The following is a 63,098-nucleotide window of genomic DNA, read 5'->3' as shown; positions in this document are numbered from 1 at the left end:
AGTGTCTGACTTTGCATGACAACCTGTAGTAAGTCTTGGCTGCTTTCTGACAAATGACAGCTTCTGTTTCCCATGAGAATAGAGATGGTTTGTAACACTGGTAAAGTGCCTGTCAGTGCTGGGGTCAAGTGCTGCTCAAAATACACCAAAAACTGTGTGGAACTGGCATAAGAAATGATGAATGGGAGAAAGGGAACTCGAGGCTAGATCCAAGGACCATGAAGAGCTTGGTCACTTTTATGGGGAGAATCTCACAAATTCAATTATGTGGACAAGCTTTTGATGTTAGACAAAAGGTGAATGCACCCAGATTTTTTAGGTCTCAGCCATGTGCTGCTTTTGCTGCTTTCTAAAGTTTTAGATATTTTTTTCCAAGCACTTAGAACAATTTGGATAAAGAAGTCTGTGCCAAGAATCTTTGAGAAAAGAGTTCAAGAGCTACATTATGTAAAGATTGACTAAAGACCTTTTTAAATATTTGGGTTATTGTTTCTAAGCACTGCAAAAAGCTGTTAAAAGGCTTTATCAATTTGCAGGCTGTTCTCTTCCCTAAAACCCTGTCCTTCCAATTGCTATCCAAAATAATGTTCATTAAGGCAGTTTCTCTTCCTTTGTGAAGGCTGGAGTAAATGCTCTTAGATATAATTTGAAGAAAATTTCCTGGATTCACATTATTTGTTGTATGTATTGTGACAAAGATTTCTTACTTGTTTGCTTCATCCTTTCATTTTGGGTAGTTTATCAAATGAGTGTAAAGATATTTCCTTTTTTACTGAAAACTACTCCAGATCCCCTTTGTACAGGAATGTACAGAGACAAAAAATTCTACTTTGTAAGACCATTAACAGATATGAGAAGTTTGCAGATGGTGTTGATAAAAAGCACAAGTACCAGGATAAACAGGAGGGGTAGAAATAAATATGGTGGGAAGGACATACTAACAATACCAAAATAGGCTTCAGAGATCATGAGGTTGTGGCTGAGACAAACAAATAATGGCAGAAACACAAGCTGCTGACACAAAAGCAGAAGATAAATATTGCTACAGAAATGTTGATGGCCTTCCTCAAAATTCACCAGCTTAGGGCCTCTGTTAGAGTAGATTCAGTTGTTGATTGCAGTCTGTTGATTTTATTCTCATGCCAACATTAGCTCTAGAGCAGAGGTGGGCACTGACTTTTCAAATGGGGGCATAGAGATGGTGGTCACAGAGCAAAGTGAGCAGCATTTCTTCTGCCCTCATTATCTTCCAAGCCACCAGGGTTCTTGCTCTTATTCTGCTCAGCCAGTTTCAGAAGCAGTACCCAAGGACTAAATTTCCACTTAATTTAATTAAGAAAATGGCTGTAGGGCTTTTCTGCTATCACTATTTAGCAGATATTTTCCCTGAAGCTGCAATTATCATTGCCAATGGCATTTGGTAATGGAGGAAGTCAGGACAGGAAATGCTTCAAAACCTCTCTGGTGCTACCCACAACACTTATTTGAGAAGCTCCCACTCTGAGATGTTGGAGTTCAGCTCCAGCTTGTTTACATCTTCCATTAAGATTCTGCATATAAAGAGCTAATAAATATTTTAATACAATCTTCACCAAGTCATAAAATCCAACGGACCAGCAAGTTGTTTCTACCTGTGGTCTGTAATCCGCAGCATTTGCTGATGTATTGATAACCACCCAGTGGTATGTGGCAAATGAGATAATTTAGATGACCTTTACGGGCACTTCCAGCCCAAACTATTCGATGATAATACTTCACACTCTTATACAGCCCACTGGAGAATGTTCCTTTGATACGTATTTAGGTCATAATTTTATTACTTGGAGGACAGAAATTAATTTCCATTTACAGTTTAGTAACACATGCAATTGACGAATCTGCTACAAACCTGCTGGTAGAGAAAACAGAGGGCAAGAAAAATTTATCATCTGTGGAAGCAAGTCTCAGTAAGGCAATGGCAAGTTTCTTACCAAACTTACTGAAAAAAAATCAAAAGTAATGAATTATGCAGGTACTATGTCACGTAAAAATTGCAAAACACAGGACTTTCTTGGTATAATTATTTTGTATGTCCTGCTTATTCTCACTCAATACCACAGGGTTAGATCCTTAGATCAATTAAACGGGTATGTTTGCCATGCAGGAGAAACTAAAAACTCTGGACAGGATGTGCTGGTTGATTGGTTGTTGCCTTCAGCCTGCACTGTGCTAGTGCAAGTGTGCCATCAGGTGGTGCAGAAAGAAAACTTGACAAAGAATTGATCCTCCAGCTTAAGCCTGTTAAATAGAGGAGATCAAGTGTCCCCTAAAATGCCACTTTTTTATCCACCAAAAACAAGTGACAACTATTGATATGCCACCACAACACTAAATGGGAAATAGCTCTCTGTCTGGGCTTCCTGGGGCTGTAGCTGCAGGGACAAATGTCTGTGAATTCAGCAGGCTTTGAGGCTCCTAGGCTTCTACAGAAGCTTAGCCTTTTTAGACTCTGTCTTTTAGACTCTAACAACCACAGAGTGAGGTGTGTGTCCCACCTGAGAGAACCAAGCAGCTCCCGAATGACCTTTCTGAGGAGCAGCAGGACCTGTTCAGGCAGGTGATACTGATTTCAGTACAGCTCAATTCGGCCCAGAAGGGAAGCTGCAGCTGTCCCTGGGACCTGCTGGTGGTGCCTGGTTGGTGGAAACCTGTACACCTCTATGGGGATACCAGGAGATCCTCCATCCTCCCCCTTGCATTGCTTCCAGCCATGCTGGAGCAGGTGAATTTGGGTCAGAAATGCCGGATTGGGATAAAAAAGTTGGTCTGAAGTTTGATCCTACTGGAGTTGTGTCAAATAAGAGTCACTGAAGCTGAAGGCAGTGTTGGAAGCAGAAAACAGAAATCCCAGTGACAGAGCAGCAGCAGGATGCACACTGCCTGTGTGTCTTCACTGCCTTAAAAATGATGAAGTTGGCTTAGACAAAGTTTTAATTGAATTTAACTTTTCCTTTCATTTGCCCTTCAGGCAACTGGTAAGGCTTTTCCAAACTGGCTAAGTTAAGGGCTCAGAAACAGCAAATCCTGCTTTTTGAGGGTGCTTGAAAAACAAAATGCTGTCCTGTGTTTTGCAAATTTGAAACCAGGCTCATCTGGGGCAGTTTAAGGTTTTGAAAACTGATATCAAGTCTTATGTTTTACTTCTTGAAAAACAGTCCTGAAGTCCTGCATCACTGAGGCTTGGAAAAATGCTCATTTGGGCATTTTTAGGGTTTGCAGATTGGAGACCAAGTCCTGCATTGTTGAGCTTGGAAACAGACACCAAGTCATGTGTTTTTTTGGGGACTTGGAACCAGGCTCATGTGGTCAACTTGGAGGCCAAGAAACTGAGGCTAAATTCTGTGGTTTGAGGATGTAGAAATGAGGATTAAGTGGTGCAGTTTTGGGGCTTGAAATGAGGCTCATTTGGCCAAATCTGGGATTTGGAACACAGGACACCAAGAAATGCAGACAGAGCCCAGTGCTAGGATATTGCTGGTTAGAGCCTGGTGCTGGTAATGCCAAGGTTGTGGGATTGATCCCAGTATGGGCCATTCACTTAAGAGTTGATGAAGGGACCCATGATCTTTGGGTCCCTTCCAGCTCAGAATATTCTGTGCTTCTGCTTTGGGGTCTGGACAGGGACCTTGTGCTGTCCCCAGGCTGGCAGCAGAGTCCCAGCCCTGCGTGTTTGGGCTCAGCCCTGAGGCTCCCTGCCTGATCCTGGGGAGGGTCCAGGGGCAAAAGGCAGTTCCCAAGCTCCCACACAGCCCCAAGCCCACTCTGTTTTGATGGCCAGAGCAGTGGGGGGCTCAAGGAGGCCCTGAGCAGATCTGTGTCCTGGTGGCTGCCATCTTCCCCATGTTTTTTGTCATCATTGTGCCCCCATCCTGCACCATGGGGTGCTGTGCTGGGGAGAAGAAACCATGTGGGAGGAGGGAACGTGGTGCTAGCGGGGGGTAACTGGCCAAAAATATCCTGATGGCCCTAAATATCCCAGAAGTTTATTAAACTGCTAAAAAGGGGAGTTGAGTGAGGAGATCAGCTGGACAATTTCCTGAAATGTGGTGCTTCAGGGACTTCCATATACTGCTCTGATTCCCTGTTGGTGTTTAGGAGGTGGTGGTTGTAGTGCTGAATCCTCTTGTTTGTGTCATCCTTCCCCACAGCATGGGGGTCCCACACAGACAAGTCACTGGGCAACAGGGCCCCACCAGAAAAGTGTATTTCCTGAAAAATCACCTGCCCTCATGAAAATTGGGCTGAGACAAATATCTTGTTCTTTATGCCTAGGACTTTTATGAATTTATGCAGAATATTTATGCCCAGGACTTTTATGAATACCAATTTTAAATGAGGTAAATGTTTTTCAATGGAACAGAAATGACTCATCACCTATTTACTATTACAGTTAGTAAATAGCAAACACTAAAAAATAAGTATTCTCTCAGAAATGGTTTGGCAACACATCTCATTTCAAAAGAGCTACAGAAATGCAAATTTGAGGATGTATTTGATTTTTGCCTTGCCCGATTCACTTTGAAGACAAAAAGAAATCCTCCCAGCCACGCTCAGTTGTCTTTTGTAGCATTCGCTGGGGGGCAGCAGTGAAGGCAGATGTGATTCACAAAGATGGTGTCAATTAGTTTCACCTTTATGTAAACAAATGGTCCAATTAGGTTAAGCCCTGAAGCTCCTGGAAAGCTCTGTGCTATTTCCATCGCAGCATCTGGACTCCCCTGGGAAGGCAGCACAGCACAGTGCTGCAGCCACAGCTGAGATGACTTTATAACAACGTGCTAAAGTGTGGCAAATGAAGCCCTGCTGTATTTCAACAGGTAGTAAACATCACCTGTTTCTTCAGTCGGTTGTGGCAGACTTTGTTTTACTTCATGTCACACCTGCCAGCATAATGTTTTCATTTATCTCAGTCACATGCCACTGGCTGATATTTGAGGCTGTAGAGCTTTACCTAATAGTGCATCTTGGAATTCAAGCCTGTTTTTTTGAGCAAGAGCTCTGTCTTTGAATGAAACTCCCACATGAAAGGTAATGACTTATCCATTAGTGCACTAAAACACTTCAATGTAATTTCTAGGTGTTCCCACTGGACAACCTGAAACTGCCAACATCATGGGTTGTAAGTGCTGTTGGGTGCTTGGGATAACCTTCCTGCAGAACTCCTGGCATCCTGCTGTCAGCTTCCCAGGTGTGCAGAGCTCAGGCTGTGTGTGCCCAGTGGGTTCAGCAGCCAAGTGCGCATTTTCTAGTGGCATTGTTGGGGAAAATACACACCAGTTGAAAAATGTGTTTTCCTTACTGGAACTGTGACCAGTAATTTGTTACTGAGCTGAATTCAGACTGCTCACTGGTATTTGCCCAGAGTTTGAAATGACTGCCTGGAGTGTGATCCTCTGGTAAAAGTGGGAGTGGGAAGCCAACATGGGGAAGTGTGAGACTGGACCTCTGCAGGGCCATGCTCTGTTCTGAACTCTCCTGCAGCTTCCCCTGATCTCAGACATGTCTCAGCTCCCAAATACAACCACTTTGTATCTCCCCAAGAAAATTACTGTTTTCAACCCTCTGCATTTTAAATTTCCTACAATAGGATTTTGTGGCATCAGATGCATAGAAGTTTGCAGGTGCTAATGGAAAACAAATAATATCATATGCTGCCTTTGTGGTAATAAATTCTGCCCCATGGGAGATCACTGATCCTATGTTGACATTTGGTAACATATCAGGTAAGTTACTTAGAAGTAAATTTCTTAAATTACATCTTTTCAGTGTGTTTTCTTCAGCCACAAAGAAGGCATGTACATGCTTTTAAGAGAGCATGTTGAGTTTTAACCACACCTACCAACCGGCTTGGAGGATAGTCTGCATTGCTCTGGTATGTTTTCCAGGGAACTCTGCACTCCGAAGAGCACATCATAGTAAGGGAAAACTATTATATGCAGGTTGAAGCAGCATAAACTTGCTAGTCTTGCAATGGCATTCCACTTAGCTTTGATGTTGCCTTAAATGACCTGCTTTGTTTATACCCTTCTTCCTTTTACCTTTACAAAGAAGGAGATAGTCACCTTCAACAGAGGAAAGAAACAATTAATCCAAGTTGTATGAAAAGTTTACCCAAAGTTGGAGTCTTTGGGCTTTCTTTAAAGCTGAATTCAGGCTCCATGTTTCCATAAGCCTGTATTTTTTGGCTCACTGGATGAAAAAGTACATTGAGCAGTGCCACCTGTGACAGTTGCTTTGCGGATTTGGGCTTTACTGGCTGTGTTTGAGTCATCTGGTCTAGCTGCAGAAGCCCCACAGTAATCCCTGAGGTGATGGTGGTTGTGGTTTTCCTGCTGGCTTGGTTAGCTCAGAGTCCTTAGCCAGTGCTGAAAAGTCTTTCCTTGTGCCATGGCTCCTGTGTGAGGCTGTGCCTGCCCAGGCATCTGTGCATTGCTGACTGCATGTGGAAGGGCAGGAAGTGCTGTCACTGTTGAGCAATTTCTGTTAAGGTGGAAAGGGAAGTGTTGCTCACATCACTGGCCACAAGATTATCAGTTTTTGTGGTCACAAGTAATTGAATGACATGTCCCACCCAGGGGCTGTGGGCACATTGCTACAATATACAGTTTATTGTGCAAACCAAATGCAAGTGAGCAGAATTTGGCAATAACTGAAGAGCTTTATCAGTTAACTTCTTTCTTTCTTCCACTGCAATGGTCCAACACAGACCATATCAGCTGGGTTGTTCAATAGAAAATAATATCATTTCTTCCTCCAGCCTGCAGAAATCAGATACGTGGAAACAGAGAACAGTATGAAGCAAATACAAACTGTGTTATCTTGGAAATGAATCTTTCAGTTAAACCAGACACACTCGGAGCGAAGACAAGGTTAGATCATCGCTGTGAGTCCTACGCAGTACTGCCAGGTGCTCACAGCCAAAACAGGAAATGAGCAAAAAGGCAATCTCTGCAGAGGACTTAAAACTGGTCCCTTGCACTGATGCCTCCGGAAGAGGGCAGGTGAAATACCTCAGCTTTCACTGGTAGCTGCACCAGAGAACTGGAAGAAATTTGCTTGAGAGCCAGAGTCAGTCTTCCACTCTTGCAGGCAACCATCCCATAGCATCTCTTCTGGAAACAACCAAGCTTTATCCTAAAAGCTGGTTTTAGTTCTTGCTGTCACTGATGTAAATCCTTCAGAATCTTACTCAAATGAGGGTTTGAAATTTTGCCTCATATCTGGACTAAAATGGCTAACAGTTGTTACCTAATTTCCCTGCAGCCAGCATCTTCACTTATGCTTTGCCCCATGACTTAATTTTATGTTTACAAACAAGCCAGCTTCTGTAAGACTTTAATGAAAATGTTTGAAAATTTCTCTAACACATTACATTAAAAAAAAATTAAAAAATCAGTGCAATGCTATGAGTCATTACATGTCTAGTGAAAAATATATTGTCCAAAACACCATAGGATTATTTTTTTTCGGACAGACACATCTTATTCTTGGCTTCCGTTCCTCCAGTGTGTGGCTAAAGCTCCAGCTATCCTCTGTCACTTCAAAGAGATGAGCTCTTAGAGTACCTTTTCATTAATTCAGAACTATATGATCTTGGACATCATACTATGAAATTTATTTCTCCCTTATTTTATAACTCTAGGCCTTAATGTTGAGTCATATTACATAACCCTTCCTATTGCTTCTCTAAGTTTATTACATGCCTAATTGTTGTTCTGCCATCATTACTACAAATATAAACAAGGTAGGTGTACAGACCCCACTGTGAAGAGTTCTGTAAAATTCCTTCCAGTCTGACAACTTTTCTTCATTTCCCTTGTCTCAGCTGAGTTTTATTACACTTTTCTTTGTGTATTGTAAAAATACCTTACTGGTTTACAGGTTGTCTATGTCTGCTACATTTGTCCTGACTCTGAAATCAGTTATCAAAAGTATATGGCGCTAAGAAATAAATTCACATTTTATTTTACTTAGTGTTGGGCATAAGGGTAAGTTTTCTGTTATGGAAATAGGCAACCTAAAGTAAGCAATTTTTGAAAAGCACAGCAGTTTCCTGCTAACTCTAAGGAGCTTGGGCTTCAGGTGTTCCATTCAACAATTTCACTGTTCAAAAGGCAAAATAGGAAACAGAAGCAAAACTACAAATGTGCTAAACTTCCTGGAAAAGCCAAATACAGGAAAAAGCTTAAAGCTATTTTTATTTAATTTCTTAAAGGAGAAGGCTCACCTATTAAAGTATCAAAGACTTTAAAAAAGCTGAGCTTGCGGAAGATCAGCTCAAAAGTAAGCCATGAGCCACATAAATAATTGATAATATTTTTTTCCCTCGCTGCACAAGTTAATGCTACTGCAGAGCTTGGTTCCTGCTTTGCCCTTAACCACAAACAAGCAGGAGGCCCCTCTGAAAAACAGAAATAACATGCTAAAGCAGAAACATGCTTTAGCATGTTCAGAGTCCAAAAGTATTCATAAAAAGCTTTGCAGTAGTTAATTTCTGGAGAAAATAATGACTGAACTGATGCAGAGAGGGCACTATAAAAACTGCTACAAAAGAGTCTCTCAGCACCAGGACAGATTTGCAGTTTGGCTCACCCTTTTCCAAGCTGAATGTTGCTGAGAAGAGCTGGAGATCTGTTGAGTGACCAAACACAAACCAAACAAAAGCTCAATTTATTTAAACAAGCAATAACTCTTCAGGCTGTCCAAAACTCAGCAGTCGGTCCAGACCTAGCCTGTTGCCTACAGCTGATTCTGTTCTGAACTGGCACCTAAGTTCCTATTAGATTTCTGGCATTGATGCCTTTCAGTGCTCAACACCTCTTTGTGACCCTTAAAGGAATTTGATAGCTCCTTCCCATCTTCATATGGGCTTTAGTTTTGCGTCTGAGATATACTTTACAAGACCAGCATATTATGGGACTGAGGAAGAGAGAGGTGCAGAACCCCATACTTACTGTGGGGCTGGGGACTGGAATGGGAGCCAGGGAACTGCCAGGCACAGCTCAAGGAAGGAGGAAGTTTCTTCACAGATGCTTAAGATGAAAGACCTATGTTTCAAGAAAATAAGATTCTGCATAAATTGATACTGTGTGCAGTATGTGAAGATGTTTCAAACTGGGTATTGTAGCATCAACCTTCTAAATAATACAGTAGTTTCCATTCATGGGTAGAGTATTAGTGGCAGAATATGAAGAGGATGCTCCTGAAAGAAACAAATACAACGTTTAATAATAATTTTACTATGACAGCTCATTGTCTAGATGGGAAGGTAACAGATATCACATATCTATGAACTGCAACACTAGAACTGCTTTGCAAATTTCTGCTGTTATTAAAGTCATTGAAGCATGGAGAAATGAACAAAGATAATCATCCCAATGTAAAGCACTATTAACTGTGAAATTTTTCCGTGGAATGCTTCAGTGCTTTTTTACAGCAATAATGGTATGGACCCTTGTGCCTGTATAAATTTTTCATGCAGTAAACTCCATTTCTTCCCCTCACGATAAAGTGCTTTTGAGTTCAGCAAGAAAACAATGTTGATTCAGCAGCACACAGAAGACGCCCACACACATTTAGCTGGCATCACATGGTATCTGCTGAAACACAGCCATCACAAGGAAACAGGCTCTGGCACAGCTCTTCAGGCAACTGCTAGGACATATGGAAACCCCAGGATGTCCTGGGAGGTGAAAGGAAAAATGTTATTGAAAGACTCCCTGTGTTTTCGTTTTACAAAAGAATAGTTCAAATATTACATCTTTATTTGAGAAATAAACTATTCTACATATTCCTTATTAAAAGCCCCAAAGGAGAAAATTGGAAACCTACCCTTAGTTTGTTTTTAAAGTTCAGAGCTTGTTCTATTTTAGTCCATGCAACTATGCACTTGGCAAAGGATTCCACCTAAACCATCAGTCAGAAATCTAGGCAAATGCTTTACAATCTCAGAGAGAGCCAGAATTATCCTTGCCCATGCTTTGGCACAGAGATGGAAACACACCTTGGACCCCAGGCTGACATAGGGCAACACAAGAACATTTTTCTGGGCAGGCCTAGAAATCCCCTGTCAACAGCAGCATCTAACAAGCTTTCAACTCCTTATGAATGACAGTGGATTGAATAAAACCACAGAGCAAAAATGTCAAGATGGAGAATGTTAGAGCTCAGAGATAAAAATTAACTCTAATATTCATCGACTACAAACATGGAAAAAACCCAAACACCAGGCATGTAGGAAATAAATCATTAACAGTAGATTTGAGTAATTCAGTGTTTTATGGGAAACTCCAAAAAACCCTTTGCATTTTATCAGATCCCATGACAGTTAAACATCTTACTTCTGGCACACTTCTTCATGACTTTGTATTACAGGGAAGGTTACTGAAGGTTGAAAACTCCCTTTGAATCCTCACAGTGATTTTGCAGCTTTCAGCATTCTGATAAAGTTGAATTCTGCCAGGGCTGAATTCAAGTTGGAATGGAAGGCACATCTCCCACCCCCGGCACAACTCTTCGTCCTGCTCTAACTGCTCTTGTCCTCTTATTCTTCTTTAAGAATTCAACCAGAATTCTTCTCTGCAAAAGTTTCTTCTCTGCATCAGTTCAGAATTCTTCTCTGCAAAATCACTGTGAAGATTCAAAGGGCTCAGTCACAAACCTGCTTTTAAATGCTACTCATCAAAACAAGTGAAAAGAAACAACACATATGACACAGCAGCAGAGCTGATTTTGAATTAAATAGATTCTGAGTTTTCCCAGGAGAACTCTGAAGCACTTAGGGAGGAAAAAATTAGCCTGCACTACTGCTACACAGGAAGCAAGTGCCTTCTATGTGGGAATAGCTACACTTTTTTGTTTTTCCTCTAGTGTCTGTATTACACAGGAATTTGGAGGGGAAAAAGAAAGGTGGCAATCAGGAAGCTTTCAGAAAAGGTGGGAGAAGGGTAACATCAAAAATGATCTGCGCTACCTGTCTCAGAATTTAAGTGGAGGACAAAAGAATGCACTGATTCTTTTTTTTTTATAGTAACAAAGGAAGAACAGAACATTAGTGGCAGAACAGTTACTCATGAAGACCTGAATTCTTTATATAGTATCTTTAGCTCAGTTTCTAGAGTTCTTTGCAAAACATTGTCATTACAACGCATGGCTTAGTCTCCTGGGAAACTGCAGCAAAGCCACCACTGCACAAGTAAATTCAATTAATCTCAAGACTTAACTATACTTTAAACACCCTACTTGCTGCTTAGCACAGAACCCCCCAGCCATTGCAGCTGGTAAAGCCCAGCTGACAAGACAGGCAGGTCTTAACAACAAAGGTCAAAACACTAAATTATCCAACAGGCCCACAATCACTGAGGTATATCCAGAGCAAGCAACAGAGTCTCCCCAAAGTGTGTTTTGTTTTCTTTAAAAAAAGAAAAAAAGGAAAAAAACCTAAGCTAATTCTTTAGAACAAGAAAAAACAGATACTCTGAAGGAAAAGTAAAAAATACAGTAATTTGCATGTGTTGAATACCCTGGGATAAGAATTTGTTAGCCAAGAGCCAAGTTAAACTCTATTGCTAACAGAGCTCAGCCAAATACTGTCTTATCTCTCTAATCACAGATGGAATGAAGGAACTAGGAAGCAGAATGAAAAAAAAAAATTCAAACACTTGCATGCCTTTAGTTCTCTTATCTACAAAGCATCAAAGGTAAACTCAACACTGTTAATTTTTTTCCCTTTTTGCAACAGGAAGACTCAGAGAGGCATAGAAATGTTTGTTCCCTCAGTAAAACTGCGTCATCACACTTTTCCTAATCTTATTAGGATGAGGACATGACCGTGGGAAGCCAGACAGTATTTCCACTCTTAGCAGGAAGCCAAGGACAGTTATGTGGGTGCCCAGCTGTGTGGAGAGGGGCAGAGTCTGTTCAGCAGCACAGAACAAGCTCAGAGAAATGCCTGAGGAAATCAGGTACTTGGCTAATGTGAGTTCTCATTCAGCACCTAACAAGATGCATAAATACAGAAAGTGACAGCAAAGGAAATGCCAAAAACCTGCTTGAAGGCTTTTTAACACCAGCCAGGTAGCATTAAAGACACATCAGTCTCTCCCTGTGACCTGCCATTCCATATTCACACGCTACCTTCAGCCCTACCAGTAACAGCTACTGACAGAGCAGTGGCTTTCAAGAATTTTGGACTGATATTGCCAGCTTTCAGAAAGGACATGAATGAAAGAATGATTTAAAACAATAAACAGGAAAAACATTCAACATAAAGATTTGAAAAGCCAAAGCACTGACTCAAATTTTATTCAAGTCGAGAAGAGACTTCCTGTTAAAGACCAGGATTTTGGTTGACAAAGAATTTTCCATAATTAATAATTCATTTCCTTGCTACAGACTTCTTGCAACTAGGAAGTGTGTTCCAGCTAGCTTGAGGAAGATCACTTCATTTAAAAACAGACAATTAATTTATGAACTAGGACAGAAAAATGGTCATTTTCCACCACCCATTCTGGACACTATGCAAATCCACGATCTTCTACATTTATCGCCCACACATCAGTTAGCCTCTTTTTCCTCTGAAAGGAAGCTCTCAGCAGTGTGCCAGAGACTAATTTGGCTCCCTTCTCACATATATTAATTAAACCCTCATCCAAATGAGAATTGGAAGATGAGCCCTTTTCCCTTGTAATGTTTTAAAATGCAATTAAGAGGAAATGGTACAAGTGAAAGATGCCTAGGCACACACAGTGGTTTCCAGCAGCAGAATAATTTGCCCTAAGCAACGTTCATTCTGAACACAAGGTGATGCACCAGGACAAGCCAAGAAAGAACAGGGCTTAATTAAATTTCATTAAATGGAAATAAAATCTAGACATTGCACTCTGTAACAGCTCTGTCTCAAACGTTGCCTGATCAAATCCCTTGGACTGTGGTGTAACTAACAGTTCCCCTCCTTCCATGCCACCTGGACTCCAGGTACTTCAACAGTCCTTGGGGCTGGACAAGATGTTTCCCTTGAGGCTTCAGCAAGAGCAGCTCCTGTCATCAGAGGAATTTTATCCAGTCACACCCTTCCTGCCACTAAAGGGGGAAAAGAGGGTGTGTGGTTCTCAATAAATTGGGAAAAAGCATATATTATCACAGCAGCTTCACTTCTGTACTAATTAGAAAATACATATATAGGCTGGAGGGGACATAAAAACAGGTAACAACTGCACACCAGACACAAACATTACTTGGATAGTACAAGACTTAAAATTTTATAAGACCAGAAACTTGCATGCAAGTTAAAGAACACTATTGTTAATCCAATTCCCTTTTCCCATTCTCATCCCCTTTGGTTCCCCTGTGTAAAACAGAGCTGATGGAAGCTCAGTTTTCTTCAGAGAGAGTGAAGAAGGAATACTGATGATTTTATATGCATTTGGAGACATTCTTGGAGTAACTGAGGTGCTGTGAGGAGTTAAGGGAAGTTACAAGTCTACCTGCCTGCTTAAGCTTGAAACAACCCTAAGCCACATGCTGCTTGACCCACCTTTTCTTAAAGTCCTGGTGCCAACCTCCCAACGGCTCCTTACCTTACACATTTGTAATGCTCTCTTGGACCTTTGGTGATTGCAAATCACAGTTCAGTAACCATCATCTAAACCAGAAGACAGGCACTGCAAAAAAGAAGTGACTGATCAGCATACACATATTTTTAAAAAAATCTTCTCTCTAATTTCCTCTCTCTGGTGTTAAGCAGGCACACAGTAAAACAAACAAAACACCAATCTGAAAATAGATTTTCTATGTAGGTAGCTTTTAAGAAGACTGAATGATGAAAAACCCTGGACCCTTGGCACAGAGGAAGACTGTTCAAAGTGAACATCCCTAGAGAAGGCAATGCCAGAGTGAAAAGAGGAATGGACCAAGGAGAGAAAGCTGTCAGTTCTGGCAGAGGGGAGAGACTAAAAACTAAAGTTCCCAAAACCTAGAGTAAAGTTCAGGATGAAAAGAATCAAAGCCAGATTGTTTGCTTGTGAATTTGCATGCACCCTATAAAAGGCCTGACAAAGATACTTTAACTGAAATAAAACCTGAAGGCTTGAATTTATTCAGGAATGAGCCTTATTTCTTTTATGCACATTCACCAGTAAGAGTTTAAATGACGAAAATTCAACTTTGCTACTTTAAAAAATCATAAACTGCTTAACTCACTGGGCATCCTGAGCAACACAGATACATTTAAGTGTCTTTTGGATTTGGCAGAATGAACACCTGTCTGACATGCAGAAGCAAACCAAAACAACGGTTTGAAGTAGATTTGTTTTGAATCACATAATGTTCTACATGTATCTAAAAAAACAACAAAAAACCAACCAACCAAACAAAAAAAACCCTGAAAACACCCAAACCTTTCTGTGGCACAGCAATTGTCACTTCAAAGGATTTTTCACAACCCTGAGTGCATCTGGTTCCTTCAGAGGCTGCTCTGGATGCAAAATAGATATGCTGTGAAATGAAATTTACACCATAATGTAGCCATTATTTGTTAACATCCAGCTCTACTATTTATTTTTATTTAGTTCAGCATAACTTGGTGCATACAACCATGGAGACCTGATGCAGTTTATTCCCCTCTTGTGCTGCAGTTTTTTCTCCACCAGCTACAAGTTGACTGATTTCAGTGGATATCTGAACACTGCCCCATTTCATCTGTGCCTACCATGAAATTCTGAAAGGATCCAAGTAACTTTGAACAAAGCACCACAATGAATTCACAGATCTCATTGATGGCAATACTTTTTATTAGAAAGAGTAACAAAGTGCTTTCCATAGGATTCATTCAATACAGAGTTTTTAAGAAATATGATTTTTCCTTTTTATATGGACAGTTTTGATGTGATGATTTTTCGGTGCAAACAGGGTTTTCTCCAAGATTCTCCTTGCAGAGCTTCTCTGTATGCAGTATTTCAAACATTTATGCATTTGGCAGGTGTGAAGCAGTACTGAAGAGTCCGTCCCTTAAAAAATGGAGGTTATGTAAAACGCTTGCCATGTCACACTGACCAACAGGAATTACATCGTTTGTCGTTTAACACAGATTTAAGGGACATAATTCTTTCATACAGTCCTACATACAGATGCATAAAGGTGCTTTCAGTTCTGTCAATAATAATAATATGTAACAGTATAAATAACATTATCAATTTTTACTATATAGACAACAGTGAAATTGTCTTTTTTAAAATCAACCTCCTGCGTTTTCAGCTAGGGACATCCTTTGAATGGACTTGGTGCTTCCTCTGCCTTGCTACTACATCTGGATGGAACAAAGAACATGAGCAAGGACTGTTCACCCATTTCCCCCTCAGTTTTGGCACACATTTATGATCAGATTTCTTTGGACACATACACACATCGTTTCACCACATTCCACTTCCCACTCTATATTCTATCCCAGTTCCCCTTTTTCCTTAGCTCCTCCTGCCTTCCTTGCAAATGAGAAGGAGATAGTACAGTAACAGCACAAAATTAGGACAGACAGTTCAGTACAAATTCTTATATACAAGGGAATGTACGAAACCAAACAGCAGAGGGGGATCGTCCATGCAATACATTATTTCTCTTTTTCCATTTTCAGTCAGCCCAACACCACTAGAACTATTTTTTTTAGTTTTTAAAAATGAAAAGCTTCTATAAAGGACAAGACATATCAAGTAACCCTCAAGAGAAATCACCTAAGACATTCACTAAACACAGTCTTAGTCCCACAGCTACCTTTCCCTCATGTACACAAACATGAACACTGAACAAACAACTGAACTGAATTCATGAGTGCAACAGCCACAGTTCTGCTCCTACTGAAAGGTCACATGCATATAAACAATGTCCTCACTGAAGTTGTTGGTCACACCCGTGATTCACTGTTCCCCATTCCTTATGTACAGAGCAAAATCACCACTTCAAGGAAGCACCACATGTCATCTCACAGCACAGCATCTTTACACAAGAGAACTACTGCAACAAGGGTATCACAGACTCATGTCTTCCTATAGGATGAAAGGAATTAGATAAAATTCTTTGTATGGTAACTGGACTGTGGGAATAAAGAAAGGATTTTTTTTTAAAACTTTTTTTACAGGATGCTTTTGTAAAACAACTCTTGCACAGGAGAAGAACACACATAACTCCATCATTCTATCTATACAAATATGCAAAAATGTAAACAGATGTTCTGCTTCTAGGGGACTTGAAACAAACCCAAAGCTTACCCCTAGGCACTTTTGAGTACAGAGCTCCTGCCTCTGAGTTCAGCCTGTACTTGCTGTTTGCTTTGGGACTTCAAGCTGTGAACAACAAAACCCCCTGTTTCCGGAAACACCTTTGGCTCTCCAATGTTTCCCTGCCACCAGCATAACTATTTAACCAGGTGCCAATCAACCCCATAAGGACTGGGGCCAGGAGTCCTGGAAATAGAGCCTAGCAGACCACATGATCCAGCTATAAAGTCAGCCTCGAGAATCCAGTTGCAGTACTGGGACTACAGAGAAACCTCCCTTAGCTTCAAAAGTCTTTGAATAAGACAGCATTTTCAACTCATTTAAAGTTGTAAAAACATTTAGGAAAAAAGTCACTGCAAAAGGTTAAGTAATTTTCTGTAAATTTCAGATCTCCTATTACATTTCTTTAAGCAAATACATAATTTCACTGTACCACAGATGAAGTCAATTTTGCAATTAAGTTTCTTACTAAAAGTAATGTACAGCAAATATTAAATTGGCAGCCTATTTAGTAGCACTAGTAAAGTAAAAGAAGTAAAGATTCTGTCTCATTTTTCTGTTTCTCTTCATGAGAAACAAGCGTGTTTAACTTGGAAAAATCCAGTACACCCCTGGGGTGGCTACTGGAGTGAATTTTGCACCCACTCTTGAATGTATATAACCTATTCTCTAGGTTGTGCGGCCCATGACATTTACCTATAGGTAGGCATTTTAGTTGCCTAGGATGGAAAGGAACCAGTTAAAACAACTAAATAAAATGACCATCTGGTTTCAAGTCCATTCCTGCCTTGCAAGAGGAAACAGGTCCAGTTTGCTTACATGCACAAATCTTTAGCTCATGTGGGCCTGTGCTGCTGCAAACTCGGGAAGCATTACGAGATCTGCTCTGATATCTGGCTGTTCAGACACTTCTCATACCACCCAGAGGAAGCAAACAACGTTCTAGCACTGCTGTCTGGAATGGCAACTCTCCAATGCTGCAGCTGGAACTACCTACAAACTCCATGAATTATCCAAATATTTATCTTAAGAAGGAGAGCTGGGGGAAAGAGCAAGTACAAAAAATAAAGAAAGAAAAATAGCAGCAGGAGCTGTGTACATTTCCAAAAAACAAGGCAGAGCTACATTAGACCACTTGGCCAATGCAGGACTGCAATTTCTCCTAAACAAGAGCTGAAGTCTTGTGTGAAAGCACAAATACTAGAGTAAGAGCATTTTGCTGGTATAGCTTGTTTCCTGGGGGAGAGCTTACTATACACTAACCAAAGTTGCTTTTGTGTCGGGAAATCATATTCATCCTATGAATGTTTGTCATTGCAGGTTTGTTAGCAAACCTCTCTTGTGCAGAATTAGCTTTTCAGCAAAACATTAACAAATTATGCACATTCAGGGAACAAACAGCACATGATTTCCCCCCAACAGTGAAACAGAACACTCACATCAAGTGTCCTCTTAAAACCAGGCATGAAATTTTCACTATACAAAGCAAGAACATGGGGAGAGGGGAGGGGAGTGAAAAATGAAAAGCCAATCCTTGGGCTAAGGCCCCAAGAGTGCAGAAAACAGTACATTTCACACCATTATATTATAAATATACAAATTCCAAATGTCTCCTTTTTTTTGCCCCTCAAAGATGTAGTAGGGCACTGCTGATTTGGCTTAAAATGCATAATTTTAGTTCCCATTGGAAGTTAAGCAATCTGAAGCATGGCAGCTTTTGATATAACACCCATTTACTTAAACACATAAATCCACTGACATAGTGACAGTGTTGAAATACATAATCCAAACAGTATCTATAAAAGTTTACTGTTGTACATAAATAATGACAAGGCACAGAACAGCCACCAGTCCAAGAGCTTGTAGGCCAAGAAACCAGAGCATAACCCAGAAGAATATAATTATGACAGGTTCTACTATCCGTTCTCCAAAGTACATCCTTGTGAAGCCTATTCTGATAAGGCTTTTGTTTAGTTCGCCAAAGAGGGTCCCCATCTTTTTATAGTCATCTATCACAGGTTCTGTGGTGTGGTTCCTTTGCTCTTGTTGGACCTGCAGAAAGAAGACAAAAAAAATAAATGTATTGTACAATTTTATTACTGTGATTCTGAACAAGTCTCTCCTCTGTTTCTATCTGAATGCATAAAGCTAAGATACACATGCAATAAATCTACTTCTTAAATCAAGAGACTGAAAATGCTACATAGCTTGTGACCTTGGTACAATGCTAAGGATGACATTTGTCCAAACCTGGGACATCTGAAGTGGTGCTACAAATATATGACAGCCTGTCTCCCCTCCAGATGCCACTCTAGAGGAGGTGTAAAGCTCTCCTGAAGGTCATATATCTTACCTGTCTGTGCAACCTGCCTGTGGTTGTCAGGGCAACCAAAATGGAATGAGATGCCTCTATTTCCAAGGAGGGGATTTGGCTGAATTGTTTCCAGAATATCTTCAGGACCACCAGAATGATACCAAACTATTAAACATGAACTATGAAGTATTTTGCACTGAAGCCCAGGGACCTGAAGGGCTACTAACCTGTGCTGAAAGAAGGGCACTGGATCCAAACAGGAAAGCAACAAACATCTATCCTGATGCTGGTGTAGGAAGCCATGCAAATCAGGCAAAGGAAGACTGACTCAAGGACTGCAAAGTGGTGGTATAAAAAAGCAAAGGGAACACTGACAAAGACGCAAAGTGGTGGTATAAAAAAGCAAAGGGAAAGGGAAACAACATCTGGACTTTTTGTGAAATAAAAAATGACACAGCAAATGCATGGGAAGGCAGAGATCCATCTTTAAATGAAGATGCCACAGGTAAACATCACTGCAGAAAACATGAATGTTTCAACATGTACGTTGCAACCAGATTATTGCTTGAGATCCCATCTCTCTTCCCCAGTGTCCAGTGCTTCTTTGCACAAAACCTTATTGCCTTGTGTTTGGGTACAACAGAGTGAACATGCTTTCAAGATGATGAACATGAGTCTTCTAATGCTGCCATTAGGCAACAGGGAAGACATGTGCAGCAGGTACTCATCAATATTTCAGTCGACTGATCAATAGGTCCTACAAATTGCCTGCAAGCTCTATGTGCAATTAGTCTACTCCCAGATTCAAAGCAAACATGTTCCATCTTCAAGGATGAAAGCTATTCTGCATCCCTTGTTACATGGCATGGTCTTGGTAGAGAAACAGAAATTTCCTTTCACACCAGTGCCAGGCTCTCCATTAGAGAGCAAATAATAAAGTGAATTCCCACTCTTACAAAAAAACATCCAGCAAAGACCAAAGAAAGCCAATATTATTTTTCTAGGCCCGACTTTAGGCCACCATGCAGAATCTGCTGGCTGAATGCTCTGGGTAAAGCTCTACAGCTGCTGAAAAAAAAAACCAAAACAACAAAACCCCAACAGTCCCTCAGCTGAAAGTACCTGGATTTATTTATTTATTTAGGTATTCACAAAGAATCTGTAATCTTCAGTACTGAATCCCAGAAAGTGACAGGTGCAGAAGCCTAAATAGTAATGTGTTCATAACTAATTAATAATTAATATTCTGGTCACTCTTTCTGTGGTTCTACAGAAGAGCCTGAGAGTGGAGAACTGCAGTACTGGAGGTTTTGTACAGACAGACACCCCCTTGTCTCTTTTCAGCCCACTTCACAGGCCCAGCTTGTTTTCTTCCCCTTACTATATTTCTTTCAACATTTTGGCTTTAACTGTGCTTTATTTAATTCAAAGCAATATTGACTAATCAGTAATTCCAATATTTCAAGATCAGTCTCTTCTGGAAAGGCAGAGCCTCTTGTGAGTCCCTGCAAACTCGGCAAAGCTGGAACCACAATGGAACTCTCATCCCTCCATTCCCAAAGAGCACAGGGAGACAAACAGGCTCTTAGCCTAAGTGGTATACTGACCACAGCAACTAGGGGAAAAGAGAAAGGATGTGCTGGGAAGGGAAAATACATTTATTTGCTTCCTGCATGCAGAGACCAGAGGGAGCATGTGATGGATCACGGTGAAGGGGATCAGAGCACAGCTCACATCAAGCGGTGCAGAAACCATTTCTGAGAGGAACAGTTCAGAAATGTTCTAGCCATGGCCAGGGCAACCACGAGGGGGAAAACAAACACATCACTTCTTTGCCCCTGGCTTGTTAGTGGTACTCAGCAAGGTCCTGGAAGCCTTGGCACAGAGCAAGTGCAGCACTGGCCAGGAGGCCACCAGCAGGCACAGGACTGCAAGCTCCTCTGCAGCTCCCACTGGGATAAGCAGGATTAACCACACGTGTCCATGCCAACATCTTTCCTGGTGTGAGGTGGCTGTAGGACACGGCATTGCGCTTGCAGCCCCACCTGCTTTGACAACCTAACAGCAAGAAGTTGCACACTCTCTTAAGCAGGGTACTGAGTAAATTCCACCTCACTTAGGGTGTCCAGGTCTTTTTGATTTTTTAATTACCCCGCCCTCACCTTCTCAGACAAGGGTAGATTCATGGATTCTAAAGCAATTACACACGGGGAGCTTCCAGGCACAGAGACTGACAAGTGTATGTTTAATTACAGAACAAGTGTCAAGTTATTTTTCCAAATATTTTGCAATAGCTTACAAAACCTTTCAAAATGATCATGGAAATTCTCAAGACTTCAAAGTCTGCTTCAGTTAATTCAGGCTAAGTATATGTTGCTTCAGGCAACTCAACAAAAAGCAAGTGAAGCTGAGAACAGATGATCAGTCATGAAACACTGATGGCACATCTTGCTTTACTTTTGCATAATATTTCTCATGCTGGACAAATTAATTTCTTCAGAGGTGTAGCTAAAACAGAACCTTTAGGGCAAATACCAATAATGTTGCAGTACTCCACATTGCTAAGGAATATTAAATAAGCTTTAACATTGCAGCTAGAATTTCTCTCACTAACTTTCAGAGCAACAGTAAAATGGCACACAGTCCCATATACGTGCCAGTAGCTCTCAGAACCAAATCCTTCTTTTTACTTACCCCCAAAAAATACTTTTCTAAACAATTTTAGAAACTGGCTGTCTTCAGCAAACATGCAGTTCTCAGCTGACTCTTTAATTTTTACAGAACTATTTTCATAAGGCTATTTTCATACTAAATTCTGCTGAATCAGCCTGAAGCTGGACAGACACTACCATAACAGACAAAATGCAGAGAGAGAAATGTACCCATTCCCAGCAGCCACACGCCCTTGCCTCTACAAAACAGACCTTCCTCATGCAAAAGCAGAAGTTTCTGTTTCAAAGTGGCTAGTTTTAAAAATCAACAACCCCGCCTTGTCTTCATGACTTTTAAGAATCAATTGTGTGTCACGAGGGAGCAGAGGGAATTTCTTGATTTGCACTAACCCCAGAGAAAACATGATTTCCAGGCCTTTCCAGCAGCACTTCTCATAATTAACACCTGCTATGCAGGGGGCACTCCCAGAATTCATCTGCTACAATTCAGCAGGGCATGTAAGAGAGGGACACTGCATTTGCACTCATTTGTTTGGCTTTCCTCAGTCTTTGAAACACAAGAGTCATGAAGAAATTCAGAGGGCCTGGGGAACAGGAGTGCAGTCAGAAATCTACATGGATGTAGATTAATACATGCCCAAAATATCTCCTGAAAAGAGAGAAACAGCAGTGCCCTCTCTCAGATGAGCATTCTCTTTCCCCCTTCCTCCAACTGGCTCAAAGACAATCACCAGATAGATATATATGGTATTATTCCTGAAGGAGAATGGAGAATAAGGCTTTCCTAAGTTAATAAGTCTCAACCAGAATGTATTAGAAATGCTGATTGCATTTGTTTCCTAACTTAATGTTTCTTATCAAATTACTGAAATTAATTACCTCTAACTGCAATTTAAATTAATTTTACATCAATATAATTTTATTTTAGACTTACTGGAATTACCTAGTCTGAATCTTTTCTCCAGTCTGAACAGCCCCTACTCTCATCAGCCTGCTTTAACAGGAGAGGTGCATCTTCATGTATCTCTGAGCATCTTGATGGCCCTCCTCTCGATTCATTCCAGCAGGTCCATGTCTTTCCTGTGCTGGAGGTTCCAGAGCTGGATGCAGCACTCCATACTCAATTTTGTATTTGTTTTCTACTTTTTAAAATTTTATATTATTTAAAGCTAAAAACAGAGTTATCATACAGAACAGAAAGGGAAGCATCTGATCTGCTCCACTGCTCAGCATGCACAAACCATGTCTTTCATAAACCCACTGGTACCCAAAGGTTCCCATCAACCACTCCATTTCCTCTGGTCTTTTCAGATGTTTGGTATTACAGAATTCCCCTCCCTATTCAAAATGGCACATTTTCATCAGCAAAGCCATTGTCTGCTGTATTCCACTGTTTACTGGCAGATAGCCAGAACTTGAAGATCCAAACTCTGAAAAACTTTTACAGTGAAACTTTGTAACTCAATTTCTCCAGCTGTTAAGTTCAATGAGCTTAGAGGCTTTGATGCTTGCCTCAAGGAGAAGCATGTTCCTTCTCAGATGTGATGCAGGATGCCATAAAAATCACCTTTTCTTCATAATGAAACTCTATGAGGAAGCACCAAGTTCTGTCTGCTTCCAGAACAGCTGATGCTCCTAAATGCCTGAAGTGCTGTTGAAAGAAAATCCCCCACATAATTGAATCTTTTCCTTGACTAGCTTTAAAACAACAAAGAAGGTAAAGTCCTACTCATCCTACTGAACCCAACTAACATCCGGCTGTGGCTTTACCAGTTATGTTTGTCATCAACACACAGAATTCCCTGTGCTCTGACCACTAACTAACCCTGCTTATGGCAAACTTCCACACATTCACTGAAACTTGCTGCTTCCTAAATTCAGAAAGACACATGGCGTGTCACGAGTAGAGGCTGCTCCACACCAGTCTGACAGGACAATCTTTTTCTTGCCTAGATGTCACTGTTGAGCCGCTAACAGAGTAAAGAACCCAGTTCTCAGTGGCAAGAAGGAAAAGGACCTTTATTGTTTTGATTTCATCATACATATAGTTTTCAAAGGTCACCCAGATTGGTCAGTCAGAAACCTCCCCCTAGGCCTGATTGGCCAGGCCTGCACCGTCCAAATCTTGGGACACTGTTTTTAGTAACATCCAAACCTTATCTTTATTTATAAAACACAAAAGGAATTCTCATGGGAAAGACCTGTGCTAGCCACACCTAGCCCCTTCCTATCAAAGAGTGTTTTGCCCAGGCAGTGAAACATGAGATCCCATCAGAACATCCTCTCCCCGGAAAGAAGCCATCTTTGCAATGAGTCATATGCTATTCCCTGGGATAAAGTTAGCACTGAACCTTTCACAATGGCCTAAGACTGATCCATATCTGCATGTCCTATGTGTCATGTAGCCACTTTAAGGTCTTTTCCCTTCAAATCTCTGGGAGCACACTGTTTCTGCACCTGACCATTTACAGATCACACCAAGTATGCCAAGCCCTGGAAGGATGCAGAACACAAATGGGTCCAAGAGGGACACAAAACTACCCTACACACTTGGGAAGTTATTTTCCCATGGCTAATCAAAAATAGCATTGGAGCACAGATTTAATTATTTTTTTTTTCTGCTGAGAGGACTGAACAGCTCTAAAGTAACCACAAGTTTCAGCTCTGCAACCTCATCCCTGATGTGGCAGTGGGGAGAACAGGTATAGCTATGGTTTTCCAGGCATTTCATTTGCTGAAGCAGCAGCTTGGTCCACAGCTTTCCACACTTCAAGGCTAAGAATCTTGAGATGGTGTGTTCAGTTTGGGATTTTCTTTTGTATGTGTGGAAACAATCCCAAGTAACCGACCTGAGTGAAATGACTGGATAAAGTTCAACAGCCTTTCTTCTGTGGGAAGAGGGAATAGATGAACATAAGGAACCTGCTCCACCTGAAGATTCAGGATGTTTTGTTAAAAAAAAAAAAGAAAATAAAAATCCATTCCACTACTCTGAAGGTACAAGATCCATTAAAGCAAACCAAATAGCATTCTTCTATCTATTTTAGATAATTAGATAATTAGAAGAAACCTCACCAGTCTTCTCTTGCTCAAACAACTTGAAAAGTTCCCACCCCACACTCAACAACAGCACCAGATTGAGTACAAGTCTATAATTGCCTCTTTTCTTGCATCAACTGCCTGAAAGGGCATTAGACAAATATTGAAGTCCAACAATGGAGGAGAAAAGGCCAATGAATTGGGAAAATAACTACTCTCCATGTAAAAGCCTGTGATTTTACACTCAAAAGAAGTGCTGCTGGGCAAAGAAGGCAATGAAAGAGGACAGAAAGGTATACGCAATGTTCTCCTCCAACACAGAAAAGCAGCAGCGTCTCCAAATCGTTTGACATGCCTCAGAGCACAATTCATCATGTGTACAGTTATAAAAGAAAGAAAAAGAATGGCATATTTAAGAGAATCATTTCCACATTAGATAGAAAAGAAATCCCTTTTGAGTTCAATAGCAAGCACGTGTTTAATGACATCTAAATGAGATGTTAAAAAACCCCTGTAATAAAGAAACACATGGCTGACTTCAGAACGAGATGTTAAAAAAAAAAAACAAACCTCTGATAAAGAAATGCAGGGATATCACATTTACATACCCATCTACACATTTAATTTTTTTTCCAAGTAAGAAGTTTTCTCTGCAATATTTAACTGCTCACTATCTATTTTACTTCAGTCGTGGTTATTTTTACTCCAGGGAACAGGTGGTGTGTCTGCTAGCTGAAGCCTACAGACACCCAAATGTCAGAAAAGCCAGTGAGATATGACTTTAGGAACACGCTTACTTTCAAAAACATAGGAGTATTTTTCAGTAAGTTGGGACATTAATGTTCAGAAGATAGTGCCCCAGAGTTATCTTTTTCAGAGGATGCAAGCTAAAACAGAAAATAATTCAGTACCACTCTTAAGAAAAAAAAAAAAAAAAGATAAGAAAGTGAGCAGATGACAGAGACCAGGATGGAAGAAACCACAAGTTCTCTCTCCTCCAGAACAAGAGACCAACTTCTGCTGGGTGCAGATAGGGACACACGCCAGCCAGCACAGAGCTACAAGCATCTGATCGTTGGGTAGCCAGCCATGGAACTCCTGGAGGAATGAATGACCTTGCTGGTGCTCAGCCACACAACCATCCAGTGTGTTGCCACGGACAGGCTTTGAAGATTTGCAGCCAACAGCAGGTTCCCAGGTGTTGTCCTCCTCTTGCTGTGAACCACAGCCTCACCCCACTGCAGGGCAGCAGCACAAACCCTGCTGATGCAGTGGCTGGGTGGTGCCACCTCTCTGCCTCCTACTCCTCCACATATGCAAAACAGTTTCATCACCAGTAACACCTGGCATCTGATCAGCATCTCAACCTGCTTTCTTGTACTTAAAAGATATCTTATGTTTAATTAAAGTGAAATTTGCCCAAGAAAGGCAAATAATTTTATTGGAAATGTTTCTGATTTTCTCCCTCTTTACTACAGGAGAAGAACGGTATCCCTTTGCATCCTTTGCTAGCATAAAACTAACAATTAATATTTAGCCTTGTAAGTGTAAACAGTAAAAAGATCTTGATATTCAGCCAACAGATTATTAGGATAACAAAATTAGTTTCAACTGTCTGGAGAGAAAAAAACAGCCAACCAGGTTAATTTCTCTGGGCTAATTTTAATCCGATATTTAAGTATGAAAAGATTAATAGGTTTGAAAATGAGAAAAAAAACCCATACCTCAATTCCAGATGAAAAAGAAGACAGAAAAAACTAAGTTAAACTTGTTCCTCTGGGAAGAAGAAGCAAATGCAAGAAAACTAGAAAAATTCTTAATACCAAAGTACTTTACAGCAGCTACCAATAAAAGTGAAATACTCAAGAGGAAGTTTAAACAAAAGAATGCAAACCAAAGATTGGGTTAACATTCATTTTACAGCAAGAATCTAGAAATCATTTATAAAATTGAGACAAGATGTTTCTATAGAAACAAGCAACAACATAAGAAAAGCAACAGCCCCAGATTCCCTTTAGTCAGCTTTTACAGCAATTCAAGTTTAGAATCAACAGTTACTGGAACAAACTTTGAAATACCGGGAGAGGCTTTGCGTTAAGGAGACGAAAAGGCTTTTCCAGATACTTAACTTTTATATAGGTGGAACAGAAAGAGCTTCAAGAAGAATAGAGACTTCCCCCAATAAAAACAAAGAATGTTGGAGTCCCATAATTTTGGGAGTCAATGTGCCACTAATACAGCAGCAAATGAGAAAGTGTGAAGGACAGGCGGGGAGGTGGGAGAGGAAACCTGCCAGCCCCATGTCAAGATCTACTGCCTCTCTCCCCCACTTCAGGGTGCTGTTTACACTCTTTCTTATGCTCCTAATACTGTCCCTGTAACTTGATCCCATCCATGCTGCAATTTTATATAGAGACTAGATCAAATGCAGTAGCTAATCCATCTTTCCATTACACCTGCAACACTTAATTTCCATTTGATTTCATTTATCAGAGTGCCCCACCAAAACTGGTCAGCCTGACCCAGCAAAAAGGTTTGCAATCCCTGTACACTCAGAGTGGTATCAAATGAACTGGCTTGCTGAAAGCAACAGCTGTTAATTTTGCCTTTTAAAGAGAAGATATTTCTATTTGCTTCTATCTCCAGAATACTTTTTTCTTTAAGAAAATGGGATCTTCTCATCATTCAAACAGAGCATATTATCCTATGTATTGTAGGTAATACAGGCATGTTTGAAGGGTTGAGGTTTTTTTCTTCAAATGTTGTTAAGCCGCAGAAAACTTAATAATGCTTTTTAGAAAGTTATTATCACCTATTATTTTATAGTTATGAACCTCTGCAACAGAGTTAATTATCTGTAGAGCCAGAACAAATCTGGGATTAAGTCCTCCTTGTCAAGTATGACTATTTTCCGAAACAAATTCCAACAACTGTGAGCAGGAGAAACCTACAATTTTCAGATTATCACAGTGTGGAATAAGTTAGAAATAGGTTTCCAGCCTTAGGCACCACAAGTTCCACATACACAAGGGAACTTTAAAACATTCTCAGTTTCTACTGACTTATGACTGAAATTGCACCATTCTGAGCAATACAACACACATACACCCAGCAGTCTAATTAATATTTTACACAAGGGATACCACAGGTCTGTTGATATTATTCTCTAGTTCTGTTTCTGCTCATCGTCCCCATTCTGGAGAAATGCCAGAAATACTGGAAAGTTATTAAAAAAGTCTAGGACTTGAACTTAGTTAAGACACCCATACCTCCGCAACATAATTCTCAAAGCCTTTTTGTAACAGCACCTCTAAATCTGAAACCATATATTAGAAGATAAAATACTCCACTTACAGCCATAAAACACTGTTCAAAATAATAATAAAACATCCCAAAAGGGTTTCAAACTCAGGTTAATGAAAAGTTTATCATCTATGCTAATGTATCTACTTGCAAATACATATATTATGTATTAACTCTGCATTTAAACGTTTTCTAGAAGCCTTGGTTTTATACTTGAACAGCACTGTGGATTCTGTGTATCCTAAAACAGCGTGGAGATCCTGGCCTCACTGAAGCAACTGGGAATTTTGTCATTGCCTTCATCTTTGATTACAAGGAATTACACCCCATTGCTGCCCAGCCAGGGAAGTACCCACAGTTCTCAGTGGGCACAGAAGGGAACCACAGTGCCACAGCTTTCAGGAGCTCCACTGTGACACACAGCTTGGCTTCAAAGTCCCTATGGACAGACAGGGTGCTGTGTATCCCACTAATACCACCTCATGTCCTACTGTATGGCATGTGCAGGATGCAGGCAATGCAAATGCGGGACTTCTGCATCACCTTTTATTAACACACACTCACACTATTCTATTCTTATGTAGCAGTTTAATTTATAGGTGTTGATGAGATTTAGAGTGCAGTAATGTGACAGCGGCTAACCTATTTTAGAAAGTGGGTTAGGGAAGGAGGTTTGAGGTCCTTATCTCTAGTGATGTTGAAAATACAGGACAATTTATGTGTCTGGCGAATAACAGGGAAAAGAAATGTGAACTTGCAGGGCAAAGCAGCAACCTACTCCCCTGGCTTCAGGAGTAGCTGAATCTTTGGGTGACTTCACTCACTACTTCTGAACCTCAGCACTGCAAAGGAGAGGTGGAAGAGACTACCCAGGTCCTGCAGTGCTTTAAAGACTAAAGTAGGTGTAATTACCTTTGCATGCAAACCAACAAAGGATATGAATCAAATTATCCTCCTGTTCAGCTTTCAAATCTAATCACAGAAGTAGGTAATTCTACAGTCTATTGCAATAATGAATTCCAAAGGCTATGTATAACATTTATATAATTCTATTCTTTCAAAAACATACCTGCCAGTAATTTCATTAAGCATGCCTGTGCTGACACAATAACAAACTTCAATAAAAAATTAAAGCCAGAGTGTTTGGCATTAAATAGATTTATTTCCTACAGAATACTCTCTCTTTAAAAAAAAATAACGGGTGAACACATTATTAGTTAGGTCCTGCTTATCAGGAAGGTAATGTTTTAGTCTTATATTACAAGGTATGATCTTACACAAACAGCGTTTATTTTGCAGGAAATGGTGAAAAAACAAATCACACCCAGGTGTGCAGCCCCAGATCCTCACCTAAAAGTCCATCTCAAAAAAGGCCAAAGGATTTGCTCTCATGCAGGCTTTACTTTGCAGCAGATGAGAGATATAAGAATTTATACGAACACCAAAGCAGATTTTGACTCCTTTCTTTTGCATCGCACATATTACTAAATTGGCTAATGCATTTATACTTCAGGAGAGACCATGGAACAGGAAAACTCAGGCTGAGGACCAGAGTCTGTGTTAGCAGTGCAAATACCCTCAGCAAACACAGCGACAGCGCTGGGCCTCCACAGGGACACCAGTAAGGACCCAGCCTGGAAACAGGATCCCTGCCCCTTGGAACGGCAGAGCTTAGCAACAATTCCTCCATGAGACCAAAAAGGGCAGGGGAAACTGATTATTTTGAGAGAAAACTGAACACTCATGAAAGCAAAAAAGGTACAGGGCATGACAAGGCTTGGTGACACAGGAGCCCCTCCAAATCAAGCTACATGTTTGTTCTTCTCTTGAACAAGAGAATTTGGGACTTTCTGTCAAAGTTTGCAGCAAGTGTAGGTACCACCAACTCCATGTGTCTTCCCTACACAGAAAAATAAAACAATCCTACTTATCTACCTAATTATTATTATTTTTACTATTGTTTTATACCATATTCACATTCTCTATGTATATTAAATAAAGGTAAGTGACATTCCTTATTTGCTAATCTAGTTTATTGTTTGCCCAGCTGACTGCACCTCAGTATGCAGAAAAACTACCCCATGCTATGACAGTGAAACATATCCAATAAATAGGAAGGATTTTCTCCTTCTTCCTTGTGGCCTATTTAAAATTACTGCCTTGCTATCCTATTGTTACACCCCAACTTGTCAGAAAGGGCCAGGACCACTATCTGTGCCTGAGAAAAGTGGAAAGAGAGTTTCTTAGACATGTGTGGCTGTGGCCACTCAAGCAGTATCTTTACCAGTTTAATTTTAAAATGTGTTTAGCAAGACTGGAAGGCAGTTCTTCAGCCTGCACCATACCCTGAAACTACAACACATCTGTTCATAGGAAGCAGTTGTAAATTGCAGGGGAAAGCTCCTTGGTGAGGCGTTAGAACTAGTTTGAGCGCAGTAACACATGAGATAATCTGATGCAACTTTTTAACCTCTCTTTCCAGGGAGGACAGCCGCCAGAACCAAACGTATTCCTTACTTGCCTCCTATGATGTCCTGAAGGAGGGCTTATGGATACAGAGCCTCTCTTGGTGCATCTGTCCTTACCCTGCATTCAGGCATGTGCTCTGCTCTGTCCCATTTTTCTTGAGGAAGGGGCAAGAAGATGCACTGGCTTACATAAATGTGACTAAGTGAATTCTCAAGTATCAGAATATTTTAGAGTGGCCCGCTTCTAGATGTAATGTCAGGCAAATACTACCTTACAGACACTTTCCAACATTAAACTATTTCAGCTGTGACATGGCTCACTTATGGTTCAATGCAGAGCATCTTATAAGAATTTTCAACAAAAATTATTAACGAAATCAAAACCACCTGGAAATTACTTCGGGATGTGCTCCCGCAGCTCTGTTTGCCCCTGTGCAATCATCAGTGCTAGTGCATTTTAGAGCAGATCATTGCATTTTACTATTGTGTATGAAAAAGGTTGTGCTCTTTCTTCCTTCAAATGAAACATCAATAAAGGTGCATTAAGAGCGCTGCCTTTGTCTAAACACCGGGACGATGCTGTCTGCAAAACAAAGAGTGCCTGGAAAGGCAGTTTACAGCTAACAATAGGGAAACTGCTTCTTTCATTCCCTAAGCAAAAAGCCCACTTCCATGCCATAAAAATACAAATCCTGGAGCAGACAAAAAAAAAAAAAAAAATTTGGTGTTTTCCTCCAATTACAATATATTACGTTTCCTAAGTAATAAAGAGACGAAAAGCCTAAAATACTCAAGTGAACGAACACAAGAGCTGAACGACTGGGGAATTCCGGGGATGGCAAGAGCACCCTGGTTATTTTCAGCGAGATACATGTGGATGCCGTGCCGGGACTCCCCTTGTACATCTGCTCGGATTTCCTACCAGGCGGACTGAGCGTCCCGGAGGGAAGAACGAGGGTCAGGCGGGATACCCCAGCATCACGCGTGGGCAGCCCCACGCAGGTTGCATAAGCCCCGCCGCAATGGAGCGTTACCCGGGAGCGGCTCGCACGGGTGGGCTGCACCGGGGATGCCACGGGAGAAGAATCAAAAGGCGTCTCCGCTTTCCCGCTGCCCGACGGCGGGAGCAGCCCCGGAGCCCGGCCCGCCCTCCCAGCCCCCTGTCCGGCCGGCACGCACCCACCTGCTCCTCCGGGCGCCGCCGGTGCCGGGCGTTCGCCGCCCCCGCTTCCCGCTCGCAATCCCCGAGCGGCGGCGGCGGCGGTGGCGGCGGGAGCTGAGCCGCCGAGCCCATGGCTGCTCCGGCCGAGCGGGACCGAGCGGACCCGGCGCTCCCGCCCGCCTGCCGGGGCGGGACGGGGCCGTCACGGGGTCCGGGAGCGGCGGGGAGGGAGGAGGGAGGGCGGCGCCGCGGGAGCGAGGGGCGGCCCCGGGAACGGGGGGGCCCGGGGCGGGGAGCCCTTGCTGCCGGCTCCCGCCTTGGGCCGGGCAGCCGCCTGCTGCTCCTTGGAGCGGAGAATAAACCACCCCGAGCAGCCGTGCTCTGAAGCTTTTGTTACAAACAGGAAGTGCCAGGTGTTAATAAAGCGTTAATTTCACACCGCTCCCCGTTGGTGTGTCCCTGGGGAGGAACGGCTGCCTCTTGGCAGTGTGACATGTGGCATTTGCTGTTCCTCCCTCGGGAGAGAGAAAACACTCGCCTCGCTCTTCCGAAGCTGTTTGGATCGGCTCTTCTGTTCTTTAAAAGGAACTAATACACACCAGGAAGAAGGAAACGCAACAGCAGACCCAGAAAAGTCTTGGTGTATGGACTATACCACGGGAGGTTTAGATTGGATTTTAGGAAAAAATTCTTCACTGAAAGGGTGGTCAAGCATTGGAACAGGTTGCCCAGGTGAAATCACCATCCCTGGAGGTATTAAAAGATGTGTAGAGGTGGCACTTGGGGACACGGTTTAGTGCTGAACTTGGCCGTGCTGGGTTAACAGACTCAGTGGCCTTAAGGATCTTTCCCAAGGGATTCTCTGATTCTGCGTTAATGAGGTGGCACTGCACAGGGGTGCGCCTGAGTCCTGCTTTGGGCACCACTGTCCCTCTGTAGAGAGCTCTCACTCCTGCCAGCCCTGCACACCTTATCCATGCTGTCCACCCCAGCACAGGAAGGACAGTCTGAAAGTGAAGCTGGATTTCAGTGTGTGGCATTCCCAAGCTGTGTGGGACCACTGCTGTCATCCTTATGCATCTTTTCTCCTCATCCAGTTCATGCATTGCTGGTTGCAGGTCTGCTTGGCTCAGTTTTCTTTCAATAAGCAATTAGTGGAGGTGCTAACAGGTTGTGTAACAGTAGGATTCAGTGGACATCAGACATTTGGGTTAATATTATATGGCTTTCTGGTGGCTGGGTGTGGATCCCACTGTCATTTGGAGCAAATTCTACCAGCTGTTTGCTTTTCCTGTCATCACTGTTGGGCAACAAACAGCAGTAGTTGTAGCACACCTAAAACCATCGAAAAGAACCACTCAGTGTGGTACAGTCACACCTTCAGGCTACAAGCAAGTATTTTTCCCAAGTGACGAGCAATACACAAGCCACTGCACTTGCCAGGCCCCTCGGTTTGGCTGCAGGGGCTGAGAGCCAACATGGGGACAGCTGGGACTGGGAACTGGGGAAAGAGGCCACTGCTGTGCCCACCTTGCTCTGCTTGGCTGTGGCTCCTCATCCTGTTGGAACAACTGGCCCCATCTGCTCCCCAAGTTGCAGAGTGGCCAAAAGCAGTTTGCCCTGAAGACCTGACTAACTGCTTGCTCAGAGTTCTCATCCATGACCCATTTGTTTATTAGTATTTTTTCTTAGGAACAGGAAGAGGCTTGAAGAAATATGACACTGTTTAGACAGTGACCATAAACTATTGCAGTCCTGCTGGCATGCAAAATTACTGGACACAAGAAAAAAATCCTATGGACTTTACCACCAAGTGCTGTGGTGATATATCTCTGTGCACAATATGACTGCTCAGCAGCAGTGTAGTAAAACATCCCTGAGGTTCTCTGCTCCGTGGGCGATTTGTGAAGAAATGAAGTGTCACACATAGTACTGGCATTCTGTAAAAGCCCTCTGGAAAAAAAAGTCTTCATTAAAGCATAGATTAGGCGTCTCTTTCCATGAGCTTTTCAGAACACATCTATAAACCTTTGCTGATTTGTGGATCACAAAAATGCGCATTAGAAATTTTTTAGGAGAAGTTTATGCTGGGGTCACCACTGTTCTTCACAGCACAGCCTTTGACCTCACTGCTTCTTGGGGACCATTCTGCCAGTAGTAAAATGTGTGTTCGCTGGCTTGGTTCTACTTCTTCTTCCTCCCTTATCTGCAGTCCCACAGGTTTTATGTTATCTCCCTGTAGACAAAGATTCTTCCATAATTTCTGCAGTGAAGGAAAGTTCACCATATTTCTAAAAAAGCCACACTCCTTCCTACTGCAGCTGGCAGCCTTTGACTGCTTCTTCACATTGAGCAACTCAGTGCACTGGAATTGCCTCTGGCTCCCTGGTGCTCTCCGTGTGTGAAAGCACTTCTGGGGCAGGAGATGCAGTGCTCAGGGAAACAACAGCGTCTCAGAAGCCCTCACTGAGATCTCTCAGGATGCATTCACCATTTCAACCTGTGCAACTTCACTAACCTCAGAGAAAGCCGTTCCCCTTCGTAGCAAACGCTCATAGTAAAGGCAGTGCCACACTCACATAACAACCCCTAGCTCTTCTTAACGGTGAACTTTCTGAGGTTTCATGTGCTCTCTGCATTGGTGCCTGGGTCTGTGAATGTAGCTGAGCTGCTGCAAACTGCTCTGACGTTTCTCCTGTGTTTTACTGAAATCTGTATCACTTCCTAACGTTTGCAACTGTGTGGTAGCTTCATAAGGATCTAATCACAAGAACAAGCTGAAGGATCTGTCACCAAAAGAGATCCCCACAACTTAGCAACTTTCCTTTCAAGATCACTGTCTGAGGGAAGTTTCCCACTTCCCAAAGCCCTCTGGACATGGCTGACTTTTTTCTGATGGTGCCTTCTCCCAGTAGCAATACTTTCAGAAAATATGAGGATAAATCCCAGTGTAACTTAAGTGACAGACAAAAGAGCAATGTCTCCCCCTTGCCCCTCACCCCAAAAAAAAAAAAATGCAGAGATGCAAGCTAAAGGGCAGATTCTGCAAAATAATTGTTTTGCGTGGGGCAGCTTGTAGTCAATTTGTAAGTATGTGTACAGACAAAACATCTCCCAAGGAATAAAGAGCTTACCTTGTGCGACTCTGTTATTTGGAGGTCACAAAGAAGAGTCAGAATCTAATACTAAAAATCTGTAATTAAAGGGATTTTCTGAAAAACAGGTGCTTGCAGCTGGAGGGAGACTGAATGCTGCAGCTTTGCTCAGAGCCAGGACAGGCTGGGTCCACTGGCCTTGCTGAAACACCTCTGTAGGCTGCAAAACACAGACAGCTGGAATGAGTGGGACCTAACTCCCTGTTTGGCTATAACCAAAGCCAATAGTAGATGGTGGGGAGAGAGTAACACGCTGCAGTGATACTGCTTGAGAGTATTCTTGTGGCTTCCGGTAGTCTGAGGTTCAAAGACTTCCTGGTCTTGGGTGCAGGGTTGGTAGTAAGAACAGTATTTCAAAGGCAGCAGAGGAAGGCATGCTACCACAGGGATCACATGCAGCTGAGTCACACAGAGTGCTTATACTGGTCTTGTTGCCCAGGGAAATGTGTCCCATGCATCCTGCACTTTTATTTTCATACCTCTGGCATTTACTAATGTCTCCTTAGGCTGCTGTCCTGGCCAGGGCAGTGAGCCTCCTCTCTAGGGACATCAGCTGCTCCTGGCCTCAGGAATGGCCCATCCCAGATACCTGCCTAAGGGCATGCAGGCAAAGCTGAAGCCTGCCAGAGTGCAGACTGTGGCTTGATGATATGATAAAACCAGGTTTTGGCCATTTAATTCCAGATCAAAAAGGACATCACCATGTAGCACACAGACACCCTCCTGGTACAAATAGGTCAAACATTTTGGATGGATTATCCACGTATAAAGGTCTTATACAGAGCAGGCACTGTGTGTCCTCTCTCCCACCTGGCAGAAAGCTGGCATGAAAACCCACCATGGGCCTAAAATCACCATCAACTAGCCAATTCGACAGATCCACATCTGTGTGCCTGCATCTGCTCCAGACCAAGCCTTTGGAGTTATTCCCAACACAGAACTCATCATTGTGGGGAATCAGCAGGGACAGGAATTAGACACAGCAGATGTCCAGAGTTCTCACTTGCTACCTGCCACTTCATTTCAGTGGCAACTCAGCTAACTTCCTTTAATAAGTATGTGGTTAAGGACTTCAGAAAAAAACAAACATCAACAAAAAAACCCCAACCAAACCAAACAAAATCAAACAACAACAAAACCCCCCCCAAACATTTCCCCCCTTTTTATATGCATCCAACAGATGTAACTGACTTCAGTATGAGATTCACTCAGATTGCTGACTGCACATTTTAATCCAAATCTTTTCAATCTCCAGAGTTCATCTAAATATTAAAAGGCTTGGAAAAAACAGGGGTTCTTTAAACCTCTGTTAATGGAAACTTTTGTCATAACTAGTAAAAGGTCAATGTGGTTTTATACAGTATAATGGATTTACTGATGAATGGAACATTTCGAACTCTCTGATGGGTTTTATCTACTTTATATTCCAGATGTTAATATAAGTAAATTCTCTAAACTCTAAGACAATTTGTCCAGTATGACCATGCAGCTTAAGATGGTCATTGCAGCTCTTACATGGATTTTTGAAGTAAAGCTGTTAAATTCTGTAATTTCCTTAGATCCTCCAAGCATATTAAGAAATACAAGGAAGGGCTTTTCCAGCACCAGATACAAAGTGATCTGGAAGAAATTGGAATTCAAAACATGAAAATATATTAAAGGATACAGAATAAAAATGAAATGAAACAATTAATTTGGTTCCTTTTTCTTCCTTGTATAATGACAAAAGGACATTGAAGATCACCTCACATTAGCAATATCTATTCTCCAACAGTTGATATGTATCATGCAATTTCATTTAAGGGTCAAAGCAAAATACACATGGGCTCATGTATACGGGCTCAGAAAGGGAGAAGCAAAACAGTGATGGAGAAGTTCTATTACCAGAGGTCACCTGGAGCACTCTTAGGCATTGCAGGGTAGTTTTCTGTAGTACCTTTTCTAATGCATTTGCCAGTGTAATTTTTTTAATGTTTCAAGTGAATTCTGCCGTTTCCCTTGGATATTACTTCACAGTATAAAAAAATCTGACAAAAGGCTTTTCCCTGGCTATCAAGTCTAAAAATTCCCTTTTTATTTCATTCTGGTTTTAGGGTAGGTTAATTTATCATCCTTGATGAGAGGCTGATTTTCTGCATAGCCTGCTTGCATGAGCAATATTTAACTCCACCCTGTTAGTATTAGTAGGCTTTCAAAACATCCTAATTTTGCTTACTTCAATTGCTCTGATCTTTTTTAATTTATTACCTTCCTTTCTTCTTGGCTACCATCTCAGAAATGAGTTTTAGTTTTTTTATCTTGCCATGAGCATTTTATAAGCATTTACTGTACTGCAGTATAAGTTCAGAGTAGGCAAAAAATACTTTGAAAATGTATAGACAGTCCAAATTCACAGCAGGGTATTTATTTGTTTTTGCATTACTTTGGGACATGGTAAGTGTGGGTCCAGTCTGCTGCTTGCTGCCACTAACAAAGCTCTTGTGCTTCCAGCAGTTTTCCACAGGAACAGAGCCTTTTCTTTTTGCAGTCCTTTTTGCTGTGCTCCATAGCAATAAGAGTGTTCTCTCAGTTAGTCTGTAAGTTGAAACAAGTCTGATGGGGTACTAATATGATGCTTTGTGTTTACCACTTTTACAAGTCCCTTCCTGCCTCTCCCTTCCTCATCCATCCTGGTGGTCCTTTGCTCTCCCATGGCTGCAGGTGCATGGAGGACCCTGCTGTGTGCCTGGAGAAAAACATATTGGCCAAGTATGACAAAGAACTTGTGATCATTCCTAGCCCAGTCCCACAAACAGTTCTGTTGCCACTAAGCCAGGATGGAGCTTTGAGTCATAGGAACAGAAACAAATGGCTCAAGGCATGAGAAAGACAAGGGAGAGAAAAACTCCTTAATAAGGCACTGGTGCTGAACAGTCCACACTGTGGATCTATGACCTCATCCCCAACATTTAATTATGCTAGCTCTCCTCCACTGAGACTCTCTTTGTGTTTACATGAAAAAAAAAATATTTTCTTTGTTTTTTTTTGTTTTGAAGACAGGAGTATTCAACCAATGGGTACTTTAATAAGTATGGGCTTATAATGCAAAATTTGTTAGGCTAAAATAAGCCCTAAGCTTTCCTTAATGTGCCGTCATTTGTCCAAGTGCAAGTGAGGACAGGCCAGAATAGTGGGCTGCTGTTTGGGGGGTTAAATCTCATTCATGTGGACAAATGAATTATGGTTTTAAGCAATTCTGAGCATATAAAACTACACTACAGAAAGAACCAAGGGGATTTGTGCCAGCAGAAGAGGCCTTTTGGTTAAAACTGGGAAAGATCACATTAATTCTCAATTAAAATCCCAAGCAACCAGGCAACCAAAAGTGATTGCGGTAGCATGATTTTCTCAAAGAAATATTAATGAATACATATGTGCATGGTAAGGAAGAGAGAATAAAATGCAGAGGGATGGCCTTACTCAAGGGCCTTCACTGAGAAGGCTCTCTGGCCCCCAGAGTGGGCAGAACAGACATTGGGAGAAAGACTGACAGAATCCCCATACAATTAATGTTTTGTTTTTAGCCTGGCGATAGAGACAATATTTTATTTTCTGACAAGGGCAGCCTGTGAGAAAGCTACATGTGTGTGTGCATGTGTGCCAGACTCAAGCTGGCTCTGAGGAGTCAGGGCTATGCTTGGTGGTGAATTGAGTTTACATGGCCCCTGTTTCATTTTCTGTAATTAATTTAACATAACTACAAATCTGACAAGGTTCATTTAAGGAAGTTATTAAGGATTCAGAAAGGCCTAAGAGATATGGCTTAAACTTGACTTTTTTAAAACAAAGCCTGGTTAATTGAAACTCTCACATTCTTGTGCTTTAGGGAAGGGAGTAATAAATTAGGATTTGTATCTTGGACTAATTTAAGGTTTTCCATAAAATAATGTGCATAATTCACAATGAATAATTTATTTGATTAATTTTACCTCTTGTCTTTGCTAATCGTCCCCAATCAGAGCAAGTTTTCCTCAAATGTGTTTGTTATTAAAATTTATTTGCAAAGTCCTTCCTCAAAATAAAGTTCTTCATCTGCAGCTAATTCCTGACTAGATCTCCGTGAATACCTGACATCCTGTGAGGCAGGAAGGTAGAGCTGGATACATTTTCCTGGCTGAAAATGTCCCTTGTTTACTGAATAGCCAGTCCCTCAACTGGGGACATGCTCAAAGTGTGCTGGGGGTCTCTTCTGACTTGTGCGACCACCAGATGATGTACGGGAAAAGGTAAAGTGATAAAAACCACATCTGGTCAACTTGCTGTTGCTGGGAGTGAACCAGCTACCAGGTGTAGCTGGGAGGTGAACTGAATCCCAGTTGCACCACTGACCGTTTGGATATGTTAGGAAAGGTAAAGACTAAACCCACTGGCTGTTTCTGGGGTATTTGCCAAAATATTTGCCTTAACATTGCCATATCCTTGAAGAGAGGATGCAAGAGTCATGAACTTAGTCAAAGAGTGTTTAGACACCTAAGGTTGCAGATATGCAACATCAGGCTTTTTTAAAGTGTCCTGACATGTTTGTGAAAGTCTGAGGGAACACCTACTTGTACCTTTGGGCACCTAAATAACCTTTCAATATGATTAAAATTAATATAAACCATCATCCTTTGGAATTATTCTACTTTTTTTTTCAAGCCTTAGCTACCTAGACTTCACTATGAGTGAACCAGGCCCTTCCTAAGGGCCAAATTATAACACTTAGTTCTTGGACAAGGAGAAATGATTACAGATTAAGTCATTAATAATTTAAACTACAGAGAGTAATAAAATCTGACATTTCTCTATTGGATTGAAAAACAACACAAAGCAATGCAACAGAGACCGGCTATGATGACAGGCTATACTTAAACAAAATGGCAAGACTTAATTACACTGCCCCAGCCTGGGTTCAGAGTAAACTAAAGACTACTGTATGATTAACTCCTCTGTGCTTTAGTAAGAGAAAGGGAGATTGCCAATGGAAGCATCTGGCACCTCTCAGAACTTAATTAAAGAAATGCAAAGAAGCTACTGTTGCTATTACAATTTCTCTTTGGGGCAACAAAAAACAAACATAGTAAGTAGGAAAGGAGAAACTCTGAAGTATGAAGGAACCCTTCCCAAACAAATCCCAAAAAGGTGTGTTTTTCATGCCTGCCAACTCATCTGTTCCTCATCTTCTGAGCAAGTTGGCCGAAATATTACATACTAAGATACTGAGAATACTGAATGAGTTCTGTTTCGAAATTACTACTATTTTTTTAACTTTGTTTTTCCTTTCACATCAGTGTTGGAATGAGTGTAAAAGATTGTTATGAAACTACATTAAAGTAGCAGCTGTTAAGTCTTTAAAGCTGCTCAGGGATTGTGATTTGGCTTCAATGAAGATTGTACTTAGACTCAATGCTTAGTTGACTTATTGCCTAATTATGGAGAGCTGGTGTAGTTAATAAAAAAACTAACTGTAGTATTTAGCTTTTAAAACACCCTAGGATTTTATCCCTTATCAGATTATTTTTGTTCTTCATGTTCAGAGAGACATCCAAACAGAACAGAGTAAATTTACTGTTCCAGTGCTGCACATCTATTTTGCTTGTTAAAAAAAGGGAAAAAAAATGGCTAATTCCAAAGGGAAAAACAATGGAAAAGGAAAGTTACTGAAAAGCTTTTCTAAAAGCTGTTTCATATTCTTGTTTGTGTCCTCATTCCTCCCTTTTTAACTACTAAAACTTTATTGGTATATAACTCTTAAAAATGTCAAAACATAATAGTACTGGAGTAAAGCTAATTTATTTATTTTTAATGGGGTTTTCACTCTGGACAGTTGCCCTGGAACATTCATAGTAGGACAGCTTAATCCCATCCAATTTCATGAAGACCAGGCTATCAGACCAGCTCTGCTCATCTAACAGATGCTAAAATTGCCATTCAGTTTAGACAATATCAGGGCAGGGATGGTAAGAGAGAGATGCTCATTGAATTAAGACACCTAGTCAAAAAAGAGGCAAGCTGTTGAACCCATGCCTGTTTTGAATCCAAAATTTTGTTTAAAGTACATGATGACCTTTCTGGACAAATTTAGCACCCTGTAGCCTTTCCTCCTGAGGGCATTTCCCGTATGACCCAAAAGACAGCTGCCAGGATGAAATATGCTGCTTGTGCTCCATGTGGCTGCAGCAATAGCAGTGAGGGGGTGGTAGGAAACAGCACTTTGAGGCTTGAAGGAAATCTTTAGTGTGTGTTTCTTAGAGAGGAGAACTGGCACTAAAAGCTACATAAGTCACACAAGGCTGATGTGACATTGACACTGCAACTGATAATTTGAAAAGTGCTGCTTTACCTGCAGTGCTACACCTGGAACCTCAACATGAACTCACTGACTGTAGAAATTCCCAGTCAGTTTCATCACCATCATATGAGCGACGGCATGCTCAAGCAAAAGATTAACGACAAGTTGTGTTGTTCCAAAGTACCAAAGCCTGACTGTGCAAAGCAAAGGTTCCTTTATTTTATAGAGAGAAAATGTCAGAAATTTTAAGAAACAGTTATGCTGAACTGTTCCTGACTATATTATCTATTAAAGCTTCTGATCTTTAACATTTGGAAATGCAAGTTCTGTGAAATTAGACTAAACCCCATTCAAATTCAGATATTTGTGCAGTTCAATGTCTTCCCTGCTCATTTTCTTAATTTTTAGTTTCTTATCAAGTTACATGATCATTAGTTTTAAAATTAGAATTCTCTATTCTTCCTGTCTGGTTGGCTTTTTTTTCTTTTTATGCCATTTGAGAGGTTTTGTAACTTGATAAACTTTACAGACAGTCATTTCTGCAAACCATAGTATAAAATTATGAGGTTGTGTGCTAAGAAGCTGCACTGAATTTTGACTATGGCCGTCATTGTTTTGTGCAATTGTTTAGTAATGGCTGTGGCATGTGTGTGAGTCTATGAAACACCACTGAATTATTGAAAATATCAATCAAATAGTGCTTATCAGGATAAGAAACCCTTTACTGATCAAGGCAGACAAAAATATAGACATTATGAAACTTACTTGTGTGTTGTGCTTACAAAGGCACAATATTGATACACCTCTAGTCTTGTAAAAAAATTCACATAAGCCTAAATTTTGATTTTAGTTCTTGCCTTGTCATGGAAAAATACATTGTCATTTTCAGCTTCAGGACTGAAGGTGGAACCAAGTGATGCTTTTTCTTTGAAGGGAGGTCTGAAAGAGAATATATGTGCCTGGAAATATATATCAAGAAAATTGGTCTATGATTCTTTAGTACTGCTGTTCTTCTGAGATTCTGGGTCAAGAGTCTGGCACTAGGAGGAGGCTCAAAACATGAAGGGGACTGCCTACTTCTCATCAGCTTAATGTTTCTGTATGTTCACGTCTTAGCCTCATCCTCACTCTTTGTTGTCATCTCTCCCTCCGTTCTCTCAGTAGGAGCACATTCTCATCCCTGACCTTTTTTTCCCCCTCTTTCCTCTTTGGAGATACAATCATAATACTCTCAGCCGTTTATTTCTTTTCTTTTTCATGGTTCACAGATTGGTGTTTTGCAGGTAATCAGACTCCTGTTCAGGAACCAAGTTCTTTAGCATATCAGACATACAGGCCGAAAAATGGAAAAAAAAAAAAAAAAAGTGACTGTCCTAGTTCTGGTCACCATGACAACAACGATAAAGTATAGTCTTGTTCTCAGTGTTAGAGTACTGTTCCTGTAGTACTTTTTGGAATTTATTTGGTAAAGGTAAGAAAATTTCCCCTCTAATTCCTTTTGTAAAGTTTTCTAATACTAATTCTGGGTTGAGGGAGAAGTAGAAGTAGGGTGGAACTAGCAGGAAGGGAGGTATAAAGGGAAGCAGAGATGACAGCAAAGAGAAGGTTAGCAATTTTTCCTTTGTGGAAAGATTTGACATCAGAAGGTGCTCCTTTGAGATGTATAATGAAGATCTGTGCGGAGGCCCTTGAACTTTTTCAATGTGGCTGGATATTTAGAATGATACAACTGCACTGTGAGGCTCTAAGGGATAGCAGATAGAGCAGACTTTAAGAGAAGTAGCCTATCTCTGTAGGCAAGAAAAGAGTGCCAGTTTCCATTACAGTATTTGTATTTAATAACTCCTCTAAAACTCATCATGAGAACTCTAGCAAAATGTTTCTGATCAGAAATAGCAACAACATGATTCCAGGATGCTGGTATGTTTCTGGGAATTGCTTATTACTGGACCTGCTTGTTTCTGTGAACTAATTGGAACTATTGTTTCCAGTTCAGTGTCTTTTTCCAGTGACGGCACAGGGTCGGGCAGATTCCTACTCTATAGTGTAGATGAGCACACTACTGCACTTCATAGAACAGCCAATTTAGGCAAATTCCCTGGAAAGAGTTTTCCTTAACAGAAACAAATGGGACTTTTAAGCAACTTTTGTTCATTGACAGGATGAGGCCTTCTATTGTTTCTGAGAAAGAGAGCTAAACATCTCATATAGTGTTTTCTTGAAAGTGCTCTTACAATCATTACTCGTCCTTTTCCCAGTTCACTTACAAGCTGTTCAGCAGAACAACACTAGATAGGGTTCAGGAAATGTTCAATGGTTGTACGTGTATTGCACTAAGGAAACAGAAAGTTCTCTTATTTTAACAGGAAGTAGTGTATGCTGAGATGCTTTCTTCAGTCTCTGAGAAGCCTGGAAAGCAAATGGACTAGCAAAACACAAATGGGTCTAAATGGCCCTTGATGGAAAATGAAAGAAGTATAAGGCCAAACTGTGGGTTGGCTGCTCAGGAAATGAAAGCTCTTCTCTAATTCCATGTCATCAACACAATATTCCTTAATTACTAACTAAAACAGTGTCAGAGACCTGTCCTAGCACAAAGGCCTTGGCAGCTCTTCTCTATGATCTCACTGTGCTGCTTCTGGGAAAGTCATTACTGTCAGAGAGCTGCTGTGGAAAGCAAGGAAAGAACTGAGAGGATCATGAGCTAAGATATGAAGTTGTGTGTCCAGGATTGTGTTGGCTGGGCATACTGCTGTGCTGCTGCCACATGAAGTGGATCTATTTCACTGGGGAAAGAGTTTCAGCTTCCATCAGTATACTGCATGTCACACCTGACACACTCATGCACAGAATAGAATAGAATAGAATAGAATTTTTAAAAAGCATTCAGCTGCACTTGCTGCACAGATCACTGGCAAAAGGACAGTTTCCAAACTCCAATTGTGTTGCCTTCCCCCCCAAGATAATTTTCTTCCTCATTTACGCCATACAAATGTCTTTACATTATACCAATGTTTGCAGCCTAACTCTTGTGGAAAACGTACATCAAGAAATGTGTGTGTTGGATTAAAACAGTGTGAAAATAAAGGTTTACAAATTCTGTGCTTGGGTGTTTCACATCAGCGCAGGAAGCTCTTGCAGGATGAATTGTCCTGCTTGTTTGGCTTGTTCATTGTCCAAAACTCTTGAGTTTGGGCCACTCAGTGGCTGTCACCTTTTCCATTTCCCTTCTTTGTTGAATAAGCTATAAATCACTCACCATCACTCATGTAGCTCTTCTAACAAACAAAGAGAAGAAAAATAGTACTGCAACACTGCAAAGAGATTCTCTTTCCCTAATGCTTCCACTTATTTGAGTCCAGGTCACTTTTAAGTCAATGACAGAAATTCCATTCCCTTAATTAAGTCCAAAATGACCTCCCCAGAAGAGATCTAGGTAGATTACATTTCCACAAACAGAGACATCCTTGCTCAATACTACCTCACAGCTCATGTAACCTGAAGTTTATTTTTGCCTTCAGGTGATTTTTTAAACGTAGAAGCCCGATGCCCAAGTGCCACCTTGTGGACAAAATTACTATTTTTCCTCTCTAACTTCGTGTGCTAAAATTTCTCTTCAAGCAAGACCTGAGTTACAGAAACCTCTAGAGAAGAGACCTAAATCAACTAATTTTAAATTTATCTCGTATAGATAAATTGGCTTTTCAAAAAATCTGGCATATTCAATATGCACATCTATTGCTTCTTGCCACTGTTGCCTTCCACCCTCACAAAGTGGGCTGACTGCTGGAGCAGGAGCAGCTTTGTGGCAGACACACAGAATTCCAAGAATTAAAAGCCATGTAGTGCAAGCAGCTGGAAAATAATTTTCCTAAGGAGAAATCCTTTCCTCCAACTACCTGTTTTCACTGTCAACTGCAGAAGTAGCTTTTACAACTGTTGTGTTCCTCTTAGCTTCTGCAAGAGCCTGATTTTTTGCTAAGTCATATATTCCTGCTAGGATCCATGGTATGGGGTTTGGAGGAGGTGGGAAAACCTAGGACTCCTGAAGGATTTACTTGTTCAAGCTCAATACACTAATGGGCTTTATTTTGTGAACTTAGCCAGGTACAGGAGTTACAGCAGTGAATGGGAAACAGATGCCTGAAGGGTTAATGTATGTAAATCTCCTCAACTGAGCAAAAAACTATTCACTACCAAGCCCATGAATGTTTGGGCCACAAGAGCTTTGCATGAAGATGCAAGAAACTCTTTGTGGGACATTTATAACACAATCCACCCCAAGATTTTTTTTTTTCCTAACAATGACAACTGATAGGTAATCAAAGATCACAGCTGAAGTCCTTCGCTATAGCCCTTTCCAAAAATAATTTTATCTCAAATGGTAACTATGCTTAAATGGAAATCCTATTCACAGTAAGACTATGCCCAGCCACTGGTAGTGCTCAACTTGGATATTAGTGTCCTTGAACATGGGAATTTCCCTGCTCTTCACTATATTTGGCAACACTGTTATTGTGTGGAAATTTATAATAAATATAATATAATATAATATAATATAATATAATATAATATAATATAATTAATATACATAATATGGCTTCTGAAATAGATGAAAATAATATTATAACACACACAACTTCTATGTACCTATCCATATATAAAATGTAGTGGAGTTGCACAGTGACTTATGTAGACCTTAGCCACTAGGCGGTAGTATAAGATTGTTATGTAACAATATCTGGTAGGTTTTTAAAATTTTTCAGCAAACTTCAAAACACATGCCAGGACCATAGAAAATACTGTAAAAAACACTCTCCTGTTTCTTTATCAAATCAGCAAGATGCTGAACAAAAATATATCTCACAAGATTCACTTAACTATGGATCAAATGCATTATTTGAAGCTGAAGAACCACAAGGACAATAGTACACAACCCCCTCCCATCTTTTCCCCTTACCTTGTCAATTTGTGGTTAGTAAGGTTCACTAAACACAGTTTAGTCACTGAGGAATCTTATTTAGAATAAAAACCTACAAAATAATCGAATTCTTCACACTGTGCTGTGAATCTTACACTGGAGCTGAATTAGGTGAAGTAATTATAAGAGAAGTTCCTCTTCACAGAATCACAGATTGGCTGAGGTTGAAAGACACCTCTGGAGGTCATCTAGTCCATGCCTGGTCAAGCAGGGCCATGTCCAGCTTGGTCCTGAGTATCTCTAAGGATGGAGACCACACAACACCTCTGGGCAACCTGTGCCATTTTTTGATCACCTTGGAGTAGAAAGAGACTTCCTTGTGCTTAGATTTCATGTTTTTTAATCTGTGCCTATCACGTCTTTTTCTGTCAGTAAGCATGACAGCAGGGTACACTTCTGAGTGCATTTTGGGAAGCTACCAGCTGCAATAAAATAAGTCATCCTGGTTTACTGCATCTGCTGTGTTTGACTTCAGCAGCTCATGTGATAATGTCGTTGGTTGAATGCCTTCACTGACTGCTGAAAATCATATGCCAAAGTGAATTTGGGTAAGTAACAAAAAGAATAGGTATGCAGCATTTTGGCTGCTTTTCACACAGATGAAAAAGGAAGATATTTCTGCTATACCACCTGGGAGCCCTGAATTCATGTTTTTTTGAGATCCTCTTGTAATGTTCTTTTGTTCTTCCAGATACACATACATCCTGCTAAAATACCAGGGGCTATTGTATGCTGTAGTACTGCACTGCAATCTCTCTCGTGGATTTATTTTTTAATGATAGGACAATACAAGGAGATGATCAGGAAGAAAGCTTTTTTTCAGATTTTCATAATTTAAAATTATTTTCTCTGGTGAGAAGAGGAATGCAGTACATTATTAGGAAGACTAAAAAGCTTTTCTCAATTTATCCTTATTTTGCTAAGAAAAGTCTAATTTTCCCTTGCAGTATATTTTAAATTTTTTTTTAAATGGTTGCCAATATCCTTATTAATGTACATTTTGTACAGTGCTGTGTGGATCCAAAGTATTGTAAAATGAATTTTAGTCCAAGACTGGGAATAAGCCATAAAGTCCAAAGTGAAACAATAAGGTGTTTTAATCTCAGGGTTTGTTTTTAGCCTGTTACACAGAGAGTAGCCAAAAACTACATGAGATTGTGGGCTCACCCTTATTGAAGAATAAATTGTGTAAGTGTTCTCATTTAGCTGGAGTTCTGCCCTTTAAATACAAACAAATTCATGAAAGCTGATGCTCTTTAATTCTGAAGTCTATATATTGGTATGCATAACCTAGTGAGCATGAAAACTGTAATTATGCTCCAACTAAACCTATCTCAGTCTTTCAAAACCTTTCCCACAGATACTGATTTCTACTAGATTATTTTCAACCTAAATTTGAACCATCCTTGATGAATGTTTGCCAAACCAACCAGGGCTCTGTCCATTTCTTATTTTTGTACAATGTTTTTGAATTATGGGACCTGATCTCTCAGGGAAAATGGAAAGACTCCCAGCACCTCTAATAGTTCAGGATGAGGTCATACGCACTAGTATGTAAAAGACTTTTTTAATCTCCTTTCATCCATTTTAATCTGATGCAATTCATGAGTCCTCAAGACCCATTTCCTTTTTCTTTTCTATTATTTTTGGAGGAGCTTCATCCCATGTACTCCTCTGTCTCTGTTGAACTATAACATGAAGTTAGATACTGTAGGGGAGGGGGAATCTCACAAGAAAAAAAAGAAAAAAAAAAAGAAAAAAAAAAGAAAAAACTTGTCCTTTGCTTTTTCTCATGAAGAAATTTCAGTCTGAACAGGTCATGGTATGAACAACAAATATGTGATGCTGCAGTACTTTCTGCCGTGCGATAGTATAGCTATTTCCTGGGTTTGTAGGTATTGATATATTATATAAAAAGGCTTGTGGTTCTTTCCATAAAATAATAACTTTAAACCCTTGCATCTTAATATATTACCTTGAAAACTCAAAGAGTCAATAGTTATTTTAGGAGGCTATCCAAAGGTTAACCAGATAAATTTAAAATTATGGTCATAAATAATCTAAACAATGACCAGCCGTAGAAACAGATGGTGCTTCTGGAAGGGCCCAAACCATTTCCACCCTTAATTCAATGTAAACCTCCTGTTTGGAGCTCTGGAGTTGAGATCCTTTGTGCCTGCCTTTAAATCCTTAATTTCTTCAAAGGTGAGATTTGTGGCACAATATGTGAAGCTTCTTTAATCAGAAACAATGCAAAGCCCCTGTTTGCATGATTGACAGATGAATTGAGATAGTGCTCCCAAAATCAGAGAGACTTGATCATGGAGTTGCACAAATTACAGCTGAAAATAATGAGCTCATCCAGCCTTAGTTTCCATGGCCATTTGCTTATCATTTGTGGCATGGATCAGCTCCTGTAAGTGGCATTGAATTGTCAGTTTAGCTTGTTATTATGGATTACTCCATGTCTGAAAACAATACATTTTGGTACCCACCTCTGATATTTCAATAGTTTCGTTTTTTTTCAAGTACAGCTTCATTTACTTTGGTTACCACATTTGTCAGAATCAGATGCTTCGTGCTTGAAAGATATGAAATTACTATTATTATTTGCACTAGTTAGCAAATAAAGCTCTGCAGGGGCTGGGTTTTCAGACAGCATGGGGGTTACCTGAATGATGATGAACCCGATAAATGAGCATGCAGATCAGACAGTGGTGGTGAGTTCCAACAGACCTATTCCAGCTTTAGGGCTTTTTTTTCCTGCCAGTTCCTGCCAGGAAAAAAAAAGCGGGTGTAAGTTTAATGCTAGGATGTGTTCACTAGGCAAGTTCTTGCCAAAAACCCTCTTTATGGAACAAAAAAATCATTACATCATAATAATTTTAAAGAATTATGTGAAATAAGTGCAGGATATGCTCACTCCATGTAATTTATTAGTTCCTGTTCTTCATCAATCTTTCAGTCTTTTCTGCAACAGCTTATTTTTTACTTCCATGGTACTGAGGTCCACCATTCCAAAAGGAGGTAAAGGTATCCAAAGTGGGAAAAATGTTGGACAATTTATGAACTAGATACATGGAGGCAGAAAACACCATTAAAATCCAAAGAAATGGTGCAATAATTACACCTGTGGGGCAGCATAAGTTAAATGTGTTTCCTCCTCTTTACAAAACACCTTAGAAAGAAAATTCAAGAATCAGTTGCATAAACACTTTTGCTCTGAAGTGGTTGGTTATGGTTGTCTTTTGTCTCAGTCAAAAGCCAGCAAACAGCTGTATTTATTAGATTGGCTTGTACTTTTTTGGGATATTTATAACTATTGATAAAACATGCAAGTCAGTGGATGGAGATATTTATACAGAATAATTCCCAATGGGTCACTGGAAAGGAAGAAAACATAATTTTTTGTTACTGCTTGTAGAGTTAAGGCAGCACAGCAACATTTGTAGCTCCAGAGACTAGGTGATGTTTAATTCATGTAGCTATGTAGTTTAGGGTCTGTCTCTTGAAAAAGTTGAAAGCAAATACCTTTCAGGATAAAGAAGTTAATATATTTTACAGAACATGGGAAGGGGAGATGAACAGAGAAAGAGAGAAAGAAAGCATATGTGGAGGAAATAAATCTGTCTAGACCCCTGGAGTACTCTAGAGAAGTTAAGTTTTAAAAGCTTGCATACAGTTAGCTTCCAAATATTTGTGTCAAAAGCTTCTGTCACTAAGGCACCTGAACTTTAAAACAATACTAAATAAATATACCTCCACAATATTTTGAAAGAGAAGGGACTGAGCTACAGAGCCAGTGAAAGCTTGATTTGCATTTCCCTTCAAGTAGACTGGTACCAGTACAGAGCCGTGGATGTAAGAGAAAGCACTCCATGTTCACAGCGAGAGCAGTGGGAGATGTGAGTAGCCCCCAGCTCATACCTGGTCCTACTTCTCTTGGGGGGCAGCTGAGAGGGTCAGAAATGGGACTCAGCCTTGTGTGCATGGAAGGCAGTGTGTCCCTCAAAGCCAAGCTGCCGAGTGACATTTCTGTGCGCCACATGTGCTTATCAGTTTGTATTGGCCAATATTATCCATTGCTGTTGTAGTCCTTGTCACTTAAGTCACTGTTCATTATTATCTTCTTATGAGTGAGCAATGAAGAATTACATTCAAGCATACAGGATGAAATACTTGCTGTCCCTTTGAAGCAACATCTCCAGATGAAAACTGGACTGATCTGATGGCTGTGCGGACAGTGCGCTCCTCTGAGAATTGAATGAGGTGGATTTTCTCTACAAGAATTATTAACTTCCAAACACTTCAGGGCAAAATGCGATTACTGTGTCTTACTGCACATCTCAGAGCTTAACGGAGCATTTGGTGTTCAGAGGATGAGTAATTTCTGTTACAGGAGTGATTTTCCTGAGGGCTCTCCAAATGGATGTGAGCTTTTCTAAGCAGTCTGTATGCTGTTGCTGAGTTTACCTTAGAGTCTTGTGCAATTGTGCTTTATCTCAAGTTGTGCTCCTGTGCACCACTGAAACATAAATATTTCCTAACAATGTACTGGCAAGTCAGAATGATTCAGAGCATCGGTGGGATCCTGAGGCAAGGTCAGGCACTCCAGCATCTTCTCTGTCTGTATCCTGGAAGCTGGTCCTGAGAGAGTGCATGGCCTGTTTTGCCTGAGTTGCCTTCAAAGAGTCTGTGAGTTCTCTAATGCTTTGGGCTTCTCTTGTTCCTGACAGGTGAACTCAGCACAGTTGTTCCAGAGAAGTGAATTTCAGTCACTGATGATTCTTTTTCAAGGTTATTTATACATAGATATGTTTAGACATAGATTTAAACACAGCTCATAGGATCACAGAATGGTTACATTTGGAAGGGACTACAATTGTAGTCACCTTGTTCAACCTCCCTGAACAGTAAGGAAGTTCTTCCTCATGTTCAGGTGGAACATGAACTGTGTGTCAGTTTCTGCCCATTCCCTCATGTCCTATCGCTTGGTACCACTGAGCAGAGCCTGGATCCATCATCTTGGCACCCCCACTTTAGATATTTATACACACTGATGAAATCCCTGCTCAGTTCTCTTCTCAAGGCTGAACAGGCTCCGGTCCCTCAGCCTTTCCTTGTAAGAGATGCTCCAGTCCTCTCACCACCCTTGTGGCCTCTGCTGGACCTGCTCCATGAGCTCCATGTCTCTCTAGCGCTGAGGAGCCCAGACCTGGACACAGCACTCCAGATGTGCCTCACCAGGGCTGAGTAGAGGGGTAGCATCACCTCCCTCAACCTGCTGGCAATGCTCTTCCTAATGCATCCAAGATACCACTGGCCTTCTTGGCTGGCTCATACACATATGTAGGAATAGAGATTGATATCTGTTTCTCTAGTGGCAAAAGGAAAAGGAGAAGGAATAGGAAGAAGTAATAATGAAAGAAACAGAAATATTTTAATAAATGATGAAAGATCAGATTCTGGTTTACCAAAAGTAAACCCTTTCTTGACAGTGAAGACTTGGCAGCAGCAGGAAACATCAGGCTTTTGTTGCATTGAATCAGTTCCAAGAATATAAACAGCATATTTTCCTAGATATTCTTCCAATATGAGATAAGCCTGACAAACAGGCCAGTAAGAACAGTGTGTAGCTTTCCTATACAGGAAGAGAACTGGGTGCATACTTCTAACCTTATCTTCTCACTATCCACTATCTAAACAGAAGCATCTTAAGAGAGTTTTCAGTGTCAGGACATCAGTCCTGCATCTCCTTTGCTGGTAGTATTACTGAAAATATTGAATTGTTACTGCTACTTCCACACAAGATGTGGAAATGACTGCTCTTTTCATTAAAATGGAAAAAAATTGAACAAAGGCCAAGCAGGGAGGGTTTGTGTTCTGCCAAGTAGGAGAGCTTAAAATGTGTTAAGCAGACTTGTTTGCAAAAGAATATTCCAGTTTTAAGAAGCAGTTTCAGTAATGTTTTCACAAACTGTTTTGCCAGCACTCTGATAAACAATCTTATGTGTCAATCCTATTTTCTGACAAACGATGATCATAGGAGTATCTCAAAGGTATTTGAGTTCCCTTCCTCCTTTTAAATATTTCCATTACCTAAACAAAGAGTGCACAATATGGTACGGGTGTTAAATTAACATGAGCTTTTACAGATACAACCAGTACAGCCATCTCACAATTATCTTTGGGTAAAAAAAAATAAAAGAAAGATCCAGTTGAAAATTAGACCAGAAAGGAATTTTCTTCTAGTGTATCTTCATTAATTCTGTGGAATTACATTGGAAATATTAAATTCAGCCAAATCATCATATCATTAGAACAGAAATAACACTTCCACCACTTCTGCTGGTATCAGAGGTACAGCTGAAACAATTACTGCATGAGATGATTTTTAAGGTCTGTGAAAACTGTGCTTACTGATTCAACAGTACTTTTTAAGTTTACAAATCCAGTGTCAGAAATCAATGGCATAATGTTCTTACAGTAATCTAGGGAAAAGCCTTTTCTAAACCTAATGTACATTGTATTTATTCCTAAAAATCTCATCAGCTAATCCTTTAGAAATAAACTCTTGTGCTATAGATGTCACATATTTTCCTGTCTGTGTTTTCAATTCAAATGAATGCTTCCTTTTTTGAATTCTCACACAGAGTATCTTTTTACCTCTCTGCAGCCACAGAGAGTTAATTTTCCAGGAAGATGTAAGACTCCTATGCAAAGTTTTTACTGAAAAGTGTGGATGCATGCATTGCACACCTTCAGCTGTGTACATGCTGCACACAGGTCATGTAAATTATCAGCTGGTCTGACAGCTCCAGTCTGCTGCAGATGGTCCAGTTGTATGTGAAGTTCATAAGCAGCCATACAAAAACTTAACCTGGCGTGGGGTCTGCTTGTAGAGTTCAAAAGAGTTTGGGTTTGTTTCTACAAGATTTGACACATAATCTCAATTAAAAAATAGACATATCTTCTTTATTGGCCTGTTCCTGAAAAGAGAGTTGGTAAGCATTAACTCTAGTATCATTTTAACCCAAGTCACTGACAATACCTCTTTTATATATCCATAAACTGTTTATTGAAAACACTTGTCACATATTTTTTGTGCTGGAGATTGCTGCAATCTACTACCACAAGGGACCTATTTTTTCCTAATACAACTACATCCCAGCCACCTGTTATTTCATGGAACAGTCTGGGACAATTTAATTTGCGCAACTAAGAAAAAGAACTGGTTTACAGATGGATTCATTTCCACAAAAAAATCTGAAATTATTTTGAAAAATTCATATGCTCACACACACATGGACGGAGAGTCCACACACACATGGAGAGTCACGCAAACTTTTTGATTTTTGGACTCTGTAAGGAAACTCCCACCAGTCCTTTGGGAGGATGCCATTTGCACACCTTGCCAAGCACAAACTGACCCTCCAGCTGACCTTTGGTAGTGCAAGCAGTTACTCTGGCTGTTTAGCTACTGTGGCTCTCAGAAAGGCAGATCTTCTACAAGACATGAGATGATTATTCCATCAAGGCTGGTATTTTTCACTAGCAAATAATAAATAAACAATGTCCCACTGAAAAGAAGAAAATCCCATCAGAATAACATGGCATAGAAATAGAAGAACATACCAGGCTGCTGATGAAACTCAACTACCTTTCTAATAATGAAAAAACTCCATGATTACAGGCAATTGAACTGGTCTAGTCCTGAAAATGGAGTTATGCAGCTTAGCCAATGTATTCTCCCCTGGAGAACAATCTTACTGAGATTTTCTCAGAAATGGCACAGCAGATTCTGTGCTAAAACTTTGTTCTTTGCTTAAATGTCATTCAAATCCAGAATCTTGGTTTGAGCGCCTCTTGAAATGGACATGTTATCCACACAACCATTGCTGTCCCACAACACTGATGAAGAGTCAGTGCAGTAACTGTTGAGTAATGGTGTTTTACAGTTGCTGTGTTGTCACCATCAGCTGCGAGATCCTGTCTTTGAAAATTATTGCATCACTGATACAAAACCCTACCAGAACCAATGGGAATTGAAGATTTAGTGCAACAAATTGTATTCTTCGCTGTTTGACAGTAAAAGGGCACTTAGCTCTAATAATTTTCCTAATGGCTTATCTTGCCAGTTGTAGCATGTTTCAAAATGAAACTGCTCTGAGTGTTTGCCAAAATTAACAAACTCTGACATCACTCACTTTTGAAAGAGAGAAGTGAAACCTGAAGTAAAAGTCCAGACAACGAAAATGTGCATTCCAGATAGGATCACAACATTAGCATTGCTTCTTTGTGCGAGCTCAGAAGCCTACCTTTTAAAATAAGTTATGTGTCCATCAGTTCTGAACCTTGTTCCATTTTTAAATTCCTCTCTATCAGGAGGCTTAGAAGCCTGAATGCTTGCACTTCAGATTTGGCCAAAAATAATGAAAATAGAACAGATAACATAAAGCTTAGTGATATATTTGAGTAAAATGGGCCTCATATAAAATGAGGTTAGCTTGGCTTATAATATACTCAGAGCATAAGTGAACATGCTAAACTTTTTTAGTTGTTCTTTATGTATGCTGTTCTTTATATAATATGAAAGGCATTTATGATATATATTGTCATTTCAAGTATTCTTGCCAAGCAGTTTCTGAGTCTTTTCATAAATTTAAAGGAACTACATAATAGTTCAGCACATTTAATAAACATACTTTATATGGAAATAATTTTTTGGAAAGTAGTAAGAGACACTTGATCTTAGAAAGTTCTGCTTTAGCTTTGCAAAAGTGAGTTAATCATAACCTGATTTAATGCCTTATGCTAATGATAACTTAGATACAAATGAAAGCATAAATTAGATGCACTGATAGTCCCTTATTGCCCTTTAAAGGCTGCAGATAAATCTGGAATACACTCAGAGACAATGTTTTAGTGAGAACAGAGAAATATTAAAAAAACATCTGAATTTGTAACAGTGCTGCCATGGGACACAGAATATGAAATGATTTAGACAAAGAAATGAAATATGGCAGTGCAGTTGGTGAAAAAGAAGTACACTCAGTTCAGTTCTCAGATTGCAACAGATCTCATGTGCTGACTTTGGTGAAAGGAAATGTGTCTGTCACAGAATTCCCAGGAAATGAAGTTCACCCAGTTTGCAGTGGGTAAGATAGCTCAGCTGTAATGCAAGAAGGCCTGTCAGAGCGAGCTGCATATTCTAGATTGACTGTGGCTAGGAAAGGATCAGAGAAAATGGAAAAAACAAAGACATGTAGTTGTTTTCTTTATCAATAAATGCAATCATTACTTATTGTTTACATGGTGGGCCAAAGCATACTGAGCATTTTAACCTGGATGTGCCACAGTCTTATGTCTTCCTTCAATCTGCTGCAATTTATTTTTAAGTGTCATGCTCAAGTATTACTGTATGTTTTGCCTCCTGCCTTGTTGCATTCCCAAAGCTTCATTAAGCAGTTTATAATCCTTTAGAAGATGTCCACTCAAAGCTTAGTAATGCCACAATGTCTTGCTTTCTTATGTACTCAGGCAAGCTGGAGGATTTCTAATATTTATTTTCTAACCTTAAGCAAAAAGTATTAAGTGCTTTTTCTGGATGAGTCTTCATCCCACCACTTTTCTCCCAGACCTTTTGTGAAAATCTCATTACTAGAGAGTACTGGGCATTCATCCAGGCTTAGCTATACTTCTTTGTAAGCTTGATAAAAGGAAAGTGAGGGCTTTACAGTATGCACCACTGCAAAACATCCTGTTGTGTGGGTTTGATACCATTGGTTGTTTAATTAATCAACTCTCCTGGTTAGAAATAATGCAAAATCTATAGGTTACTCAGAATATACATCTTCCCTAGGGATTTGTAATCTACTACAAATAGGAAATTACCTTTTCCCATTTTTTACAAAGACCTCCCACCAGATGTCCCCCTTTCGCCACCAAAATGATAACAAAAGACTGTCAATTTAAGGGATTGAGTTCTTCATTATACTATATATTCTGTAAAATTAATTATCATACCTGCACTGTGACACAAATAGCAGCTGCTTTTAAGCATTATACCAGAATAGCCTCAGTCTGTAGGAAGAGCATGTAAACCTCAAAGTACACTTTATATCTAGAGAGTCTGAGCCAGGCAGAGCGGATCTCACAGTGCATGAGAAATGATGGGATACTTCAGGTACTGGTTTTCCAGCACTGGCAATTACATGCAAACTCACTGGGGTAGATTTCAGTCACCTATTTTTAGGGAATTGAAAGAAATGTAAAGGCTGTATGTAAGTCTTTTGACCTACTCATTAGGAAGTTTTAACCCAACAAAGACAAAACATTCCAGAGGCTTCAAAAGGAATAATGTGCAACTGAAATGGGTGTTCCATGAAGAAGGAATTTTAGAAATGCCCTTTTATAACATGCTTGCTGGCACAATGATCATTAGTCATGATGGTGCAAAAAAGAGCCTGAAAAGTTTTCATTGTACTTCTCAGACAGATTTAATTTCAACCATGGCTACAACAATCAAAATCACTCTTTCAGATATAGCCATCTCTCTTTCTCTGCATACACCTGTTTCCATTCATTCTGACAGTTTAGTACTTAATGTGGAAAGGGCAGCAGGGCCTGACCGTAAGATCATGCTTACATTCCACAGAGTCCAAGAAGAACAGGAGAAATGAGTCCATGACACTTATTTAATAATGAACACAAAATAATGGGATATTTCTGGTGCTTGAGTTCTAGATATTGACAGTTAAATGTGCACTCTCACAAGCAGTATTGTGCTTATTTGATATCTTGCCAACTAAACTGTGAGGCAAGATGCAGAGAATTTATTCTCTGGCACTGTTGGTCACAATGTGAGCCAAATCCAGTACCTCGGTATCAAATGGAGCAAATTACTTTAAGGGTGTTGAAGCCCATCATGAACCCAGCCACTTTTTAGACATGGTTGGGGAATAGTATGTGCAAGCTACAGATTGTAGACTAATCCATTTTCCCCGTTTTTCTGTAAGCTGAAACCTCTGTTTATGAGGTGGGATCAGAACTGTAAATACCACCCCTCCCATTCCCTCCTCACCCCCTAAAAAATGCCCAGACACCAAACCTACCCAATGAACATATAAAAAACACCCTCAAAAAGCCCTGCTGCAAAAAATTAGGTTCATGAAGACAATCAAGTATCTTTACTTTCTCTGTATCTTAGCCACTTATGCATATAGCAGAACTAAGAGTATTTCTTTATTTCCAGCTTTTGTGACTGTCCTTGTGTGTTCCTGAACACTGAGGAGGTCTGAACCTGATAAACACATTGGATGGTCCAAGGGATAGTAATAACAAACAGTGGGGACAGCTTGACTGACATAATCTATTTACAGACTAAAGGTGTAAGGAGCAATATTGCAGGGTGCTTATCTGCCAAATCAATGCCCAATGGTATTGGGCAGAGATAGTATTTTACAGGCTTAACCTCATAGTTCCCTTCTCACTTTCCTCATGTCGTGTAAAATCTGACTAAACTCAAAAAGCTACATGAGGAATAAAAAGGGGAAATCTGGTTCATGAAAGGATTTACTTTAGCTGTTAAAAATAAATAAATTTCCAAACCTTCACTGCAACTGAAACAGACATTTCAAACATTCAAAGATAGACAAATACTCAGTTGTAGCTCTAATGGTTATGATATGAGCTTATGATTTGTACAAAAAAAGCCATAATCACTGTGAATATCCTACTGGATTTTGCAATAAGGAAAGAAAGTATTTTTATAATTTCCAGGTTTGGGATAAATAGAATTGATTTATGATTAACATAACAGTTCTAGGCTTATCCTCCAAAGATACTGTGTTTCACAGGGAAATGAGGATAAAGGCATTTTTCCCATTTCTATTGAAACATGGTATTTTCAACTAAGTGCAATGCTGATGAGAACTCCTGCTTGTCATTGTTCATGTTACATTGAAGTTCATCTGCTGTAACGCAGGAGAAAGACGAATGGGAGGTCAAAAAACTAAAGAATAACATGAATAAAGTTTTTAAAGGACACAATTTGGAAAGTAACATGATTGGGAGAAACTTCCCATCAGTTTACTACAAATCAATTAAGCAACACTGAACACTGGGCATTTCCTGGGAACTAATGGGAGTCAGAGGTTAATAGTCCAAGTTTGTGCCCTGGGCCACCAGTTCTTACCAGCTTCTCTTGCCATTGAAGGGTTTCAGATCAAGGCTCTCGTAGTTTAGGTTAAAAAAAAAAGGGTGCAAACATACTCTAAATTTTTAAAAGCTGCATCAATAATGTGGAAATAGTTATTCTGAAGGGGATGTCGATCTGATCCTGAGAAACATCAAAATGCACCAATTCCCATCAATCCCTCTGAAACTCTGCTCCTCAGCAGCTGATAGAGGCTCTGGCAAGCCTCACTGAACCCCAGCCTCAATTCCATGACTTTGCTAGTCAAACTTGGATAATAACACAGTAGATACTACACCTTCAGGCATTTCAGGCATACTCAGCCTCCATGAACACTGCAATCAAATCACTGCAGTGGGTCAAATTTGACACTGTGCTCATCTCCAGAAACTCTTGTGTTTCACGCAGCTTTTGCCAAAAAAGATGTCTTGCAAGACCAAGCAAAATTGTATTGCTTCAGAGAAGGTAAAGAAAAAGTTTCAGCGACTTGGTGACTGCTGGAAAAGGCCTGTCCCCTCATTAAACCTGGTGGCTTACATTTTAAACATCTCTCAGGAGTACTGAATAATTTTGCAGAATACTTCCTTGTTCAGCAGCAATGATGACTCCTTGCAGGAGTAAGACGGACAAAAAAAAAAGTGTGAATCCACTGTTAGAGAAGGATAAATGTGATTCTAACCATCCCATGTGGCAGGATGAAACAAGCAAATAGTTGTCATTTCAATGTACACCTGAGCCCTTACATTATCCCAAGGTTGGACATGTCATCCACAGCAGGATAGCCACTCTGTGTCTGTATGCCTGCCTGAAGCACCAGTCAGCTACAGAGCTCCCTGGCATTAAGGATTTGTGTTCAGGGGTGTCCAAATTCCAGACACTAGCTAAACCCTGACTTAACTGTCAGTCTGACTCTCACTGGCATTGATGACAGCATTGGCTATGGCTCATTTCTTTAAGACTGCCTCTGAAGCTTCCCCGCTCCCCTCCCACTCTGGGTTGATTCCTGGCAGTGTATAGAAACCAGCAATTTCACAAGGTTGTTTAAATCACTAGTCTTTAAATCTAAAACCTCTCTCTTGTTAGCTTTACTAAAACACACAGCACTCAAGTGCTTTCTAAATGGCTATCAATAGATGCTACACTTAATGGGCAAATGTAAAAAGGAACAAACTGAACACATATATCACATACCTTTTAGGGCTGAGACATTAAAAAGCAGAAGCCTAATCTTTGGAATTTTTCAGTATAAATAACTGACCCTACTTATTCAACTTGAGAAAATGTCTTCCACAGTCTTACATGCAATCTTCTCTAGCTAGTGCTTTGAGGAAGAAAACTTCTCAACTTTCCACACTGTCATTTTTGCTATTTTCTAAAGCACATGTAGCCTATTAGAAAAGTTATTCCAGTGTATTACTCTGTTTTAAAAACAAGGAGAAATATAAGACACTATGAGTGAACATTCTGTTTTCTTGAAAAATTAATTATTTGATACAATTCATCTTGTCCACAGTTGTTGCTTTTATTAAAAATGACCTTCTTGATTGTTCCAGTTTGAATAAAATAATCAAGTTGGTAGCAACAAAATAACTCAGTGGGGGTGGCAACCTGCTCTGTGTGTTCCTTATCTCCAGACGGATTGAAATTATCGTCACTGAATAAGGGTAAAGAGGCATATGTAATGCACTTTACTGAACTTTGATCTCTGCATATTTTTCAGATGTCACTAGACAATGCTTGCACAATATTTTCAGAGCACAAAATATGATTTGAAAATCCACAGTACTTATTAAGTGTTGAGACATTCTCTAAGCTAGTGTGCAATGAGATGGAGAAAGTCCTTTAGAAGAATTGTTCTTGTGTTCAATTTTAAGAGCAGAGTAGATGTACTAAAATACATGTGATTATTTAAACATTTCTAGTTAACACTGTTGCCCCACAGAATAATAGGAAAGGAGACTTTATAAGCTGCAAGCTACAGTCAACTGCATGTACTCTGCACTTCACAGCCTCTCTCTTTATTAATAAGAGTCATAGGCCTTAACTTAAGCCAAGTTACGTGGCATTTTGCTGGGATAAACACTGCCAGGTTGCATCCCAAAGACAGAGAATGCTCAGACATTGCTCCCACTGCTGCAAGTGGGTCTGCTGACCATCAGTGGTGTAACTCTGCCAGATAGAGCTGTTGGTGCTTGCAGAAAAATTACAAAATGCTTCTTTACCTTTGCAGATGCCAGGGAATTTTCTGAGCAAAGGAGATGAATCCCTTCAGTTGGCAACTCAGGGATGCTCCAAATATCAATAACAGCCAAACACAAGTGAGCATGGAGAGCACCAATGGAGCTGACTTTTGTGGATGCATCTCACATCATATAGTCCAGTGTGGAGAATGACAGATAGCTGTACCCCCAGCTGAAGTGAGTTTCATACAACTGTGATTTCTGGAGAATTGGATATTTCATTATGAAGTATGCATCTATTAGGAAAACGTGATAGAAAAAAGAAAAAAAATATAAAAATGGAATTGTTCAGATTTAGGTTTCCCTTCTGCTTCCATGCTTTAAGCTAAAAACTTATGCTATAGCGTCCAGCCTAATAAATGCACTGACATGCAAAGTCTGCATAAGATGAATGTATTAGATGTTCACAAATGCAGAAAGGTGAATATTCTTTAAAGTTTCTGCTTTAACTCCAAGATTTTGCTCTGGGAAAGAAGCATAGTAGTAAGAAAACAAGCTATAACTTTGGGCTTGTAATAGGCCTGTGAGTTTCAACACCAGTGGGTGTTATGCTTTGCTTTTTTATTCATACTCTTGAAAAACCTCTTTGGTATTCAAAATATTGTGCCATGGTTTAGCATAAATGATGGATTTAGTATTTATTCCTGATTTAAAGTTTTTTAATGAAATTCAAAATTTTCCCTTATTATTAGAAAATGTGGTCAGGAATCTGAGGAAGCACTGGGTACCCAGGAACTGAATTAGAATTAGGATTCTGTGCCTATGACTTCTTTCCTCTTCTATCTCTGCCTTTAGGGAAATCTGTATTTTCCCTGTGCATAAAAGCCTACGTATCTGCCAATTTTAATTAGATGGAGTACAACACCTTCAGGATTATAAGTGCCAAGCATTATTATAATCTGTGACCTTCAGCTAATGAAGGAGTGTCCTGCTTTCCCATAAAGCATGTCAGGTAATAGACTGTGATACCATGTGAGTGCTCTGTCCTTCTGCACAAGCTGTGTATTGGTAAATCCTTGCTCACACACTGAACAACACTGGTGAAGTTTGTAAAGACACAGTGTTTGGTGCAAATCAAGCATTTTGTGCATGTTGCGAATTCATATTCAGCTTATGCAAAAACAAAGCCTTTTACGAGAAGCACTGTGGCAGATTTTAAAGCAAAGGAGTATGATAACCTCTAACCTAGCATATCTCAGATTACAAGATCAAATGCAGATTTGGACATGTTGGAAGGGTTCAACTCTGTTGGTGAAAGCTGGAATTTAAATAATGTGCTCTGATATGGCCTTGGGACCTCTTAAAATTTCCATGGAGAGCTACTAATTCTTCTTTATTTCTATCACTTTTTCATAATTAAAGTATTTTTTTCTTTCTCCCCTAAAGCTCATAATGTGGTAAAGAAGTTGTTTGGAACAGTTAAATCTGTGCATAAATCCCCACGAGAAGGAGTCCATCAGACATTTTGTATATCTCAGGGTTTCAAGGACAGTGGGCAGGGATCTGATCCATTTTACAATAATTTAAACTCCAACTAATTTGAATGAACTCACCGGTGTTCCTCCAGATGTCAGTTAAAATAACAGAGAGCAGAGTGTGGCTCAGGAAGTGAAAAATAAAACAGAAGATCTGTGTCTTTCACCGCTAATGCTGTAACTTGTGACAGAAACCTTCTCTGAAGCAGTGATGTGCTGGTGTTCCAACCATGCTGAATTAATTTACTTTGGCAGTTTCTTGATTGTTCCACTGTCTATTTATTTGAAATGGAAACCAAGTCCTGTTGCCTGCTCCTTCTGCCGGAATATGATTACACAATATATCTTCAATTTTTTGCAATCAATCAATTTCAGTACTATTTTCCCATTGTGCACCACATTACCTGGCTTTTGGAGAGGTTTCCATCTGAACATGAGTGTAAAGGAAAAACTTGAAAATAAGAGAAAGTGTCTATGCATTTGCAATGTGTGAAGAATGTCTAAGTTGTTCCATGCATTTGCTCAGTCATTTACTGACTGCTGATTTGGAACATATGCTTCTCAGACATTCAGTGTCCTTCTAAACTTTGGGTGTAAGAGCCAGAGATTTTAGTGTCAGATAAGCAAACCTTGTTTTCAAAAAGTCGGGACTTGTCATCATTGTAGACATCTCCTGCTTGGCTAGGCACAACCCCTGTAATGTGGCTGTTCAATATCAGAGACAGATCAGACAAATGTTTGGTATTTTCTGGATTCTATTCAATTGTTCTACAGTCAAATAAAGTAAAAACTAAAATAAGGTAGATAAGTGACAACTCACATCTTATGGATTGTATGCAGCACTTGTTAAAATTAAGGATTTCAAATGGAAAGAAAATGAATTAAAAGAATGTTTTGATTTTTATAAAGGTAACTTAATCTAATTAAAATATGTTTTCCCTCTTCTAAGTTCACAGCTCCCACATATTAGTGGATAGGTCACCCTGAGACAAGTTATTTTAGGTTTAATGTAAAGATGTACAAACTGAGGTATGTAGTGTCCAAGATCAACCAGAAGACCAGTGGAAGAACAATTATTAAAGTTTGAGAGACAGGAATAAAACTGAATAAGGGTCATATTTGAAAGAAAAAAAGGTCTCAGGTAAAGAAAGAGGTGGCCACTGGCTTAATTCAAATGCTGACAAAGTTCCCTTCCCTGCTGAGGCACAGCTATGTCTCCCAACATCCAAGGAAGGGCACAGATTCTGTCAGAAATTGATTTACCTGGGGCTAGTGCTTCATCCATCTATAGAAAAGCTGCAGTAAAGCTACCTAATTGATCAACTAATCCCTCAGGAAAAGTGCTTCTGTCACCAAGAGTCTGCCATTCTCATAGGAATGGGATTTCCTCTCCTCTCCAAGAAACCGCCCTTCCCTGTTTCCTAGAGGGCTGGTGTCCCTCCCCTCTGTCCATGCTGACCTTTCAGTCCTTTCTTGACA

At 40.3% G+C, this 63,098-nt stretch overlaps 1 protein-coding gene and 1 long non-coding RNA gene across 2 annotated transcripts; both read right to left on the bottom strand.

Moving 5' to 3' along the window:
• Positions 1-14,805: 14,805 nt before the first annotated feature.
• Positions 14,806-32,820, bottom strand: FAM241A (family with sequence similarity 241 member A). Its single transcript, XM_085059865.1, has 3 exons — positions 32,641-32,820; positions 31,284-31,649; positions 14,806-18,356 (listed from the first exon to the last, which is right to left on the bottom strand). The coding sequence occupies exons 1-3, from the start codon at positions 32,818-32,820 to the stop codon at positions 18,111-18,113; spliced, it is 792 nt and encodes a 263-aa protein (XP_084915991.1). The 3' UTR covers positions 14,806-18,110.
• A 14,841-nt stretch (positions 32,821-47,661) lies between these two features.
• LOC146438104 (uncharacterized) lies at positions 47,662-53,612 on the bottom strand. The gene is made up of 3 exons (XR_014852024.1): positions 53,344-53,612; positions 48,380-48,481; positions 47,662-48,289 (listed from the first exon to the last, which is right to left on the bottom strand). It is a non-coding gene; the product is annotated as an uncharacterized LOC146438104 (long non-coding RNA).
• Positions 53,613-63,098: the final 9,486 nt, after the last annotated feature.

This window comes from Lichenostomus cassidix, chromosome 4 (assembly GCF_008360975.1).
Source record: "Lichenostomus cassidix isolate B80296 chromosome 4, HeHo_3.0, whole genome shotgun sequence".
NCBI lineage: Eukaryota > Metazoa > Chordata > Aves > Passeriformes > Meliphagidae > Lichenostomus > Lichenostomus cassidix.
The sequence above is the reverse complement of the archived record's forward strand: the minus strand, read 5'-3'. Positions and strand labels throughout refer to the sequence as shown.

What these genes read in the sequence shown, in the direction of transcription:
- FAM241A (XM_085059865.1), bottom strand. Translation starts at nt 32,820, where the DNA reads ATGAGGAGCCACAGCCAAGCAGAGCAAGGTGGGCACAGCAGTGGCCTC. An exon ending in TACTTGCTTGTAGCCTGAAG is followed by an intron (nt 31,650 to 32,640) that starts GTGTGACTGTAC and finishes TTGTAACAAAAG; the next exon opens with CTTCAGAGCACGGCTGCTCG. An exon ending in GGCGGCGCCCGGAGGAGCAG is followed by an intron (nt 18,357 to 31,283) that starts GTGGGTGCGTGC and finishes TTCTTTCTGCAG; the next exon opens with GTCCAACAAGAGCAAAGGAA.